General features: G+C 42.8%; 3 protein-coding genes and 2 long non-coding RNA genes across 30 annotated transcripts in view; 3 read left to right on the forward strand and 2 right to left on the reverse strand.

Annotated features, from left to right (window-relative positions):
• The window catches only part of NFE2L3 (NFE2 like bZIP transcription factor 3), a 22,174-nt gene extending 17,180 nt beyond the window's left edge, over positions 1-4,994 (forward strand). For 3 of the 4 annotated variants that reach the window (XM_005290881.4, XM_065583377.1, XM_065583375.1), the window contains one exon: positions 3,228-4,994. In XM_005290881.4, the coding sequence (XP_005290938.2) occupies positions 3,228-4,472 (1,245 nt within the window). In that variant the 3' untranslated portion in view covers positions 4,473-4,994. The remainder of the gene's footprint in view (positions 1-3,227) is intronic. The other variant, XM_065583376.1, reaches the window with a different exon arrangement.
• A 2,743-nt stretch (positions 4,995-7,737) lies between these two features.
• LOC135981344 (uncharacterized) lies at positions 7,738-11,038 on the reverse strand. Its single transcript, XR_010598328.1, has 2 exons — positions 8,562-11,038; positions 7,738-8,147 (listed from the first exon to the last, which is right to left on the reverse strand). It is a non-coding gene; the product is annotated as an uncharacterized LOC135981344 (long non-coding RNA).
• Positions 11,039-12,776: 1,738 nt separating this feature from the next.
• Positions 12,777-30,563, reverse strand: HNRNPA2B1 (heterogeneous nuclear ribonucleoprotein A2/B1). 13 transcript variants are annotated; one of them, XR_010598319.1, is made up of 13 exons: positions 30,423-30,563; positions 22,525-22,635; positions 21,198-21,344; positions 19,995-20,205; positions 19,576-19,677; positions 19,417-19,497; positions 18,345-18,407; positions 17,241-17,360; positions 16,846-16,968; positions 15,359-15,441; positions 14,274-14,526; positions 13,908-14,039; positions 12,777-13,138 (listed from the first exon to the last, which is right to left on the reverse strand). XR_010598319.1 is itself a non-coding variant. In XM_065583378.1 (11 exons), exons 1-10 carry the CDS (start codon positions 28,778-28,780, stop codon positions 15,380-15,382), a joined length of 1,095 nt encoding a protein of 364 aa, XP_065439450.1. In that variant the 5' UTR covers positions 28,781-28,917; the 3' UTR covers positions 13,907-14,039; positions 15,359-15,379. The 13 variants fall into 13 exon arrangements, 6 of the variants coding, with proteins under 6 accessions (XP_065439450.1, XP_042717499.1, XP_023962614.1 ...); XR_010598323.1 differs by lacking the exon at positions 17,241-17,360; XR_010598325.1 differs by lacking the exon at positions 17,241-17,360 and having other exon boundaries at positions 13,908-14,073.
• Positions 29,003-43,874, forward strand: CBX3 (chromobox 3). Of its 11 annotated transcripts, none has more exons than XM_005290883.5 (7): positions 29,703-29,977; positions 32,465-32,515; positions 34,933-35,004; positions 36,409-36,551; positions 38,240-38,405; positions 41,876-41,970; positions 43,211-43,874. In XM_005290883.5, exons 2-7 carry the CDS (start codon positions 32,492-32,494, stop codon positions 43,335-43,337), a joined length of 627 nt encoding a protein of 208 aa, XP_005290940.1. In that variant the 5' UTR covers positions 29,703-29,977; positions 32,465-32,491; the 3' UTR covers positions 43,338-43,874. The 11 variants fall into 11 exon arrangements, with proteins under 11 accessions (XP_005290942.1, XP_023962637.1, XP_005290940.1 ...); XM_005290882.3 differs by lacking the exon at positions 29,703-29,977 and adding an exon at positions 30,623-30,763; XM_024106859.3 differs by lacking the exon at positions 29,703-29,977 and adding an exon at positions 30,866-31,006.
• Positions 43,875-44,030: 156 nt separating this feature from the next.
• LOC135981343 (uncharacterized) lies at positions 44,031-49,535 on the forward strand. The gene is made up of 3 exons (XR_010598327.1): positions 44,031-44,197; positions 47,666-48,204; positions 48,875-49,535. It is a non-coding gene; the product is annotated as an uncharacterized LOC135981343 (long non-coding RNA).
• Positions 49,536-60,948: the final 11,413 nt, after the last annotated feature.

A 60,948-nucleotide genomic window follows, 5' to 3' on the forward strand; every position in this document is an offset into this window, starting at 1 on the left:
AGTATTTTGTGTGCAGTGAGGTCTTTCCTCTGTTTGCCCTAGTCTTTTGCACAAGTTTTTTTTTCTTTCCAAAAGTAAGAAAATGTGGCTTAAAATGACATTTGCCAGATTTTGTCAGGGGCACATATAATACTTGAAACTACTTAATTAAAAAAAACCAACAGCTTTTAGTTAGTCTTCAGACTATTTTTTGAACATTGGACTTGATAAGAATCAGAGCAGCTACATTGAGTTCTAGAGACTGAATCAACAATTGACATAATTATTTTGTACTGTTAGGAGCTACAAAATATAACCAAGGTCTGTGTACTCTGCAACAGTGTGGATCTAAATGCCATGACAAGGTCTCTGGATTCTTTGGCACTCTAGCATATGGAAATTAGAGGTTATGCAGCAGTTTCATTTATATTGAAAGATAAAATAATAATGAATTCAATATGATAATGAATAATACAATCTTGCTTCCCCCTATTTTGTGTTAGCTGGAAATGCTAGAAGTTTTATATATAAATGTTGAAGGTGTTGATGGAGAGAGTAACCTGGAGGTTTTGACAGCAGGAGAGAGAACAGTTGGTGGTTTTAGTGGATGAGAAGGAAGGCAGTTTAAAGGTGTGTCTTTACTGTACAGTTAAGCCGTACTGTTACTCAGGTGTTGCCCCTAACACCTTTCTAATCCACACATACAAATATCTGACCTGAGTGTGATGGTGCTTTCAAACCGGGCTAGCTGTCCATCCTTCGGTATAGGCTAAAGTCCAAGTGATGCTTTCACTCAGGCTGGCCCCCTGCCCATTTTGCAGGGAGGACTCAGGCTAAACCACTAGAATGCTGGTAGTCCTTGAGTGCCTTCTCACAACTCCCCCCCCATCTGCCCAGAATGACAGACATGTTTTCCCACCATTCACTGGGAAAGACTCAGAGTAGCTCAGCTTGGTAAAGCACAAAGAACTATGGGACATGTCCCCAGAAGTCCTAGCAACACACATGAGTGAGTGCAGCACCAGTAAGGATACAGTAATTTGACTAAAGCAGGCCTGCACAACATGCGGCCTGGGGGCCGCATGCAGCCTGCGTGGGCTCACTGTGCGGCCCGCGGAGGTTGAGTAGGTGGGCTCACTGTGCGGCCTGTGGGGGGTTGAGTAGGCAAATGGACAGGCAGTTGCAGGGAGTGAGTCGGCGAGCCGGGGGAGGAGGGCTGAGGAGGTGAGCGGCAAATCGATGGCTGACCTGTTCTACTGATCTGGTCTGGCTCCCATCCCCTTTCCCAGGGCCAGCTCCAGGCACCAGCAAAACAAGCAGGTGCTTGGGGCAGCACATTTCTAGGGGCGGCATTCTGGCACCGGCCATCATAGGCGCCGACTCTGGGGCATGGGGAAATAGTGCCCCCCCCCCCAGCTTGCCTCCACTCCGCCTGCTCCCCTGAGAGCGCCACCGCCACTCTGCTTCTCCCCCCTCCCTCCCACGTGCGAAACAGCTGTTTCATGCAGCAAGGCTGGGAGGGAGGACAAGCCGAGTGGCGGGACACTCGGGGGAGGCGGCGGTGGTGGAGCAGAGGTGAGCTGGAGCGGGGAGTGGTTCCTCTACCCCCCCCGTTACTTCCTGCGCTCCCCACCCTAGCTCACCTCTGCTCCACCTGCTCCCCTAAATGCGCTGCCGCTCTGCTTCTCCCCCCTCCCTCCCAGGCTTGTCACGCGCAAAACCGCTATTTCGCGCAGCAAGGCTGGGAGGGAGGGAGGGAGGGAGGAGAAGCCGAGCGGCAGGCACTCGGAGGAGGCGACGGTGGTGGAGCGGGGAACAGTTCCTCTACCCCGCCCGTTACTTCCTGCTTTCCCCAACCCTAGCTCACCTCCGCTCCGCCTGCTCCCCTGAACGCACCACTGTTCCACTTCTCCGCCCTCCCTCGCCTGAGAGGGAGGGGGGAGAAGCGGAGCAGCAGCACACCCGGGGGAGCAGGCGGAGCGTAGGTGAGCTAGGGCGGGAGGTCACGGGGGGCCTGCAGGAAGCAATGGTGGGGGGGAAATGTGGCACACCGGGGGAGGAGGCAGTGCTGGGGATTTGGGGAAGGAGTTCAGAAGGGGTGGAGTTGCGGCGGGGCCGGGGGCAGAGGGGCACGAAAAAAAGGGGGGGCAGTCAAAAATTTTTTTGCTTGGAGCGGCAAAAATCCTAGAGCCCGCCCTGCCCTCTCCAAGTGTTGCAGCTGTCTGGAGGTGCCTGCCTTCCACGCCTTCCTCATTCATTCAACAGGGCAATTAATTATAAAGTGGGGGGGAAGATCTTATTCTACTTCTAGCAAAAAGACATTTTTCTTTTACCTTAATTATACTACCTTTGGGGCCCGCTATAACAAATTACCGAGGTTCAATACTACTGTTTCGGTGGGGTGACACTGGGGAAGGAGGGTTTGTTTCTGCGGGGCAGGTGGTGCTGGGGGGGGAGAGGGGGGTGTTTTGGCAACGCTGGGGGGGGGGGGTTGTTTTTGTGGGGCGGGTGGCGCGGTGTTGTGTTTTGGGTGGCGCTGGGGCGGGGTTGGTGGCTCTCGGGGGGTTTCGGCCCTCAGCTGTTTTCTGTGGAGTAATATGGCCCTCGCCACTTTATGAGTTGTGCAGGCCTGGACTAAAGCTTTGCAGTGTGGCTGCTCTTGCCTGGGCTAGGCTATCTGGATACTAATCACCTGAGTTATCTCTGCAGTGAGGACATACCCTGAGAGTGAGAGAGAAGCACATTGACTGGATTGGTCTTCCAGAATGATCAGTAAAATAGCTAATGTTGACATCTTAAAACTAAACAGGACAATTTACCAAGCCATTATGCTGAATGTGGCAGTTCATAACTCGCATAGCTTGTTTCAAGCTGTCGGCAGATTTGGGAAGACAGCACTGTAGTGGTTGGACTCTGCTCATGTTTTTAAATGGTTAGTTTCACAATGATGAGGGCTAAAAACATTTGTTTTTAATCTCTTAAATTTTAGAGGATAATTCTGTGTTAAGGGATGAAGGCTGTGGGAAATTCTACAGTCGTAGACTAGATAGACCCCATGTGTAAGTAGAAAATAGTTCTTCCAGACCACGTAATAGGAAAGTTTAGTGCTACGGGGGCTTCTAATAGTAGGGAGAATACTGAAAGAAAAAAGAGGAAATAAAAAAAGTGTGTAGGTATAGGTAAGGAATTTAGAAGTATTTACTTAGAAAAGTTGCTGATTCTATGTATTTTTTTCCATTTCCTTTTAGGAGATTTCACTGGGAGATTCTCAACCTGTTGCTAGTAGTAGTAGAGGCATGAATTCATTATCCTCTCACTACACTGTAAATTTGACCCAGGCTATTAGCCATGACGTTAGCCTCCATGAAGCTATGTTACTGAGATCAAACCACAGCACTAGGGTAAATCCAGAAATAAGGAGTGTACAGAGACAAGAGTCGTTTCTGCAGTTAAATTCTAGCATCACAAACCCCGAATCATTACTTAATGGGACTAATTGGGGGTTATTTCCATCTGTTGACATTAGGAACCTAACAAACCAGGATCTTCTTTCAGACCTTGATGAGAACATATTTGATGAGATAAATCTAATGGCATTAGTATTGGAAGAAGGTTTTGATCCTATAGAAGTCTCTCAGCTTTTTGAAGAACCTGACTCAGATTCTGGACTTTCTTTAAATTCAAGCCAGAGCACAACCTCTTCAACCAATTCTGATTCATCATCTGTTCCAACCTGCAATGAAGGTGCCGTTGGATACAGTAGCAATATAGAATATATTTCCCACAATGGCTTAGGAACTGTAGGGGGTCGTTACCCAGAGCATAGTAAACACTGCCATATGGACTATCAAAGCAATTCAGACTATTGTGGGGAATCCACACTTCAACATATTTTTCATAACCACACTTACAATCAGTTGCCAAATGAATTAGTATCCACTTCTAAGAATCATTCTTCATCATCTGGGAAATCAAACAAAGTAAAGGGCAGGTGCCTCACAGATAATCTTAGCCAGGATGAATGCTATGTGAAAGCCTTGAGAATTCCATTTTCTGTAGATGAAATTGTGAGCATGCCTACTGATGTGTTCAACAACATGTTATCGAAGTTCTATCTGACAGATACTCAAATATCGCTTATACGTGACATAAGGCGAAGAGGAAAAAACAAGGTTGCTGCTCAGAACTGCCGCAAACGTAAACTAGATGTGATCCTGAACTTAGAAGATGATGTGTGTAAGCTTCAAGCCCAAAAAGAAAGCCTTAAGAAGCAGAAATCTCAGTGCAATAAATCAATTAGCCGTATGAAGCAAAAACTAAATGACCTTTATGATGTAATTTTTAGTAGGTTAAGGGATGACCAGGGCAGACCTGTTAATCCAAGCCAGTATGCTCTTCATTGCAGTAGTAATGGCAGGGTTTTGATAATACCTAAGAGACTGGTCACATCAGAACAGAAACAAGATAACCAAAAAGAACAGAAACAAAAATAAGTAATATTAAGATCACTACATTATTTAGAACTCATTCTGCTGACAGTGTGGTGAAGATAGTGGCATAAATGCTGGAGGCCAAGAATGCTTATGAACATGTTAAAAAAGAAAAGAGACCCCAACTGTAATATTTTGAGACTTGTGCATGTGGCCTGCATCTTTAATTATTGGGATGGTTTTTATATATAAATATAGTAAATTGTCAACACTTAGAAGCTACAGCAGTAAAAACGTGCTAGTTTGACTGAGCTGGTGAAATGTAATTAGTCACTGGAGGATGCTAGGCCACCAGCAGAAATAGAATTTCTACTTAGTGTGGATTTATTGCCTTTAAATGAGTTTGCACACAGTATTTGCAAATAAATATTTCACTGACATAATTGTATGGAAAAAGGGTTGGAGAGAGCAGACAGGTATATAAGTTGTCACACTTGAAACTAGGAGACTTCTCCCTATTTTGTAGAGAAATTGAAGGATCAATGCAAACAAAAAAAAAAAAAAAAAAAAAAACACCCCGCAAAATTGAGATCAGTTGCAGATGGAGGGAAAAAACATTTTCTTCCTAACTACAAAACTCTTGGAAGGTAAAGTGGCCTTAGATTTTGATTTAGTCTATTAAAACTGGCAAATTTGTTAGTCTCTAAGGTGCCACAAGTACTCCTGTTCTTCTTTTTGCGGATACAGACTAACACGGCTGTTACTCTGAAACCAATTTTATAGGGACAGTCCTGATTTTTGGGTCTATTTCATATATAGGCTCCTATTACCTCCCACCCCATCCTGATTTTTCGCACTTGCTGGCTGTCTGGTCACCCTATCCTGGAGGCTATTCAGACTTTTCCTCTCTCCCACAAAATAAAGAGACACACACACACACACACACACACACTCATTTATAGTTGTAGTCTCAAGCAAAGTGGCATTGCTCATTAATTTTATACTTCTTTTGACATTTTTCCCTCTAAATACATATTGAAATAGATTGTATCTGCTTCAACACTGTTACACTATAGTCTTATGACAATATAACACCATTGACTTTTCTATGTAAACATGAAAGAATGCAGTGGTGAATCAGACACTTCCTCTGATTTGTATGTTTTCAAATATGTGAAGTACTATCTACTGTCTTTTTTCAGTCTGGATAACTTGATTTTTCTCTTTTATCCAAAGGAAAATTACTTGTTTTTCTTACATTTTTAGGTTGTTTTAAAATTAATCTTCTGTAAGCACCTTTAATTTGTTTTTAAACAGAATTTTTAAAGTCAGATTTACCAAGAGTTCTCAAATGTTCCAGGTAAAATCAACTGCACTATATTACTTGCCTTATGGTTGCTTAGAGTGAAGACATACTAGCTTTAGCTTAGGATGTGGATTTATCTGTGCCATGAAATCTGCAAAGGCATTTACATCCTTATTCACAATAGATCATTTTCTCTCTTTTATACATATCCTAAAACAGGTCTGAAAAGGTATTATAAGAAATAAGTATGTAGCGATGAGATAAGAACTTACACCAAAAATGTTACCTTTTAAGTATCATAAACATCAGACACAGAATGTAGTTATGTGGATATCTGGGATCCTAACACAAAAATTGGGACATGGTTTAAAAAACCAAAAAACACAGCTTTAGTATAAGCACACCACAGCAGCACTGTGCAGTAACTCAGAAAAGTGCTATACAAAACATGTAAGATGCTGTACACACAAAGGAAATACCAAGATTACCTGTATTTCAAAGAAAAATTGGATGAAGTATGCCATTTATCATGGCATGAATCTACAGTGTTAAATTTGCTGCACCTATGTTTACAGTAATTAGAGCAGCAGATGCAAGACTATATTTTGTATAACCAAGTACCTACTTTCCTCATAATGCAAAACTTACCCGACAGAGTAATAGTCTGCTCCTATACAATACTCCATTCACACTGTATTTGTACATTAAAAGATTCCTTTCTATATATGTCCAAGTTCTTTTAGTAGTCACATCTCCTAGAACAGTGGTTTTCAAACTTTTTTCCTGGGGACCCAATTGAAGAAAATTGTTGATACCTGCGACCCAACGGAGCTGTGGATGAGGTGTTTGGGGTGTGGGAGGGGCTCTGGGGTGATGCCAGGAATGAGGGGTTCAGGGTGTGATAGGGGGCTCTGGGCTGGGGCTATGGAGGAGGGGTTCAGGGTCCAGGAGGGTGCTCTGGATTTGGGGGGGGCTCAGGCAGGGGATTGGGGCTCAGGCAGGGGATTGGGGCTCGGCATTACCTCCGGCGGCTCCCAGTCAGCAATGCAGCCAGGGTGCAGAGGCAGGCTTCCTGCCTGTCCTGGCACCGTGGACCGTGCTGCACCCCGGAAGCGGCCAGCAGCAGGTTCGACTCCTAGGCAAGAGCTAACATTAAGGACAAAACAGGCCTCTTCCTTCTGTGTAAGTATTTTCCATTTCTCAAAGATGAAATATTAGCTGAGTCCCATTCTGCATCTCTGAAGGAATGAATAAGATTTGATCCAGTCTTGAAGACAAAACTTTGGAGGATTGGAATACATTAGGAAGATTAAATCTTAGTCTCTGCTAATCACTGGCATTGATCAAGGCAATAGGCACTTAATTGGCACACCGTACAATTTTAAAATAGCTGTATGCAGACTCACAACTTTTACCCTTTTACATCTTTAAAAGTCTGCCATTCTAGTCTGGAACCCATATTAACATTTAAGAGGATGACTGAAGTCTCTCAAGGCTTTTTATTTCATACCACATATATGAAACTCTCTGGGCTTCAACTACTTTCATTGAGAACTACCTTTTCCCTAATACAATTCAATAGCATACCATGAAAAAAAGCTAACGCCAAGCTCACTACAGAATAGAAACATTAGTAACCCTGTGACAATGACTGCCAAGTTCACAGTTTATTACTTGGTTTCTCTTTTTAAAGAGTTATCAGTACAATATAGTTGTAAAAACTTACAATATAGTAATTGTTATCTGACTGGCCCTTTAGAAAACACTTATTACTGGAGGAGGGAGGGGAGGCAGGCAAAGGATGAGAAAGAGAAGGTAAGGCAGTTTACAAGTTACTCAGGTGGTGAAGCCTGTGCTGAAATAAGTAAGAGGGGGTGGGAAGAATCACTCATTTCAGATGAAAATCGAAGCAGGAGTGTACAGATCAGTTTCTCCATGGTTACTGGTGGTAACATATAGATGAAATCACTGTAGGACTAATTCCTTTTAATGGCTGTTCAAAAAGTACCCGTTAAAGACTAGTGCTAGTTCAGAAAATAGTTTATTGACAACAGACATCAGTGTGTAAGGAACAATAGTGTGTATAAAAGATTAACTTTAACATTATGGGTTTTACTACAATTGCATAAGGCTCCATTTTGTTAACAATGGCATCTCATTGTATGATCACATAATACATATGCAGTTCTAATCAATGTAGCAAACAGTGCTTTAGTATTGTGCTATTTGAAGAGTGTTTGTGTAGAACAGGTTTATAGGTCCCACAAGTTTACAGAACAAACCAAAAGGTCCTGCCCCAAAGAGCTTACAATCTAGTTTTAGAGCAGATGTAGAAAATAAGAGTAATAAACATCAGAGGGAACACAACAACTTCAGGAGGATCAAGCAGTTAATTGAGTTTAGGCATTTTCATAACTTGGTGGCTCCATTACCTTTTAAAATAAAGTTAAATTCACTTGTAGACACACAAAAGAAAGGAATCTTAATAAAGGGAGAATTTAGTTGCTTGCCAAAATCAGACTGGCAGCTATTCTATACCTAGGAGTTTTATGGAAAATGGTAAGGCCATTAGGTTCTAAAATAGCTTATTTGACCTGACCCAATGCTGTTTAAGTAAAAGTGCAAGCAAGCTTCTGTAAGAGTTTGCCCTTGCACCTCAAATCTAACCAACTTGCTTCTCCCTACCCCTTAAATCTTTAACCCCTTCTTGACCAGGTAGTGACATCTCTTGTGGTAGATAACTGATGCATTTGGTAGCTATGAATTAATCTAGATTAGTATGGTTATTTGAAATCATCTGTTTTTACAAGTATACTACATAGTGATCATAGATTCCATGTCCTCACCTTTCCCACTGTTTCTAGCGTATTCTCTTAAAGCGTCTCTCCCTCTAGTGCCCATCTTGGATGCCTCATTTGTTCACTTCTGCAACAAAGGAGTATTGAGTTGAAGAGGTCATACAGATATTTGAAATAAAGTGCTATATCACTTTTAGAAGAGGTTAATCTTAGGGTATGTCTTCACTACCAGCTGGATCGGTGGGCAGTGATCGATCCATCGGGGAATTGATTTATCGCATCTAGTCTAGATGTGATAAATCAATCCTCGAGCACTCTCCTGATGACTCCTGTACTCCAGCTCAGCGAGAGGGGCAGGCAGAGTCAACGAGGGAGTGGCAGCAATCAACTCACCATAGTGAAGACACCACGGTAAGTCAATCCAAGTATGTCGACTTCAGTACGATCGATTCCCCCCTCCCCAGGGTAGACCAGGCCTTAGCCTCTTAAATTTCAACTCTAGTAATTTCTTTTCCCTACTTTGTACCTTCAGGTTCAGTTTATAGTAATAGTCACTGCTTTGGCAAAATGAAGGTATGTTGAGCCAATATGTATCCTCTATGGGGAACAGCGTTTCAAATATCAGTGTGATAATTTTATAGTGAAGTACATGACTGAGTTCCAATGCACTTTGGGATGGAAGTGCCTCTACTTGCAGACACTTTGCTTCACACTTTAAGAACAGTTTACAGAGCACCTACTGCCTCACCGCATTCCCATCCAATATCTGCCTCTCCTAATCAATCAGGTTGCCAGAATATTAGCCTAGATAGAAATGTACTGCACCTAAAAAGGAAGATGTGAAATCTGAATTGTCACTAACATTCCAATGTGCATATGCCATACATAGCACAATAGACTTGAATTATGCAGCAAACTCCCTACGCAAACCCACCATTTACAGGCAAAAATTCACCCCCCCCCCCGATTAGGGTTGCAGCTATTCCAACCCCTGGACTGGAACAACCACAGAACCTTCACCACAGAGGCCTGTGGGGATGCACACAAAAGCAGACCCATGGGCTGAGCGGAATTCCCAGCTGACCTTCCCCAGAGGCCCAGACCAACTCCACAACACCCTCTTTGTGCTGCTGCTGAACCAACCAGCTTATGTGGTGCAGAAGGTCCTGGGTCTGGTCTCCCCATTGTAAATTTCATCCTTTAAGAGTAGGGTAGTTGAGAAACTGAAGAATCCCACTCATATCTTAGGAGATACACAGAAAAGGAGGCTGGAAAGAGAGGGGCCAGCTAGTCAGGGATTCCTGCCTCACTGCCTACACACCAGGCTCTGCACCAATTGTAATTTTGATCACTCTGCTATGCCACACTCCTGTACAAGTTAGGAGTTTGCTTGACTTTGGTCCATTGCTGGCCTCCAGCCATCCAAAGTAATGCACTCATTCACCTCGACCCTGAAGAATAAGGGGGGTGGGGGCGTGGGAAAGGCTTACTCGACCATTTTAAGATTAAAATGCCTCCTGTTCTGCGGGGTAACCTAGTCCCAAGATCTACAGCCAGGTCCTCAGTTGTCTGCAGCATATTGGAAGTTCCTTGGCAGACTCGTAATTTCAGAAATTGATGTTCAAGTGAAAGAACATGATCTTGCCTTATTCTTTATTGCACAATTTTATGAAAGCTAAGTACCAGCTGTAATACTCACTTTTACTGAGACATAGCATGTATCTTGAATGGCAAAATAACTTTTTAAATGAAGATTTACTCTGCAAAAGTGGCTTCATATTAGTTTGAAGGAAAAAAAGGAAGATAAGTTACTTAAAGCCAGAGGAGCAATAACCACACATTGCAGGACTTATTGAGAATTACAAGAATCAGTATTATGTTGACTAAAACCCACAACTTTCCACTAAGTTCACCACTGAACAACAAGAATGCTGCTTGTCCAGATTCTTAAGACTGTGTTCCTAAATAAATGAACAAGAAGTATGCTACAGTGAGACACCTTAAAATCTATTAAAATGTTGCAGCTTTCCACAGCTTTAGCATCCTGTTTCCCCATTTATGTCGCTGCCCCTTCCCCCCCTTACAGGGAAGGTGGTGTAGCCTCACAGAGAAAAAACAGATTAAAAAAAAAATAGCAAAGGTGAAAGCATAATGTCAAATAGAAAATAGGAGTCATACAAACACAAAAGGCACAAGAATTCCTCCCCAACTGTTTTTCTTCCAATTTGCACCTTAACCCACCAAGTGAGTTGGGATGTGAATACAGAATTGCTAAACGTAAAACAGTTTTTGTAAACTGGACCTGACTCAAATCATGTTACATGTCCAAGCAGGGGAAGGAAGCCTCCTGAGTAATTAGAAAACATACCAAGAGACTACAGGTCTGGCTTTAGGTCAATCATGATTAGCTGTTGTCTCCTGTGCGGCCCCCACATTAACTATGCAATTCAAGGTTTGCTACATTGTTTTACCAGAGGAATTTTATACTAAAGCCTCAAAACATTTTAATTATTTTCAAGAATGGATAAAGACATGAGTGTCTATTACTATGCAAAAGCTAAGCATAATAGCTTCCAGCTTTGTTTTAAACTCAGTGTAGTGGGCAGTGAAACAATACAATGCTTTGGCTTTTCAAGTAACTTCTAAGCTGGAATGTATCTCAACCTCCTATGTGTAATTCAGAGGATACACAGTGGATTCCTGGGGGAATTCTATGCACAATATTTTAAAACTGCATATTTTGTCAATAAACATGGAGGCTTCAGCGTGACAATGGAAAGCACAGACCACTGGCTGCAGAGGTGAGAGATCACCCTGCAGCTCCGCCATGGTAACTCTGAGGCTGCACCCGAGCCCGATACAGTGCAATGGCTGGCCCTGCCCCAGAAACACCACAGGGCCCTGCCCCTCCACACCAAGCACACCAGGATAGCAAGGGAGAGGGAGTCTCTTGCATGCATGCCCAGCCCTGACCCAATCCAGGGGTAGGGCAAATAGGCTCAGCCTGGCAGGATCCATGTGTGGAGGAATCCAGGGCTGGGGCAATCTGGGTGCAGGCAATCTGGATGCACAAAGGTTCATTAGGGATTCCGGGTGCAGGGGGCCTGGGACTCTGCAGGGGTCCTAGGTGAAGATGGTTGGAGATCAGCAGAGAGTCTCAGCAGGATGGTGTGGGTGATGGGGATTGGTGGGATAGGGGGGTCCAAGCACCAGGAGGGGGGGGGGGAGGGAAACTCAACAGAAGCCCAGATGCAGGGGGTGGAACCAGATGGGGTAGTACGGGTGCAAGGGGACTCTGGATACAGAAGGTGGGCTCAGCAGAGGGTGGGGGTCCTGGATGCACAAGGGTTGCACCTCCCCATATAGACTCCTCCCCCTGCAGCTGAGGAACAACAGGGACAGGAATTGGGATGAGGGTGGGAAGAAGAGGGTGTGTGTGCGCAGAGCTTTATGACGCTGAGGGAGGTTTCCGGGGCTGGGGCTGACCTGGTCCCAGCCCCTCCTTGCAAGGGAAGAGGAAGTCCCATCCAGGACTAGCAGCTGAGCCCAGGACAGGGGAGGAGCCACCAGTTGGGGAATCCCCAGCCTCACAGTGCTTTCTCTCTCCACTGGCTGCTCTGGGCACCTGAAACAATACGCCCTGGTTGCTGGGGAGGGGTCATGTGACAGTTCTTGCAGCTTCCTTTTGCTTCCCCATCAGAAAGTAATTTTTCCTGCAGGGAAGCAGAGAGATCTACAGGGGACATGAATTCTGCGTGCACACCGTGGCACAGAATTCCCCCAGATGTAATATTAGACACAGAAAGCAAAAAAAGAGAGTCATCTTGGGTTTTGGTAGATAACAGTTTTGCATTGCATCTTACATGCTAAATGCAAAGCTGTTTCTAAATAGGACAGCTATTGTTTAACAAGTTTTGACTCATCTGAATTGTCTTAAGCAATTAGTTTTCAAAGACAATTAGAAGAAACTCTCTCATACAGGGTGATAAAAATTGCAGCCAATAAACTACTTATTTAGAAAAATAAACTTTGTCCAAAAATCAAAGCAGCTTCTTGAATGTGTCATGCTGTTTCTCCCAGCAGAGAAAAAGTACATGTGGGTGAATGATTACTTAGATATGCAAATTATATCAATATGGTTGTCAAGTTGTTTTCATCTCCCTCAAAATGAAATGTATGTTTTCAAAAGGCTTAACTTAGCTGTATATAAACAGTGTTGTTATCAACACACATTAAGTTTATTAATCATTACACTAGAACTACTTTGGTATAAAATATTTTTATTTTAAAGCTATGAAAATTATTTTAAAAATATATATTTAATGTTTCTATTCACAGAACATTTGCTATTTCATAACATTAGTGGTCTGCTTTTCCTAGCCCGCCTGAATTTTATTCAAGATATTTACAGACATTTATTACTATCATTTTATATTTTTAAAAACCCCAGCATTACAGGACGCTGTACTAACGGAGATGTTTTATTTTCAGGATTCATTTAACCTATAGATTTTTAATGAAGCCAGAAAAAGCAATTATTTTCTGATGATTCAGAATTTCTTATTTCTTGAAGCATGTCTGTGGTTGACCACTTCTTCATTTGTTACCTGCAGCATGGCACCTTCCTGCCAAAGGAAAACAAAAATAAAGTGTATCTGAAGAGGTTTATCATGTATGTCTATCCATATTACCTATGGAAGAACTTCAGCAGTTTCAAAAATTATAAACAATTCATTAGTGTGCAGAACACAAAAGGAATACACCTTTGATTAGTTGTATACCTGTTCTTTAGGTGTGCAGCCTGTTTCAAGCAAGGAAACCAATACAAAAAATAAACTAGGGGCTAGATTCTACCAATTTACACATGCTGAGTAGCATGATATCATGTAAAATCTTTCTGATTTCAATGAGAAGAGTGTAAGGGTGACAGAATCTGGCACTAAGATTTATTAGCTGTAAGAACTAGAAGAGACCGTGGAAACCTCAGTATCCTAGCCAAATTCCAATTTAGGTAATAACATTCTGCATATATATAAAATTCCACCTGTAGTTACAATTGAAGAAGTTTTCACTTGTCCTCCTAAAGAAATACTATGCAGCATTAAAGAAGATTGGATGTCATATTCCTTACTAGAGGTAGATGCATTTCAGTAGTGAAGAAAATTCTCTATTATATAAACAATCTAAAGTTACTTGGGATCCTTCAGGGTGCAATGTGCTACATAAAATACTGAAGCCAGAATAGACAGATGCAGTACATTTCACTTCCAACAGCATAACACTATTGTACAGCTACTCTATCTTCATTGCACTTGTAACCATCAAAATCCCAAGAAAAATAAAAGGTTGCAAAGTGTAAAGAAAGTTTTATAATTTAATTAACTTGTGACCTACCATTTTAAACTACCAACACCAGGTATGGAACCCTTGCAAAACTTTACTAATGGACACTTGCAGGTCTCATTTGTTCAACTGTAGCAGTGTACAGTAGCAGCAGTCTATGCTTGTCGATGGCTCATATCAAAGCTAGATTCCAGTAGGAAAAAAATATGTTAAGTAGCTGAAATTTAAAAAAACATGTCAAAATTTAATACAAGAAAAAAAGATGGGATTCACAACATTCTCTTCAGTTGGTAATGGTTAACTCAATTCATTGCTATGTTAAACTACATATGATAACCACTATACTGAAAGAGACTGTCATAGTATTAGTTTCTTGTTTTTGGAACATTAAGAAAGGAAAAGTAAATAAGATCTTACCTAAAGAAGTTTAACTGAAGCTTAGAACTATTTTGCTCTACACCCTCAGCCTTCGTTGGCATCCTTATAAAACTACGGTAGTTAAAGCTTTGCAGAAATACAGCGCAGCTTTTTAAGACTGGCTGAACTTAGTGCCGTTTTCAAGAGTTCTCTTGTACTAGACCTGTGTCCCTGGAAGAGTACCTCGCTGGGGATATTTCCTTTCCTTGCCATTGAAGAAGCAGCATCTAAAAGATCTAAAAAGGTGTTTCTCCTTGCAGAGATATCCCTTAAGTTATCTAGATATTTTAAACCTGATAATTTACAGACAACATACTTTTTCTGACCAGCATTTAATTTTACATGTACAACAACAGCTTTGTATTATTTGTGGGACCTTATACTACCCACTCCTTGCCTTATTTTACAATATATATTTTTTTTAAAAAAAATCTATAATTACACAGTATTTCCTTTAGAATTATTTTATTAAATCAAATGTACAACAGCTTCTTAACTCTACACACGCACTTAAATTTTTTAAAAGGAAAACGTTATGTCTTATTACACCATGATCCTGGCTAATAGTTTTTCAAAACTTTGAGAAAAATCTTAAAAAAGGTTTCACATGTCACCTGAAACTTACAAATTTAACATTATCAAAGGAATGCTTCTACACTCTTACAAAGACCACTAGAAAGAAACAACAATTAAAAAGCTAAGAAACTGTCTCAAAGGCATTTTTACAATCCTTCCTCCACAGTAAGGTAATGTTATTAAATAATCCAATCCATTCACAAAATGGCTCTCTGCATCTGCTCTGGTGTCTTCTGCCATATCACTGCATATTTATGCATGACTGAGTAAGTGTTTCCTTAACATTGTTATTTCGATAACCTGAAGCTGTTCTGTTACCTCTGGGCTCTCATCCTCTCCTATTTATACAGTGAAGCCTGTTTCAACAGAAGTAAAGAGTAAAAAATAGGTTATGAAATTATCCATCTAATGAATTTTTAAAGGAAAGATAATATGATCCTAAAAAGCTTTTACTCCTGCAGCTAAGTCTCAAGAAACACTGCAATTTTAGCACTTATAAAGATACTTACCCATGGCAAGTTTGTAGAAGCTCAGTAACGGCTCCTCCCTCCATATCCACCACTTCCTCCACTGCCTCCTGGACCATAGTTTCCTGCATTTTTGGAACAGGATAGAGGACATTTACATCTTTATTTTTTTAAACCCAGGCACATTTACTGTATATTTACAAGAAGATTATATTCAGTTTAATTCAAGAGGACAATGTGCACATCACCTTGAATATAAAGCTAACATGTAATTGTCCTCTATGAGAGATTATCCCCCCCAAGAACTGTCTTGATAATCACATTTTGAAAACAGAACAAGATTCTTGCAGCAAGAGAAATTCCAATGGTTTAAACATATAATCAAATAAGGAAATTCATGCTGCACACTCTTGGGGCCTGATCATGCAACAAGTATTATATGGGTACATCAGTCCACCCACACACTACACCTTAAAGAAAACTGGTCTGAAGTAAATTTCCCTTTGCGTGCTTTGCACATGTAAAGCATTATTGCTTAGAAGCTACAGAGGGTCCTGTGGCACCTTTGAGACTAACAGAAGTACTGGGAGCATAAGCTTTCGTGGGTAAGAACCTCACTTCTTCAGATGCAAGAAGTCTTGCATCTGAAGAAGTGAGGTTCTTACCCACGAAAGCTTATGCTCCCAGTACTTCTGTTAGTCTCAAAGGTGCCACAGGACCCTCTGTTGCTTTTTACAGATTCAGACTAACACGGCTACCCCTCTGATGCTTAGAAGCTGCTGACCAAAAAGAAAAGGCAGAAATATTATAATGAGCCTAATATGGGAGAGAGAAAGAACAAAAAGTTTAGCGGAGAGTAGTGAGTCGGTGGTAATTACTACTATAGTAAATAATTTGTTCACATTGCTCTGACTAATGCTAAGGGATGTAAGGAGGAGGCTTATTTGGGGGGGAAAAAAAACCATTGCCAAAACTAATTATTGTCTGACTGATATCCCTATGACATTTACCAACACTAAAATTTGGAAGGGGCATGGAAGAAGTGATATTACATCATATATCACATTTTACAAACAAACAGACTTAATGGGCATGAAGTTAGTATCCCAAAACTAACTCTATATTGACCAGACCACTGAGAGTTCATACCTGACCCAAGTACAATCTGGTAAACAAAAACTATTAGTAAACATATATACATATTTAAAAAACAACACAAAAAAAAACCCTAACTGTTCCTGCTTTGAGAAAACTGGTCTTCACACCAAATAGTGATCTTGCTGTTTGAAATCATCATACTGTTTTAATGCTGATAATTTATTTTTCTTTTGGGCGCACTCACAGATAACCACTACCACTCTTTGCACTATTGTTTACTAGCTCTAAAATTCTGCTGGCAAGTGGGATTTACAAAAGACTATGCAGCAATTCTCTACACAGGTTAACTGGTTCGTGTCCCCTGGTCTCTACAAAGGATCAAAGGCCACTGAAAAGTTTGGTCCCAATTCAACCCATGACATATACAATACCTCCACCATATGGTCCCCCCATGTTCCTGCTACCACCAAAATTTCCACTCTTCATTGGACCATAGTTTGAGGGCTGTTGGTTATAGTTTCCAAAATCATTGTAGTTTCCACTTCCATAATTGCCTATATTATTGACACAAAAAGAGCTAAATGTAAGAATTATTTCTCTGTTATTACAAACCTAACAAATCAAGACTAAAAAAACAAAAACAAAAAAAAAGTAATAAGAAGAGGAATGTCTTTCACTAAAGTCAATTATTTTTCCTCACTGACCATAGAAAATGGCATACTGGTTTTGACAACAATTATGAAGTAAAATATTCTCAAGTCAATAATCTTGCTCAGGCTAGTCCAAAACTAAACTTTCAGTTAAATGTTTTAAGCAAATGTATTACCTCCTCCATAGTTGTCATAACCACCTCCGTAGCCCCCACCCTGGTTGCCATATCCAGGTCCTCCACCACCATATCCTCCTCTTCCTCCTCCATAACCAGGACTACCTCCAAAATTGCCACCTATTATGAAATAAGCCTTTAAATAGTAACTTTACATTATAAATGTCAGTTGTACTATTCCTCAGATCACACAGTGTTCTGCTAAGACTAAGATTTTAGTTTTCTTCAGCATCAGTCTACTGAAGGACAAAAAAGGCCAACAGGAAGCTTTGAAGGGCGATTTCTACAAATAGAAATTTTTAAAGCTATATACTCCCCCGTAACTGTTTAGTCTGACTGCAGTTTTTGCCTAAGGATTAAAACAAAAATGATACCAATGCATGATATTTAGATCTAAAGAGACAGGTTTTTCTTTACATAAATCCTGAATTTTTCAGAAAGCTGATTAGTTTAGGAAAGCACTGCTGAGCAACAGTGAGCTGCAGTTAATACTACATTTTCGAGTCTCTAAAAAGTTACTTTCTTTACCAGTTCTTTTGACAGACTTTCTGCATAACGGAACACAAAACGTTAGTATAGAAAGGAAAAACTCAGTGCAAGACATGATTTTTTACTAGGGTGAAGGCTTTGAGTGTGTGGTTCAGGCATGGGGGAGGAAATTGTACATAAGCATGAGCCATCAGGATGAACTAATTACTTTGAGTAGTGTGGCAAAAGTATTATATACTTCCAAATGAGAAACATGGATTTGAATGCAAGAAGGCCTTAGGGAAAACAACCAGACTGGTTATGCTTGCACACATTTATCAGCAAGTGCAGGTCTTTAGGTGTAGCATAATCTAGCACTGGAGTGAGATAGCCAAAAATAGGGCTGAAAAAGAAAATGAGAAAAACTGCAGATAGAAATCAGGTTTTCAGGGGCAGGAGACGAGGGACATATGGCAAACCACACAGTTAAAGACCAAGGATTAAAACTAGTCAGCAGTTATTTATTGTTCTTGAACCAGATCAATATGGCTCTACTGCTTAAGATGATTAGTAACAGAAAATACAGAACCTTTTCAAAGTATGAGAAGTTACAAAAACCCACTAGTCTACACTAACCTCCTGGTCCTCCACCATATCCATTGTATCCATCACCAAATCCACGACCACTTCCATATCCATCTGTTGGAAATAAGTATTTGTTTTAGTTCATCTGCACGGAACTAGAAAAAAAGTTTACTCTTAATAGTGAGCTGGAATTTTTAAAATACATAAAGATGCTTTAAATTTTTAAAATTGAGATGACAAATTATAGTTCTTTAAAAAAAAAACCCACAAAAACCAGTTTATTTTTAAACCTACAAAATACAAGCAGATGCTGTGTGTATGACCCTTTCAAAAACTGGTGTCACAAATACCATATTTGAGATCAACTCTTGCAGGAGAAACATAATACCCTAAACACAGATCATGAAATTTCAACCATTATAAACTGCTGTATTCATCTGATATACAAATTTCAAAATGTTACAGTAGTTTTCAAACTGTGACTAACCTTCTCTAAGGATAAATAAAATCACTTTGGGGACTGGTATTTCTCGTATTTATTTTCAGCGCCCCCCTCCCCCCAACCTGAAAAAAAGACCCACAGCCATTTCTAGGGGGTATATATGAGAAGTATAATGGACTTGGATAATTTGAATTTAAAACTTCAGACATATGCACCCTAAACCAAGAAATACACATCTGTCAGAAACAAGGCATACAACCATCACCTTAAATAATCATCTTCTCTTAAAGAAGAGTTGCATTTCTGGACTTGAACTGAAGATTGGCAACCAGGAAGCTGCTACCTTGACAATTATTTATACTTAAAAGCCCACTCTAAAATTGTAATAATTTACTCTAGCAATCTGTTCTATTACTTTGTATACAGTCTCTAAAATGGACCAGGTCACAGTGCTTCTTTAGATTATGTGAACTAGCATCTCAAAAACACTGACTTCATACATTTATATAGATTCATTTCAATTTTGTTATTTCTAATCAGAAAGGTTAGTATTGTCATATTAAGAGGTTTGTTATTAGTCTTTTCTAAAAGAAGATTTTGTTGCCAATACTGCAGTAGATGGTAGTAACCTACAGAGCAAACTGAAATCCAAAAAACACATGATAAACCTGATAGCCTTACCAGATCCACCTCTGAAGTTGCTTCCTGGTCCTGGACCAAAGTTGCCACCACCTCCACGCGAATCCCCAAAGCCGAAGTTACCTAGGATGATTTTAGATTCCTGTTAAGTATGTATTATAGGAAAACTAAACCCAAGAGCATAAAGTGAAACTCAAATACCTCCTCTTCCACTCCTAGAACTTTGAACTTCTTGCATTTCTTGTCTAGATAAAGCTTTTCTTACTTCTGCATTATGGCCATTGATGGTGTGGTATTTCTGCACTGTAAATCATAAAAATTTAAGAAATTACATGCAGTAAAAGATGCTTCTACAGTTTAACTCAGGAATGGCTAAATTGCCAAAGAAAATCATTTTTCCTCCTCACATTTTTGCAATACCAATTCCAATCATCCAGAAGTCTAAATTATAAAGATGACAGGATAATTTCAGGTAGTATTATTGCATGCTCCTACAAACATTTATGCATGTAAGTAATCCAATTAAATTTAAAAACTTACTCACATGCTTAAGTGTTATCTATATCAGGTCCTTAAGTAGCAATATTGTAAGATGAAATTGTGGAATGAAGTTTACTTACATACAATTTTATCCACAGGATCATGGTCATCAAACGTAACAAAGCCAAAACCTCTCTTTTTACCAGATTGTCTATCTGTAATTATTTCAATAGTGTCAATTTTCCCATATTCCTCAAAGTAGTCTCGAAGGTGGTGTTCCTCAGTATCTTCCTTAATTCCACCAACAAACAGCTTTTTCACAGTAACATGAGCACCAGGTTTTCCAGATTCCTTGAAAGAATTAAATATTTTTTTCAAAACTACTAAGGTAGTAGAAGAGAGAGTTTTGCATATGGACTCTATCATGATCTTAAAGACAGTTAACTTGAAATCTAATCAATTTTAAGAATTTACAGTGTTTTCAAGTAAACCATATCTGGAATGCCTGTGCCTTTTTTTAATTTTACAATCATTTTGCTATTTTTTAAAGCAACTACCTCTGGTTGCTATGTGAAAAGCTCTAAACAAGCAAGAGGGGAACAGGCTATGCTGCAGAAAGAATGAAAATGATTATACATGAAGTGTAATCAAAAGTACAAAGTTATAGATAGATAGATAGATAGATAGATAAAACTGAAATATTAGGAGAAATCTCACATTTACTTGCAAGAATAGTAAGTAACAAATTTTCAGGCAGAAATGTGATCTATAAACTGACTGGGTCCTTTTCATTTTAACCAACTGTATTCAAATTCCAGACAACTTCATTTAATTTGTCTGCCTATCTTTTAAATGCCAGATAACTTTAGGTGAAATCCTGGCCCCACTGAAGTCACTAGCAAAAAACTCCCATTGTCTTCAGTGGTGCCAGAATCTCATCCTTGATCTCTAGTCCCAAAAAGAACAGCTCCCCAAATGCTGCTTCTTTGACTAGGATATCCAACCTAAAACAGTAGGGATTAAACGGTAGGGACTTTTGATATTTACGGCCCCACCCATGGAGTAGTCACTCAACCTAAAAAGCGGAAATGGTTTCTGTCAATCAAGTCCTAAATTCAAACTGGCAGAAGCCAACCTCTGCATGTGTACTGCTGTAAAGCGTCTACAAATGGTAAGATGAAGAAAGGAAAAGGAAAAAGGCATGTGCCCATAACCAGAGCCTCTTCGTTATAAGAAAAAGTAAGCACTGAAATGTCTATCGGTAAGAATAAGCTAGTTTCTCACCAAATCAGAGACAATCTTTCATAACGTAAAAAGCCTCTGTTTTTCAGTACTTTGCTCACCTCTCTGGCTACTGCTCGTTTTGGCTCAACTACCCTTCCATCAATTGAGTGAGGTCTTGCAGCCATGGCTGCATCAACTTCGGCCATGGAGGAGAATGTTACAAAACCAAATCCTCTCGATCGTTTGCTTGCAGGATCCCTCATCACCTGCAAACAAGTCAGGAAGTTTTATTATTCCACTATTAAGTTTTCATACTACCGCTACAGCCAAGTATAAGTAAGGTCCTTAATTTTCTATTTGTTTTTTAATCGATTTTCACCTAAATTTTGGACCACTCAAGTACATGAAAATACTGATTAGGTTAAGAAAATGCAATACATTACATTAGGGAATTGTGTTACTAATAAGTTAGTCTAAGGGTAGGTCTACTCTACAGGGGCACAGCTATGGTGCTATAGCTATGCCACTATAGCAGTGCCTTAGTGCAGATACTTCCTACATCAACCAAAGGGTTTTTCCATCTATGTTGTTAATACACCTCTCCGAAAAGGGGTAGCTAGGCTGATGAAAGAATTCTTCCATTGACCTATCTTCATCTACAGTGGAGGTTAGGTCAATGTTTCACAGGGCGCAAAATTTCACATACCCTAAGCGATGTAGTTAAGTCATCTAATTTTTAGATGTAGACCAGGCCTACGTGTAAATGTGAAGCTGTCTGTTAAAGTAAGGCAACGTAGTGGAAGATTAACACATGCATGCGCGCGTGTGCACGTGCGTTTTTTCAAGTCCTAAAAAAAAAAAAAAAAAGCCAGAACCTTCCTGCTCCGGCAACCTGCTCCAAATGGAAACTAAACCTGCATTTACTTTAAATACTCGTATGTGTCTCTATTTGTTCCTTTTTTTTCCCTCTTGTTCTCCTATCCTGCAAAGTTAACCCAAAAACCTGAAGTTAGGGGGTAAAAATTGGTGCACAAAGCTTATTTTTGTAATGAACATCACCAGATTTCTGGGAAATTTAAAACAAAATAAAAACCAAAAGTAATGGGCCGTGAGCATAAGTCTTCATATCTTTAATTTAGATTTTCTTTGCTTTCTACGCAAAAGCAGATGTTTGAACCCAATTACCCATACTGATTAAATTAAGTATTTGCATGGTATAATTCTGCATTACAGAAGTGAAAAAATTGGCTTTACCCTCCATCATCCATATTGTTCATGAAATTGTTGACTTCAACTGCAATTTATACATAAAGCTTTTTAAAGATTTCACATACAGGAATCAACTAGATGCTTCCATTTGCCTTCTTATACTTCAGAAAATGGCAAGCAATTTTTACAAAGTTGTAAAGTCCACATTATCAGCATATATTAGCACATGCAACTTACCACACAGTCTGTAAGTTTCCCCCATTGCTCATAGTAGTTTCTCAAACTTTCTTCTGTTGTTTCAAAGCTTAAGCCACCAATGAACAGTTTGCGAAACTGCTCCTTTTCTCTCTAATTTAGAGAATATAGTATTAATGTCATTTGCAATTCTCCCATAGTACTGTCTGAGAAGACAGTCTGACATTAGACATGTTCACAAATGTCAATGAATATTCATTTTCACCAAAATGATTATGATTATTTGAAGTTGTATTATTGCCATTCAGTACAGACCCATATATTATAAAGGTAGCGCTTGACAATTTCACAGGTTTTTTTAAATTACCTTCCTTCGCCTCAGAAATATATTAAAAATGAAAATTAGGTTTTAAGTACTTAGAACTGGAGAAGTGCCCTCTGAAACACCATCAAGTTTTCCTTCCTGCAATAGCATCTTCTTTAAAAAACCATAGATTATAATTGATGAGCTGTGCTCTCTTTACAGTAACTCCTCACTTAACAGTTATGTTCCTGAAAAACGCAACTTTAAGCGAAACAATGTTAAGCAAATCCAATTTCCCCATAAGAATTAATGTAAATGAGGGGGTTAGGGTCCAGGGAATGTTTTTTCCACCAGACAAAAAATACATATTTTTATTTATATCTATATCTATATATGAGAGAGAGAGACACACACACACACACAAAAGTTTTAAACAAACAATTTAATACTGGTACACGGTGATGATGATTGTGAAGCTTGGTTGAGGTGGAGGAGTCAGGGGTGGGATATTTCCCAGGGAATGCCTTACTGCTAAATGATGAACTAGCAATTGGCTGAGCCCTCAAGGGTTTACTCTCACACTCTACAAGGCAGCAGGAATGGAGGGAGGGGAGACAGCATCACAGACAGATTCACACACACACGGTGGGGGGCTGTGTGTCCGTCCTTTAAGTACGCTGACCCTACTCTTAAGTACACTGCCTTGTGAATTAGATCAGCTTGCTGAGACCAGAGCTGCTGCCAGCAAGCTCTCTCCCTCCTGAGCCCTGTTGTGTGTCCTCCCTGCTCTATGAAGATGGGGTAAGCGGGGTGTAGGAGCAGGGGGACACACTGACATTAGTCCCTCTCTTCCTCCCCTCCCTCATGCACAGCAAGCAGGAGTCTTGGGGAGAAGCTCCAAGGCGGAGGACAGGAGCAGCACATGGCAATGGGGGGAGGGACAACTGAACTGGCAACAATTGATAGCCTGCTGGGCAGCTGCTGCACATGGAACTTAGGGGAGCTGATAGGGGACTGCCGGTCCACCTTGGTTCCAAGCCCCCACTAGCTAGTTGCAACAGGCTGCTCTTCCCCCAAGCAGTGGACAAAGCAGGCAGCTGCCAAAGGACATTAGAAGGGAGCACTGCACAACTTTAAAGGAGCATGTTCCCTAATTGATCAGCAACGTAACCTGGATGACTTTAAATGAGGAGTTACTCTGCTAGATCACAAGATACCAATTTATGTTGTTCATTCCAAAACGCAGGCTATTTTATTTTTAAATATAAAATAAAGTGTTTGTGCTCAAATTGATGTTCACCAATACAAACCAGAAAAGGAGAAACAAGCTTCTATATGAGGCACACAAAAAAGGGGAGTGGGGGTGCTTCTTTAATAAAATAAAAACGTATAGGCTCATACACCAAAAACCTTAAGCTATTAAATAAATATTTCATCAATTCATTCACATGTGGAGAATTAAAGCTCTCATGAGGTGCACATTAAGGAGCTATGGGAGTTTTGCCATTGACTTCAATATGAGTAGGATCAGGCCCCAACTGGGAAGCAGCTTACCATTTCTTTCCTCATTTTATCTGAAGTGTGGCTATTTTCGAGTAAGATATGGGGGCTGTTTTCTAGGGAAATTATGTGAAGGCAAACAGATTTTATGTTTTGCAGTTCTAAGCAGCAGTAAGCGGTCATACAATATACTTTAAAAAAAACCTAAACTATTGAAAAGCAGGTAAAATAAAGATCTAGCCTTTAGAAAGGCAAATTTATCTTTTGCTAGTCAGTTGATTAAGGCCATCAGAAAACTAAGGTATGTACCAGGGGTGGCCAAACCAAGGGTTGCAAGGTGCATGCAGGCTCTTTTGCACTAAGGGCAGCTCGCTGAGCCCCGCCCATCCTCCACCTACCAGACTTGGGCTTCAGCCCTGCAGTAAACACATGCTGAGGCTCAGGGCTTCAGTAGGAGTGGGGTTCAGGCAGGTGCCCCTGGCTCTCGAACTTCTGAAAATTATAGTATGTGGCTTGGAGGGTACGTAAGTTTGGCCATCCCTGGTATATAGTATATTTTATGATACTGAAGCAGCAATATATAAAGAGGAGGAATAAAAGCAATTCATCTTAAAATGGCCAACAGCTGAAGTTTATTGAATCAGGGACAATATTCACTGTGTGTACTATGTCTAGCATGATGGTACCATGATCCTGACTGAGGTGTTAAGATGCTACCATAATACATAATAGCCAAAGTTATGAAGAACTCAATTAACAGCTGAAGAGTTTATTATGAAACTGGAGAAGAATCACTACCTTGGAAAGGAAGCAGCTATTAGCACAATTAGAAATTTCAAGATCAATAAAAGTTTCCAGAGCAGTTTACACCATCAAAAAGATGGAATGAATGCCTTGTTGCATTTGTTTGCCCCGATATTGGATACCTAATTATTCCCTCGCAAAATTCTGCTTACCCACTCACTTGGGTAAGTAATTTTGAAAGGCCAGATCCTTTTTCCTTTAGAATCATCATGTTTGGGATGAAGAGACACTTACTAATGATAAATTTTGGGAATACTGATAAATTTTAATGGGTTACTTTTCAAGTCTTCAAAAACATGTCTCTCTCTCTCTCTTTTTTTTTTTTTTTAAAGTATTGGCTTGGTCAAATTTGCTCTAATACAGAATTTGTAAAAACTGAGGTTACACACACACACACACACACACACACACTTCAATTTTTGGTTTATTTTAATGGAAATAACTTCAAAAAAATTCCTGCATATTTTATACCGCCAACACTGGAGCATTGGACTAGGGTACAAGAACCTAATAATACTGACCAGAACCAGACTATTAACAAAAGTGTAGCTGGCTAATCTGTTTCACTATTCATGTTGAGAGAAAAAAAAGGTAGTCTAACAGGTAATCAAAAACTAACATTGAGCATTTGAAAAAAATACTTCAGGCATTACACAAGATTTTTTTTTTAAATAGTTTTAAAAGCAGTATCCCCTTCAATTTATTTTCCAGTTGAATTTTCTCATTGACCAATAAATGCTTCTTGATCTTGCCTAAAGACTTACATAGTGTGCCCCAATAGCTGAAAGAAATTATTAGAGAAAGAATACTGAATCTGCTTTTGATATAGCTGCATATCCTGCTGCCTCTCTCAGGCTCTGCAGTCAGTAGGTAGGTTTGCAACAATGATGTAAAAAGTCTTACTGTTCAATTTTATCATTCTAGTTACTTTACTGCACTGCTGCAAAACAATCTGCAAAGCCTGAAGAAAGCAGCAGGCACACAGAGGCCTGGTCCACACTAACCCCCCACTTCGAACTAAGGTACGCAAATTCAGCTACGTTAATAACGTAGCTGAATTCGAAGTACCTTAGTTCGAACTTACCGCGGGTCCAGACGCAGCAGGCAGACTCCCCCGTCGATGCCACGTACTCCTCTTGCCGAGCTGGAGTACCGGTGTGGACCACTTCCGGGATCAATTTATCGCGTCTAGACAAGACACAATAAATTGATCCCAGAAGATCGATTGCTTACCGCCGGACCCGGCGGTAAGTGTAGACCTACCCAGAGAGTCTTATCAAAAGCTGAGTCAGTACTAACCCATATACAGACCCCAAAAATCCCAATTTTTTTTTTTAAACACAATATTCTTCAAGCTGCTAACAACGGAAAGAGAAGAAATGGGAAGATAAAGGACCTGAATCTACCATTAGTCAATGGGAATATTTGGGCCACTGCATGATGATATGAGATATTTGCATAAACATTTTATTTTTCACAAAGCACACTCTCACCTCAAACTCTTAACTGGAGTGGGGGAAAGCAGAGTCAGTGTTTGGCAGAAATGGACTGCTAATGAAACTTAGATCAAATCGCTATCATTTGGCATGCAAGCAGACCAAAGCAGGTATTTTTAAATTACATATACTGGCAACAGATGATCTTCAGAAAGTATTTCAAGCCCTGTAAATAATTATTACTATAATAAGCAGCATTGTTGTAGCCATTTTGGTCCTAGGATATTAGAGAGACAAGACAATGGAAGTTGGTCCAATAAAACACAGTACCTCCCCACCTGGTCCACCTAGACTCTATGATATGAAACTTCTGGTGATCTGCAGAACACTTGGTAACTAGTTTCTTGCAAGACAGCTAAAAATATATGTAATTGTGTAATATTTTCACAACACAAGCAAAATGCTACTGAGACAAGAGGCAGCCAGCATGACCAGGAAGGAAAAAGGGGTAGCCCAGTAAACAGCCTAGTCCCCCTGTTAAATTGATGTTTGCACTAAGAAAGTTTGAGAACATTATAGGCAAAGAACTGTTTCAGGGGGGTGGGGGAGAGGGTGGAGCAGCATGCTGTGACCTAAAATAAAGTAAGTTTCAGTGCTAAAGTTTTCATACTGTGACCACACACTTCAGTTAAGGATTAGCTACAGAAATAATATTCTGAAGTTTGCCATTGGAGTCTCAACTTTTAATTACCATGTGGTACATCAAAAATAGCATGTCCCAAAGTACAGTACTGACTTGCTCAAGTACGTAACCCCATGCCATGCTCTGCCTTGGATGGCACATGGACTCTGAGTTTTGAGACTTCTAGGGAGTGAAGGGGGAAGGGCACACAGATTACTCTGCTGACAGAAACACCACTTTCCACTAGGGAGCTCTGTCGGCATAGCTACACTGATCTAATGTTTGTAGTGAAAAGCAAGGCCCAAGTGTCTCATATAGCAACTTAAAAGAAAGCCTTCAGGTAAAATGAAATACCATCAATTAATTCCAGAGTTAAAATTAATTGGTATAAAATACACATGACACAAACCATCTGATGGTTTTCCTTCATTCTATTATAATCTTGGTGAAAACTCATTTTTGTACAAAATTACAATAAAAGAATAGGGTATAACCGGTCTTTAGATCTTTCCATAATGCATCTTCCCCGCACTCGGACGATGGGTAAGATTATGATGAGTAACTAGGAGTCTGCCTATTCTAAGAGATACAATGTCCCACGACATGAGCGAATCTCCAAAGGGTGGGGAAAAGTGGAACCTCTTTTTGAGAGGACAGCGTCCAATCACAAGGAATGTGTTTTATAGAACACCACCTACAGAGGCAGGGAACGAATGGCTCTAAACTGTTGCAAACTCGAGCAGGTTAAGATCATAATCAACAAAAATGGCGGCCAGAGATAGAAGAGCGGGAGCTTCAGATCAGCATCCGAGAACTGCGTGCCCGCCAAAAAAAAGGAGCGCCGAGGGATGAGGCCCCTAAGGGATGATGGGGGGGGGCAGATTCCCCGGTCCCCCAACACTGCGCAGCCTCTACTCAAAAGGAGCTAGTCCTATTGACTCCACGAGTCCTCCTCAGCGTCCCCACCCAACGCGGCAGCAGGACTGGCGCCGCAAAGGCCTGAGAGCATCAAGCGCAAAGCGGCGGCCGCGCCGCGCCCGCCATGTGGCGGTGCCGGGAGACTGGGGCCGCCGCGAGGGGCCAGAGCAGGAAAATGGTTGCTGCTTTGGAGCGCGCGCCCACTGTGGGGAGAGCGATGCCGCGGAGGAGGGGAAATCGTCTCTGGCCGGCCGCTAAGGGTCGGCTACGGCCGCTCCACCAGCCCCCCGCCCTCGGGAAGAGGGCCCCGGCTACCCCAGCCCCTCTCCCTCGGGCCGGAACAGAACTAGCTACCGCCCTTCTCAGCCAACCCACCTGCTCCCAGACACCCCCCACCCCTCCCGCCACGGAGAGATGCTGCGCCTCTCCCTACCCGCCACTCCTCTCAGGCGTTTCATGGCGGAGGTTCCCTGCCGCAGGGCCCGGTCACCTCCCCTCCCAGGCCCGGGACTATTCACCCCCCCCCCCCACCACCCGTCCCGCTGCCATTTTACCCCTCCCCCTTGTTACCGCCATTACCATCTGTGCCTCCCCGGCCTGATCCCGGCGTTTCGCAGGGCCAGAGAGAGACCCGGCTCGCTTACTGCCCTCCATGGTCACCCCTAGGGCGCACGCGGCTCGCTAGCGTAACGGGAGCTCGGTTAAACGGTCTGTCAGGCGGCTCTAGGACTCGCCTCCGCTTGCGCTGTTGCCGCAGCGTGTACCCCCGCCTCCCTGTGCTGCGCACCAGCCCAACGGCCGCCGGCGCTTCCAGAACCTTCCTCCCCTCTAACGTCTCTGCTACGGAAAACCACCAACTCTCGCCCACTGCGCCACCATGCGCATCAACTAACGGGAAAGTTCCAACTACTAGACCTGCGCTAAAAGCGTACAGTTTTACGAATAAGTCTTTCCTTACGTAAATATACTAACTACTGCAAACCAAAACGCACCTTTCGCAGCTGTACGAGCCAAATTTGCACTATTTGCGTACCATACACCTCGTGGTCTACGTAACCCTGTTCGAGAATAGGACTCAACCTTTCTAGTAATGGCTGCCTTAACTGTTACGTATTTTTAAATGCATCGCCACGCAGTGGTCTGTCCCTCGCTCCCCTTCCCACTCATAACTGTATTCGGCTGTTTTGATCGCGAGTGGAATTAAACACCCCCCGAGACGGCCCACAGTTCTGCGGAACGCTTCTTTGTGTTTCAATAGCGTAGTAAAAATTCAGCAACTCCTTTAGCAATGGCTCTCTCCGGAAAGAGCCGAAACAGGCGTCGTCGTGGACCTACTCCACTTCGGCACTGCCCGGGAAAAAACGAACGGCCACGGACTGTGATTCGATTCACTTCGACAGTTTCCGGAAAGAGCCGAAACAGGAATCATCGCCTAAAATGGCCTCTTCGGCAATTTCCGGCAAAAAAGCCGGAGAGCCTCTCGTGTCCGAGCAAAGCCGAAGCTGCTCGGCTCGGACTCTGCTCCCGCTTCGGGTTTTTTCCGGAAATTGCCGAAGCTGCCCGGAGACTGCTCCTCGCAGCAAAAGAGATATAATTAGCCAAAGGCCCCCTTTTCCCCACCTGTGGTGCAGGCAGGGACCAGTGGGGCAAACCCGGAGCGCGGTGAGTGCGCGCCCCCGAGATCTCCTTTGTTGGCGGGCTGGTCCCTTTGCCTTGGGCCGCCAGGGAGGAAGTGATAAGTGGCCGAATTTTGGCGCCAGCACCGAGACGCCGCCAGCCGGGCCCAAGATCGAGCGAGAAGGGCAGACCCCCTGGTAGCCAGCTCCGCGCACAGCGGCCCCGCAACAAAGGGTGAGTGCTGCCTCCGGCTCGCCGGGGAAATGGCGCTTCGGCGGCTCCCCTCCCCCTCGCCGAGCTCAGTGGGGAAATGGCCGCGGTCTCCCGCCGCCCGCCATCGGGAAAGAGGCCGCGTGGCCCCATCCTCCCCCTCCGGGCAAAGGAGTGAAGCGCCCCGAACTCCTCTGCCCCCCCCCCAAGATCCCCTCCTCACGCACCCCCTCCTCCTCCCCGCGCGGGAGCCGCCTCGCCCCGACCAGCCCCCACGTTCTCCTCCCTAACCGAGCTGCGAGCCCCCAACCCTCCTCTAACAGCCCCTCGGCCGACGCGGGGACTCTCCCCCGCCGGCTCTGCGCTCGGGCGCTGGGCCCGTCCCGGCTCGGAGCCGCGCCCAGGCAGAGGCTGGCAGTGGCCATTCGCCAGGCGGCCATAGCGCGCGCTCATGGGCCCCGGGACTCACCCAGTCGCTCTCTCTGTCTCCGCGAGGCATCTTGCTTCGCCCAGGCGCTCGCTGAGGCCGCGTCCCCGTGTTTCAAGCTGCCCTCTCGGAGAGAAGCCCTGGCTGGCCCCCCTCTCGCTCCCGCACTGGCGACACGGCAGCAGCAGTGGCAGGAGGCTGCAGCTCGCGTGTAGGCGGCGTTGTGCGCTGTGCCCCGCCGCCAGCTAGCGCGCAGCTCAGCGCTCACACCCCGCAGTAGCCGCCCCAGCCTCTGCCCCCACCCCCCTCAGATGTCGCTGCTGCTCAGTGCGCGCAGGGAGCAAGGAGGAGACGGGAAACCCGAGCCGCCGGGCACCATTGAAGTCTGTATCCTTCTCTCTTTCTCTCGCTTCCAATTTAACCTCGCCGTGAATTGGGCAGCGCCCCAAATCCCTTGCAGCTGGGCTCGTGTTTGGTGTAACTGCAGAGGTCCGGCCCCCCCGCCCCCCAACGCCGCCACCGTTGCCCGCCTTTAGCAGCCACCCCAGCTGAAGGGAAGTGGCGGCGTTGGGCGGGAGAAAGGGGAGCTGAGCCCCGGGATCTCTAGTGGGTGCCTCTCCCCCGAGGTAGGCGGAAGGTTCCTGGGCCTCAGCGTGGTGCAATGCGAGGAGAGTGGGGAGGAGAGTGGTTAGACACTGGAGCTGGGGGGCAGCCTGGGGAGATGCGGCAGCACCCACCGCGGAGGCTCAGTGGGCGCGTACCGTTCACTGGACAAAGCGAAGCGACCCGCACGGGGGGAGGCTTTTTCCCGCGGTCCGCCTGGCTTAGCCTTGGAGCGCAATGGTCGTGCTTGGCGAGGGGGCAACGTGGCGCTGGGAAGGGGCCGTCGCTCTCTTCTTAGAGCGGCTGTGTGAAATGGTGGAGGGCGGCTTTGGGCAACGCACATGACTTGCCGGGGCTGGCTGTCGTGTGGCCGCAGCTGTTCCCACCCCCCACAAGGGGAAGGGGACGCAGGGCTTCCTCCTCTATGTTGGGCTGCGGCTTCGCCCTACTCCGTGTTCGCCTAGTCCCGTTAGGACACCCAGGCCTTTTATGTGCACCCACCACAGGCCTGTCGCGCAGCCTTACCCTTCATCCCTCTACCACGGGCCTTTGTTTCCCTCCCCTCATCTCCTCTCAATGGAGACAAGACGAGGTGCCCAGCAGCAGGGCCCAACCCTCGCCCTCTGCCCCACCCTCCCCCCGGACTTGGCTACAATACCACCGCTCTGGCTGCCCGGGGATGAGAATTGGGCGGGATTGCTGAGTCAAAGGCCTCTTCTGGCCTTTAATAAAGGTTTCCCTTTGCCTTGCTCATTTTGTAGTTTGCAGGGGTGGGTGGTGAAATCTGTGCCCAGAGGTGATTAGTGTGAGAAACTGTGTGGGGAAGGGGATGAGTTTGCTTCATCCAGATCATATGTTTATATAATCTATTTAGGTTAATGAAATGTATATTTCTTAATTAAGTATTTTAGTCTTCAATATACCATGTGTGCAATTTGGCAGAGTTAATGTCTGTATTAGCCTTAACTCTTGCCTTCTGATCCTTGTTTGCAACATTACAGTTGCTTTAACATAATCTGCAGTTTATATGTATTTTCTGCTGTGTGAGGGTTACTGGTAACTTACTACTATATTACACTACAGATACTTAGCTGTTGCTAATTAAAATCTAACTTTTGCATCTTGAAAATGCTTTTAAATATCTCTTGGTTAACTGCTAGAATCAACACTTTTCCCATTGGGTTTAAGGAAATATACATCCTAATGGTTCTCCCCATCTCTCTGAAACATCTCTGCCTTATGCTGGTGGAAGGACATTCTTGTAACTCTTCATACACAATCAGTAGCAAGAGTGATGGCTAGCTTAATGGTGTGTTTGTGGGTTGACAAGGAAACTAGTAATCTACTTCTCTGGATTTAATCCACACTTGAAATGTTATGTGCAGTGAACACATTGGGGTTGGAACAAGGACCATGATTGTATTGGGATGCCTTTCTCTGAGTAATGTAAACTTCCTTTTAATTGTCATGCATTTTTCTAGTAAAAGCTCTGCAAGTCTGCAATAAAAATGGCCTCCAATAAAACTACATTGGTAAGTTCATGAGCACCTAAAATATATAAGGATTTAACCGAAGTATTTTTCTTCAAAATTATAACTTGGCATCTCCATGTAGAAGATACATCCACATCTCTCCTCCCCAGCATTATTCTGACTAAATTCTCAGATCCAGAAAGTAAGGCTAATAGAAAGGACATTAACTTTGGCTTAAATAAAACTGCTATCTTACAAACAAAACAAAAAAACTATCTTTTTAATGGAGGCCTATGCTCCATTTCAGCTCTCTGATTTAAAGTGAAAATTGTTTAATAACCTTTAACAGAAAACACTTTGAATTTTTTAGCCTCCTTTCAGCGCCCCATGTAATTCATTGTGTATTTAAAAAGGGCAAAAACATATTCATTTTAACTTCTCCCTAGCCGTTCAGGGAAAAATGATTGCAACTGCAGGCACAGTACAGGATGCGACAGGGCATAGTTAATATTGCTGTTGGAACTATTACTAGTAAATAACAATTCGCTTGGATTTCATAGGAGCGGAGATTATTAAATGTCTCCCCCACCTGGACCATTGTAACAGGGCTTTGGCAGATATCAAGTTACTGTGAAACTTCTTGATATTAAATTATGAGCCAAAAAACTTTGAAATTAAGGACAAATGGATGTCACAGTAGTTGCTCTAATATTCATTTAACTAATGGCAGTACATGTTGGTAAAGGACAGAAGTGCAGAAGCCTGGTGCTAGGTTTACTTTGTGGGAAAATAATAGGCAAACAGATTTTTATATAGCCTAAATGTGGGGAAGGAGGGGAAATTTTGTGCTTTTGTGACATTTACTTAAAAAAAAGCCTGCTATTAAACTTATTACTAGTCAGTAAGTACTAATTTATCCCATATCCTGACAAATTAAATACTAATATCACCTCCTGTCCCTTAGCTGCCTCATTATTTTTCACTGGACTCCAACAGTGTAAGCAATAACATTGCAAACACTTTATCAAGTTTCAGACCTTCCATTAGACGTTAGTGCCCCAACTCTCTAACATAAGTGAGGGTAATACCAGGCCCAAAATGCTCAGAGGAGGGGAAGAGAACCTATTAATGCAGTCAATATTTTTTTAGGAACTTAACTGCACAGGTCAGGAAAATCAGTTAATGGTTCCCATAGGAACCATGCTTCTCCCAATGTATGAAGAGGACAGTTAGTGTTTCTCTTGAAACTGTAACTTTGATGTTTCTGACTTGTGTATATCTGAACCATCTACCATAATACTACATTAATGTAATAATCTTTCACTTGTATAAAATTAAAAAGGTGAGTGATCATACACTGAAGATAATATGTGTGTGCATACTTCTTATGTGAATTTTGAATGTGGGAAAGAGAAGCGAAATACACTTTATTTGAACATGCAACATTAAAATGCTCAGGATATGGTGTTCTCCGATATGGGACTCAGAAAAAGGGGTCAGATGGGTCTAGTGACTCTTCTTCCCATTAACAGCTTCAAATACTGTGTGTTTCTGTTGGGTGAAGTGCATGTAGAAGCATACATCCACGGAGCATCCAAAATTTGAGCTGAATGCACAATTCTTCTTCAGGCCATGTAGTCAAATATGCATAATAGAATGTAGTGAGGGGCAAGAAGAAAAGTTTGAACATCTGTCCTGTATACATATGAGGCATGCTTAAATCAGTAATGTCCAATAAATTTCAAGTGTTCTTGATGGTTTTTCAAGCAAGCTTTTTAAACAAAGCTCATATTCTTCCATGGAAGGCTTTATACATGCCAAACTTACGTTTTTTTTTAATTGACTTAGAAGTCTAAAAAGCATTTGTACTTAAATTATGAGAATAAGAGGGTGAATTATTTTTTTCACTTTCTCAAAATAATTCACTGTGGTACTGAGTCAAAGCCCAAAGGAGAATCTTTCAGAAAGTTATATTAATTTGAATACATGTTTACTCATCAACTATAACTATAGTGTTGCTACTATTGTGCTATGAGCATTATGTCACTTGTTCTTCATTTTTTGCTATTTTTCCATCTCTACCTATTTCTCTCTTCTGTCCTTCACTCCTTCTTTTTCTTTCCTTTAAAGGAAGCTACCTTCAGAGGATAGCTTGACATCTTCATATATTTCCTTTATCTGTGTCTTTATCTTACATCCTTGTTCTCTTTTAGAATTCTCTCTCTCTCTCTCTGCCAAAAAATACCTGTGATTAAGTTAGCACTGTTCAGACATTGGTGCTTTGCTCAAAATATCTCTGGGACATACAAATAAAGATTTAAATAAGATTGTAAATGCTTGCGCTACTTTAAATCACCCTGTCCCCCAAACAAACACCACATTTGGTATCTTTATATGTATAAGCTCACTGTTCAGAATAGAAATCTTGAAACCTATTTCCTTTTTTGTATTTTGCTGTATGAACCTTCAATTTGTAGGTTTCTAACCAGGAGTCTGAAGTTGGTGGCATTTGGGAAGGACTAATTAGGAAAAGGATCCTCAAGGATTATGTATGTTTTTGAAAAGAAGTACAAAAAACTTGAAAATCTTAAATTACAGAAAGTGGAAAGAACTAACTTTGAGCCTGACAGACTTGATGATATCCCCTTTAAAAAACAGAACACCCACCTTTTCCCAAACTCATCTAAAACTTATGTAGAGTTTCAAAACAAATGCTTCATTGCTTTCTCAAAATGTCAGTGTTAATTGCAGATAGTACTCATGACAAACGTTATAATAGCAGGCCTGTGCTCAGTAGGAAAATAGTTTGGTAAGGGCAATGTGACAGCACTACTTTATTTAATGCTCCCATAGGACTACAGTACATTGTGGGGGTTTCAAAGTCCTGCTGCCATTTTGAATGCTTTCCCATAAGGAGCACATCCAAAATGGCAACCAGAACTCTCCACTTAGACCCATAGAGCTCCAAACACTCAATGTGACAGTACTAGACTTGTTTCAAGCCTTTTAGGATTATGAACAAGGAAATTTTGAAAAATACCTTGTGTCCTTCTAATGCATTTAACTGTGCCTTATTAAACTTGGAATGCCTTGAGGATGATGTGGATGTAATTAATTTTATTTTAAGCATTTAAAGGATGTTATACAACAATGTATCTAATGTACACTTAAATACAACATCTCTGTAAAGTTTTAATTAGAGAAATTTTATACATTAAGTGCTGTTCTTTAAGTGTAGCTATCTTAGGTTTTTGAACCTCTGTAACATCTGTTTGAGTGAAAGTTCCATCTTTACCCATACACCAATGTGGGAGAATGGCAGCTATGGAATGTTACAAGTAACACATCCTGCTGGCAGCTGTTATCAGTTATTGTTGGGCATCCAGCTTGGTATAGCAGTATGACTTTAGCTCTTCTCCCCTCCACACTTTTACTTTTTTGGAGGGAGTGGGAGGAAAGTAGTAATTAATTGCCTTTAGTTTTCTCTCTTAGTAGCCAGAATATCATCCCCTTTCTGTTTTGTCCGCCTCCCCCACAATTCCTTTAATGCTTTGTTTTTTGTATATGCCTTTATGCTGTTCCTAATACACTGCCTTTTTTGTGGGTGTTCAGTTACATTTATTCTAGAAGTTCTTGTAAATTTTGAGTCTTTGGCACTAGAGGAAGGAGTGGAATGACAATTAAGGGAAAGGAGGCATTGATTGCATGGGCAAAAACATTTTGCCTTTAAAAAAGACTGTTTCTTGGTGTTGGGTATTTTATTAAGCAACTTACAAAAAATGGCACTCAGATTACCTGCACTAACCTAATAGGAATTTGAGCCCTGGACCCAGTATGAATAAGTTGCCATTTCTCTGCTATGTAGTAAGTAAAGGTTGTGCTTGGCCATTGAAGTAGCTACATAAAGCAATATAAAATATTATTATAAATATAATTTTTAACTTCTTTTATAGCACAAAATGGGAAAGAAACAGAATGGCAAAGGTAAAAAAGTTGAAGAAGCAGAGCCTGAAGAATTTGTTGTGGAGAAAGTCCTGGACAGACGTGTAGTGAATGGGAAGGTTGAATACTTCTTGAAATGGAAAGGATTTACAGAGTAAGGAATTCCAAATGTATTTTTTTTCTGATAGCACCTAAAATCCATTATATACTTTCCACTGTATTGCCTGTCGAAGTAAAGGCTTTTCTACATGTCAGACACTGAAGTGGTGCAACTGCACTGCTTCAGTGAAGACTATCTATGCCGATGGAAAAACACCACCTCACAGAGAGATGGTCGCTAGGTTGATGGGGGGGGAAAAACCTTGCACTGCGTATGCTGGGAGTTAGGTCAGTTTAACTGCATCGCTTGGGGTGTGGATTTTTCACAATCCTGAGCAACATAGTTATACCAACATAAGTTCGTAGTGTAGACCATACCTAAGAGTGAATAGCCTTTCATTTAGAATGACTTGATATTTTAAACTTGCACCCGAACCATTCCTGCTGAGCACCTCACACCCAGCCCCCACCTGCCAGGCCCCATCCCCACACATCCGGACTGCCCCTGCTGAGCCCCAGCGACCTTCACCTGGACCATCCTGCAGAGTCCCATTGCCCCTCTGCCTGGAACTCCCCAACGAGCCTCTGCATCCAGATCCCTCCCTCCCCTGCACTTGAGTCCTCTGCTGAGCTACTTGCACCCAGATTGCCCCACACAAAATCCTCTCACCCCACATCTGGATCCCCCACACACTAAGCCCCTCTACGCTTGGATCCTGCTGGGCTGAGCCTGCCTGCCCACACCTATTGCACCTGGCGCAGAGGGGCAGGGTCCCAGGGTGTTTTGGGGGCAGGCCTGGCCCTTGTGTGTCAGGGTTGAGTGCAGCCTCATGGCTGAGTCCCTGTCCCGGGGGGGGGGGAGAAGGGTGCTGCAGGGTTATATACGTCTGTGCAGCCAGTGGCCTGTGCTCCCCACTGCCATGCTGGAGCCTCCACATTTATTTATTGACTAATACAAATTTGCAAAATTTTAAAATGTGCACAGAATTTTTATTTTTTAGCACAGAATTCCCTCAGGAGTAACATATTTATGTTATAATTGCATATTGCTCCAAATAGTCACACTATGGTTGCCCATGTATTATCTCCTAAAGTGCGTATTCTGCTCAGATGTATGTAGCAGTAACTTGTTTAGTCTGGATGTTTACGGGACTTGCCTCCAGATACCCAATTATATTTCTTGGGGATTCCCTGTTTATGCAGTGTTTGGTACTGGTGCATATGATGGACTGAGAAGGCACTTATCCCTTTTGTAGGGACACAGTTAAAAGATTTGACATTAAGTAGCAAATAAAACTAAGCACACTTGGATAGTTTTCAGACTTAGTTAGTTTTTCCTCATGCCCACAGACAGTTTATTTATATGGTTCCCTATCTGTATTTGAAGGTCTTTAAATAGGAAGGGAGTAGATCTTCAAGGGCCAGTCAGCTTCTACAGTGTGGGTGGGTAGGGTTTAAAAAAAAAAAGTTGTGGATAGGGATGTCTGTACTGTATCTTCTGTCAGCAGTTCTGCAGCAATAACAGAACAGAGCATAACTCTAAGTGCATATCTGATGATTGCAAGGTAATTTAAGAAAATAAAGTAGATTCACCTCCGGTTTAAGAAGCCTGTTTTACTTACTGTGAGCTACGTGGCCAAATTACTGTGTTACTTAATGTTTTGCTTACTGTGAGCTATGTGGCCAAATTAGGTTTCTGGGCTTTTGATAGTCTTTCATGAGCTAGCTGTATGTGTGTTTCAGTGCTGACAACACATGGGAGCCCGAAGAAAACTTAGATTGTCCAGAGTTAATCGAAGCCTTTCTGAACTCCCAGAAAGCTGGTAAAGAAAAAACAGATGGTGGGAAAAGAAAATCTTTATCAGATAGTGAATCTGATGACAGTAAATCAAAGAAAAAGAGGGATTCTGTAAGTATGTTAAAGTTGTTGCTACACAAATGCTTTTTCTTATGTTGAATGTTTGTACCTATATTTAAAAAAATTCTAGGGGTGATGAAGGGAATTATAGACAAGCCATACATCTATATCTAGAAAATTGGTTTAGAACAATAACTTCAAAACAGAATAACAAAACACCTGGAAGCTCATGATATGATAGGGTCTAACCAGCCTGGCTTCTGCAAAAGAAAGTTGTCTCACTAATATATTTGAACATGACAAAGTAGTGAATAAATATAGTCAATCAATTCTTCCTTAGACTTCCAAAAGGCCTTTGACAAGGTTCCACTAAAGAAGCTAAGTATTCCTGGGTGAGAATATACTTAGTGGTCTAGTAGATAATGAAGCAGAGAATAGGATTAAATTGTCAATTTTCATCATGGGTTATGGTGCCTCAAGGTTTTGTCTTAGGTCCAATGTTTTAATATATTAATGATTTGGAAAGGGGGGTGAGTGTTGCTACTAACATTTGCAAATGAAAAAGATGTTTAGGTTAGTCATGACCAGAGGGGGCTGAAGAATTTCAGAAAGACCTAAACAAACTAGATGAATAGGCAACATGATGGTGAATGATTTCATTGTTGACAAGTGCAAAATAATGCATATTGGAGGGGAAAAACTTGAATGTCTTGCAGGATTCTAAAGTAACTATTCATTCAAGCAAGGGACCTGGGTGTCATTGTAGACAGCTCACTGAAGAAATTTTGATCAGCTGTGGTATTTATCTAAAAAAAAAAAAAAGTTAGGATGCATCGGGCAGTGATTTTCAAACTGCGGGTCATGACCTGTCTCTGCACCCCGGCTGTGACGCTGACTGGGAGTTGACAGAGGTTAGCCTGTGCCCCAATCCCCTGCCCCAGCCCTGAGCCCCCTCCTACACCGCAAACCCCTCAGCCCCACCCCAGAGCGTTTACCTAGAGCCCTGCCCCAGCCCTGAGCCCCCCCAAACCTAGAGTACCCTCCTGAACCCCAACCCCTGCAGCCCTCACCCCAACCCTCTGCTTCAGCCATAAGCCCCTCCCACACTCCCAACCTCTCATCCCCAGCTCCATTGGGTTGTGGGCATCAACAATTTTCTTCAACTGCGTCGCCAGAAAAAAAAGTTTGAAAACCACTGGCATAGGAGATAGGATGGTGAATAATACAAATATTATAATTCCTTTATATAAATCAGTGTATAGCCTCATATGGAATACTGTATATAGTATTGATCACCCCATTGCAAAAAGGATATTGTACAACTGGGGGGGGGGGAGATCAGAGAAGAGCAGTAAGACCAATCAAAGGCATAGATAAACTCATGTGAAGAGAAATTGAAAGATTGGGATTATTTTCTTTAGAAAGGAGACAACTAAAAGGGAACATGATAAAAGTATACACATTATGTAATGGTATAGAGAAGGTAGATTGGGAACTCCTGTTTCCCTGTCTCATAACACAATGACAAAGGGACATTCAATGAAATTTAAAAGGTGGGAAATTCAAAAACAGTAAAAGGAAATACTTTTCACCCAATGGATAATTAAACTGTGGAATTCATTACAATAGGAAGTCACTGAGGCCAAATACTTAAGATATTAACTTAGGTCCTGAAACTTTAGTGTCCCTTACAAAATTTGTCATTACTCTGGATATTCCTGATACCCATGTCCAACCCCTTTTTTAAATCTTAGCAATTAGAGATCAGGATGAGACCTCTGGGGGCATATTATCCCATGTCTGCCTACTGTGGGGATTTTACACCTTCCTCTGAAGCATCGGGTATTGGCCATTGTCCGACAGCATACTGGACTAGATGGACCTTGGATCTGACCTAGTATGGCAATTCCTATTTTCCTATGAACTAAAACAGTAAAAGTTGATAACTCTTGAAAGTCAAAAAAATCAACTCCTGTATCTGGATCTGTTCTCACATCTTCTAAATGTACAGTACTTTAAAGGGATGCTGTTGATTAGTTTAGGCCTTAAATGACTTAACTTCAAAGTAATTATCTCATGGGTAAAATCCTTCCATGCCTGCATCTGAAAATAGGGGTAGGGGAAAAGTCACCATTACCTTTTTCTCCCTTTGGATGGTCTTAAATGGCAACTGGTCATCTCTACCTAGAGCTGTTCTTTACCTTTTATTACTGATGCACAAAAGTACACAGTGGCTGTTAGTTATAAAACAAAATTATTTGACATGAGACACTTAAGTTGGTAGAACTGTCTACATTGTAGATCTTATAAATAAGGCTGCAAGTCTTTCATGGAGGTCTTAGAAGTCACGGATTCTGTGACTTTCTGGGACCTCCGTGTCTTCTGCAGCAGCCAGTGCGGCTGACCTTATGGCTGCCCGAGCAGCTGGGGCAGCCCTGAGGCGAACCACAACAGCTGCTGCTCTGGGAGCAGTGAAGTCATGGATCGGTCATGGGTGGTGACTTCTTGTTTATTGCCTGTGACCTGTCCATGACTTTTAATAAAAATACCTGTGACTAAATTGTAGCTTACTTATAAGAGGGATTTTTTGTTTAGTCTTAAGGGTATGGTCCTGTAAACAATGACTGCATACTCTTAGTTATTCCAGCATGGTACCATTGACATCACTGTGATTTTTCAAGAGGAAGTAACTGTTTGCAGGCTTGGGTTTTAATTTCTCTGCAGAAATCACTTCTAACTCAGAGCTATTGCTGGCTCCTAAACTCGGGAAATTGGCTGCAGTTTGCATGTCACTGATACAATCATACAGGTGAACTAAAGGATGCTATGATGTTCCCTGACCTGTACACTAAGCTTCCACTAGAAAGATGCTTCCTGCCTTATCTAGTTTCCTGAAATAAATGTGTATATTAATGATGTAAATTCATCTTTTTTGCTAAATTTAACTAATTCATTCTAAAGCAGTGGTTCTTAACCTGGGGTCCCCTGACCTCAGCTTCTCTCCCCTCCGCCCCCCCCCCCCCCAAAATTCCCCACCAGTTGCTGTCCCGGCCCATCAGGGTAAGCAGCTGGCACGCCGGGACACTTTGTTTACTTAGGTTTACCTCCGTTGCCTGCGGACGCTCGAGGTAAACAAACCATCTCGGCCCGCCAGCGGCTTATCCTGATGGCCCGGGAGCCAAAGTTTGCTGACCCCAGAGTTATAGGGTCGGTTTATGAATGGGTCATAACATTTTTCCATTTTTACTTATCCAACGGAGGGGGGATGTGTCGGCTTATAAACGAACCGGCTTATGATTGAGTATATATGGGACTTCAACGAGTTTTGATAAGGGGTGCGAGAACATATTTTTGAGAACCAAAGGGGTGCAGGCTGCAGTAAAGGTTAAGAACCACTGTTCTAAAGCGTAAAATGACAAAATAAGTCTTGACTTGATGTAAGCTATAACTTGTCTGAAACTTGCCTTAAAATGATGTAAAATTAATGTTAAACTAGATGTGACGTTCAACCTTTTTAATAGGTTGATAAACCAAGGGGGTTTGCAAGAGGTCTTGATCCTGAGCGGATAATTGGAGCCACAGATAGCAGCGGAGAACTTATGTTTCTCATGAAATGGTAAGTGATGTACAGACATCTCTGATCCAAAGTGTTTAAACTGGTGAGAAACTATTTCCTTTTTGGAGTGAGACAGGAAAGATGACAATTTACTTGTTTCTGTGTTTGGGAATACCTGTCCTGAGCAAACAGTAAGTAGAGTAAGATTGGAATCTCATTTCTAATATTCATTGGTCAAACTAATGAGACTGAATTCATGCTTTTGAGCACAGGTGTGTGGACAGTGCAATAGTCGCTTCCATCCCTTTATTTAAATGTCTAATTTTGCTCCCAATGAAGTCCAACTGAGTTGCCCCAAAAATATCAATCTCACTTGTTTGCCATATTGAGACACTTAAAGATTTGCACTTTAGAAGACTCTGTTACTCATCCTCTTAAAAACCTCAGGTAGTGGATATGTGACGTGTGGGATGTATATAAAATGCAGGTTGTTGCAATTCGGAATTTCTGTAGCGTTATTAAATGAAGAAATGAAACACCAGAGAAAAATACAACAAAAATGAGAGAACTTGTTCTTTCTTATTTCCTGTCTTTGTGGCTAGCTTATACTTTGTTATATGCAACAAGCCTACTTCTAATATGCAGGTGTGCAGCAGGCATGTGAAATCAGTAAAAAAAAAAATTAAAATACAGGGGTATCAACTGTCTTGCATTTTCTTTCACTCTGACACAGGTTCAGAAGTTGCAATCTGATAACTTTTTTAATGCATTTATTCTAATTGGATGTAATAGTTTGTGAGTGTCAGATTGACCCAGAGTGACACTGTCAATTAACTGTCTGTGACACCTGTCTGAAAAGTTTTACATGAGATTAGAAGCAATATGTAATACTAGACAGGTTATCCTTTGTTACTGTGTAGTCAGTGTTTTCTTTGTGCAGGGTTTCCCTTTTTGTCTGTGTGGATTTCTCAAACAGGAAAGAGAAACATTTTTTTAATTGAGGAAAAATGTGACTGTAAAACACAAATTGGCAGGGAAAACTGGGGACTGCTATATTGAAACTGCTGTTAACTAGAAATTGTGATCTTTAATTGATGTCCTTTTAAGAGGACCTTCTCCAAGTGATGACCTCTGGAAAGTTGCTAATGGTGATTAACAACGATAGATTTTTCTAAAATTTAAACTTCTACCTCCGCTCTTTGATCATGAAATATATTCTAATATCAATTTCAAACCCATCTGGTTTAGTAATAGCTCTTAAACTCAAGACTTGTTTGTTTTTTAAACCCTCCCCTCTTAGGAAAGACTCGGATGAGGCAGACTTGGTGCTGGCCAAAGAAGCTAACATGAAATGTCCTCAGATTGTAATTGCTTTTTATGAAGAGCGACTAACTTGGCATTCGTGTCCGGAAGATGAAGCACAATAATCATTTGCATTGCTTTTTTTATATATATATGAATATGAAAACCTGGATTTTGATTTTATTCTTTGATTTATTAGCAATGTGAGGAAAACCTCTACATTCTAATGAGAATTGAGTTTGATATGTTTGTTTTTTGAAGTAGTGTGTTTTGCATCAACAGCAAGTAAATAAAGGCTTTCTGCAACTTGCTTCATTAATGACAGGACAGCATTTGATACTATTTCCTCCATATTAGGTAAAGGCTTTTATAAACCTTCATGATCCTCCATAGTTATTACTGAATCATAACAAATGTTTAAACAAACTCACAGATGTTTTATAGTCTTCTATGCTATTGATGTGCATGTATCTTCTTTACCCCAACCTAGCCCCATAACATGTAGAACCATTCTTTTTAGTATTTGAGGTAATGTAGTCCCAAAGAGGCCAGGTAAGAACTAACTTTGTAGTAAATTGAATGTTATCATACTGTATATTGTTTACTTTATTGTAAATACTGGTGAACAGTGGTCAATAAAATAGTTTTATATTCTTCCTTTATATTGATACTCTTATTTATTTATTTATTTATTTAAACTGTGGTACATAATATGAAGTAGTGTTATTGAGCTTTGAGTTAGTCTTCAGTTGATCAAAATACTTCACTGGAAGTTGTCCCAGTAGATTGGTGTCTAATGTTTGCAGTTTCCCTTTTAGAGAGAGACCTGATTTTGACTTCTCTTCTGACTTGGTAAACAAGGGCTGAGTATTGTGCAGGAAGGATTATTATTGTGGAGGCATGGTGTTCCCTACATGGATGAAAATCACTTTGAGCAGACTGAAGAAAGATGCCAGATCCAGCATGTGATCATCACATATTTCAGGTTTAATTTTAAATTAAACAAATTATGAGACCTTCTATTGGCTGCCTGGAGGGGGTTCCCCTAACAGCTACAATGGTTATGCTGGCATCTTTCCTCTTGTTTCATCCTTTCCCCTACCACACTCTCCCTCTCCCACCATGCTCTCAGTTGTCTGTATTCAGTGGACTGTCTCCAGATCCACGCTGCATGTATGTCCATGTTTCCCTTTCTGCCCTCCACAGTCTTTGCACGTGCACACCCCCAGTTTCCCATCTTGTCCCCCACTCATTCGCCTGCTCCTCACGCTAACCTGCTCCTCATGCTGTCTCTTGAAAGCATAAGCAGTTGTCAACTTCCCTGAGGGAAACTTGATTTCACTCCCTTTGGCCTTTCTTTGCTAGGGGGAGCCTGAGCCTCCTGCACAGATTGAAGGGAAATGGTCATACTCTTAACTAAGGGTAGCCTGTGGCCTCAGTCCCATGGAGAAAATGGGAGATAGTGGCCATTTTGGAAGTGCCATTCTTTGATTCTTCTCTGAAAGAAGAATTGTCTTGAAAGGATTATCCTCTAGCCCAGGGGTAGGCAACCTATGGCACACGTGCCGATTTTCAGTGGCACTCACACTGCCTGGGTCCTGGCCGCCGATCCGGGGGGCTCTGCATTTTAATTTAATTTTAAATAAAGCTTCTTAAACATTTTAAAAACCTTATTTACTTTACATACAACAATAGTTTAGTTCTATATTATAGACTTATAGGAAGAGACCTTCTAAAAAGGTTAAAATGTATTACTGGCACGTGAAACCTTAAATTAGAGTGAATAAATGAAGACTCGGCACACCACTTCTGAAAGGTTGCAGACTCCTGCTCTAGCCTCTGCTGAAAGATAATCTTTCAGTTATGAGAATAGTTAGTAAAATAAAAAAATTGTAGTTTTAAAATTTCTCATCCAATCTACCTGTTTTACCAGATATTTTCATTTTCTCTAATATACTTTCCCTTTTTACTAACTTGTGTAGATAGTAGTCTATCGCAGACAAGTTTCAGTCAGACCAATTTCAGACACTCATTAAATTTATGAAAAGAGAAACTATTTACTTAATGCCCTATTTCAAACCTGTTTCAGATTCCAGTTCTAGCTGTGAGTTGCTGCCAATACTTCTATAATATTAAGCTTCCATAAAATAGTAATACAGAACACTCAAATTAGACCCATAGATCATAAAAAGAAGAGAGATCATCTACAATATCTTCCCAACCATTTTCCTTTGGAGATGCCTGGGGAAAAACAGGTCTTCCAGGATGTTCTGGAGGTCACCAAATCCAGGCTCTGGTGAAACAAGGAGAGCTTTATGCTTGGGAATGGGAGAATTAGAAAATAGGAGTTTCCCTTGATGACATCTATTAAAATACAGACTCACATGGGCATTTGAATTCTAATTGTGGGAGTTGGAAGACCACGTAGGTCAGTCTACCAAAGCTGAAAATTGCCAGTTTAATGTTGGTATGATTGTATTCATTCTTTAAAGCTGCCTCTTCCCTCTTCCCCCGCGCTCTCTCCCCTCCCCACTGTCTCTAATATACTTCCATCTGCCATTTTATTTCTTAACCACTTTCTTTTGTCTTCTACATCCTCTCCTGTACTTCATTTTCTGTCCCCTGAATGCAGTTTATTTTGGAGGAGCTGTGGAGTGCAGAAATATTTAGGCCTCTAGATACAGGGCTGATAAACAATTCCTGTCTGTTATGATGGAGAACATTTAGAGGGAGTACTAGATTTTTCACTCTACCTTAACTTCACCACAAAAATTAAATTAAGTAGCTTTGTCACCTGTCCTGTTAGTGTCAGCTGTTATCACAACAATTTTGTTGTTGAGCTCTGGAATTTGAAACACTACAAATTCACAGTGAGCTACAACAGAAGTAGAGGCATCAATGCAGTGACATGCACAGCACAACTGGGCCTGGGATTCTCCATTAAAATGGAGGAGGGGCTGCAGGAGCTTTTGAATCCACACTTTGACATAGGTAAGAGCTAGCTATCTCACTATCACTGGCTGCTCTAAAGTGGGAAACCCAAGCTCCCAAAATGCCTTTCAGGGTCCTGCAAAACATTTTGGGTTGGGTAGTTCCACACTAGAAGTAGTAGTTGGTTGAGTGTTTTTGAAGTTGACTTTACACAAAGCAGACTAATGGTACATACTTAATTTCAAATGTCTAGGCCAGATACTTCAAAATCCATAAGTTCACTGACATCTTCAGCCTCTTTGTTTTTCCTACTGGCTAGCGTTACCTACATTTTGCCTTTTTGGGGTATGTCCATTTCAGATTCTGATTTTTTTTTTTTTTTTCCCCTTCTCCTCCCACCCCTCCAACTTGGCCTCAGCACTTCACCAAAAGCTTAGTGTTAATTATAGCCACCCTCCCTCAAAAGGGGAGTTGTATTTACACTTACCTCAAGGACATCTGATCCTTTTCCTGAGAGCATCAGGGATAACCTATGTAAGTACCTTTAGAGACTATGTATTCTTAATAAAATTGGACGCATTCAGACATTTTTCACTGAAGTTCATCCACTTGTCTGAGGGAGTGAGACCTTCATTTTGGAAGACTTCTTGCTCTGTAGCATTTCCTTGCTCTGGTGTTGAACTTCACTCTGTGCCTAACGAAGACTGTCCTTCATTGTCTTGGCCACTTTGCAATCTGTTTGGAGTTGCTAATGTGTCTCAGTCCTATTTTAAAAAGTGGTTTAGGCATCTAGGAGCCTAAATCTCATAGAAAATCACTTGGGATTAAGGATCTTTAGGCACTCTTGAACATTTTACCTTTAATCTTATTTACAGTCCTGCACTTCTGTCCCCTAGGGCTTTCTTATTGGAAGGTCATATTTTAGCCTGCTTTGAAGATACTTTCTGTAATAATCTCCTGCTGGGTAATGCTATCCACTGAATGGCACAGCACATCCTGAATGTTCTTGCACATCCCAATCACTCACAATTTACTTATTCCTTGAGGCGGAATCAGTTTTGAGGACCTGCCTACCTTAAGGGTTTTTGCACCACTACATTGACATAGTTATGTTGGTGCAAATCCCTGCGTAGATGTACTGTGATTTGCACGGTCTAAACTGGCAAGTTTCTGCACAGTAACTCCTGAGGTGTACACACTGCCAAGCCACTTAGTGCGCAGAAACTGCCGTTGTAGCACTCTTAAAAAAAACTACCCTGATGAGAGGCATAGAGCTTTCTGCGCCAGGGCTACAGCACTGTGGTGCCAGTGTAGACACCATGGCAATTACAGCGCTGCAATTGGCCTCCGGGAGGTGTCCCACAATGCCTGTACTCACCTCTCTGGTCATCGGTTTGAACTCTACTGCCCTGCCCTCACGTGACCAACCATCATCCCCACCCCATACATTCCTTTGCAAATTTGAAAGTCCCCTTCCTGTTTGCTCAGTGATGCGTACAATGGTCTCCGTGCATCTTTCCAGGTGGCCATGCCTGCCCCACACACCAGGCAATCCCCCGCTTTGAGCAGTGCTGAGTTGCTGGACCTCATCAGCATTTGGGGAGAGGAGGCTGTCCAGTCCCAGCTACGTTCCAGCCGTAGGAATTATGATACCAACGGACAGATTTCACGATGCATGACAGGAAGGGGCCATGACCAGGACACATTGCAGTGTAGGGTAAAAGTGAAGGAACTGTGGAACGCCTACCCCAAGGTGCAGGAGGCAAACCGCTGCTCCAGTGCTGTGCCCATGAGCTGCCAGTTCTACAAAAAACTGGATGCAATACTCGGTGATGACCCCACAGGCACCTGTGGATACTTCGTTGGCTCGCATGCCAGTTGAGAGTGGACTGAGCCAGGAGGAGGAAATCTTGGACAAAGAGGGGGAGGGGAACCCAGAGGCAGAGAATGACTCAGAGGCCAGAGATGCATGCAGCCCGGAGCTCTTTTCTACCCCGGAGGAACCTAGCCAGTCATAGCAGTCAGATCTTGGCGAAGCACAAACAGGAGAGGAGGTCCCTGGTAAGTGGATTTGATTTTGGGAATTGCTGAAGCAAGTTGTTGGAGGCAGGAGGGTTGGAGAAAGCAGGCTTGTCTCCCACCACTTGCCTAGTCTGAGTGGTGGAACAGGCTGTTGATTGATTCCCTCACTTCTCGGGAATCTGCCTCAGATCTCCACAAAACTCTCGTGGAGATACTGGGCAATCCGCTGCTGCAGGTTCCTCGGCAGAGCTGGTTTGTTTCTTGGCCCATTAATGGTAACTTTCCCGCGCCACTTTGCTGTCATGGGAAGAGGGGCATTGCTGCACACAGGCAAGCTGCATAGGGGCCAGGGCGGAAGCCGCAGGCTTGGAGAAAACCCTCCCCTGATTCCCTGCTCACCCTCAACGGTGAGATATATTCCATAATGATCACCTTCTGAGGAAACTGTGGGGACAGGAATGATTATCAGCCCCCCCCACAGTGCTGGCTCTCCCCAAGAGCCACGTACCCAGTGTACAACAGGGTCCAAGAAGCCTGTCCCTGCAGCTACTCACAATTTTGGGGGTCTTGTGGCTCATGTGTGCTTGCCTGCGGTCAGCCAGTTAGAGACAGGTGTGTGAGTACTGGCTGTGTTTTAAAGACCTGAATCAGTGTTGTCTGTGTTGCAAACAATACTGCTTCTGTAAAATGTTACATTTAAACTTCACAGAGAACCTTGGGAGCCCAGCCTCCCTCTTTGTTATAGGCAGCAGAACGGCTGCGCAGAATTAGAAAACGGCCAAGAAGAACTAAGGAGGACTTTTTGTATGAGGTTATGATGCACTCCACCGCCTAGAAATGGGACTTGAAAGAGTGGTGGGACAGCGAGAAGAGGGACCAAAAGGAGAACGCAGCACACTAGAAAGAAGCCACGGAGCGGCTCTTAAACATTATGGAGCACCAATTGGGCATGATCCATGCGATACTAGCTCTTCAAACCGAGCAGCTCCGTGCCTGCCCTGCACTGCAGGCGCTGTCACAAAACTTTTTCCCATGTGCCCCCACGCACCGCCAACATATTATCAACTTCCTGGCTCCGCTCTCTACCCACAGCATTCCACTCCTCACTCCTCGCAGTCCAGCACTGAGGACTCCCACTACCCACTGCACTCAACACCCATCCTTCTGCAGTTTGGGCCTGCTGAAATACAGCACCTGCTGCATTGTACTCCAAAGGAGGAGGTTGAGTATGATCCTTGGACATACACAAATCTGTAGCTGTCCTGGGACCATCCTCCTCTTGAGACCTTCCCTTTTCTATCCCCCTCCCTGCTGATGAATTTTTTCGTTTGAGTCTGGTTGTCTTTTTAATAAAAGAATTTTGTTTGAAAGCAATCTCTATTCTATTAAGTGAAAGCAAAAAGAGCATGCAAAGCGATGTACAATTAGGTTAAGGCCCCTCCTTGCATCATATGCACCAATCATCTCCTAGCATTACAAGCACTGCAATCCCGAACATAGCAACAAATATTAGTGGCTTTCAGCTTCAAGTTGCTGCCTCAAGGCATCCCTGATCCTTATGGCCCCCACTGTGCCCCTCTAATAGCCCTGGTCTCTCGTTGTTCAAACTCAGCCTCTGTAGTTCAGCCCTGCGTGAAGCTTTCACCCTTCCCATCACAAATATTAGAGTGTACAACATTCAGCTATAAGCATAGAAATATTGTCATTGGCCATGTCCAGCTTCCCAGACAGACCTCACCAGCGGGCTTTTAAACAGCCATATGCACGCTCAACAGTCATTCTGCACTTGTTCAGCCTGTTATTGAACCTCTCCTTGCTGCTGTCAAGTTGCCCCATGTGTGGTTTCATAAGTCATGGCATTAAGGGGTAGGCAGGGTCTCCCAGGATCACAATGGGCATTTTGACTTCCCTTACGGTGATCTTCTGGTCCAGGAAGAAAGTCCCTGCTTGCAACTTCTTGAACAGACCAGTGTTCTGAAAGATGCATGCATCATGCACCTTTCTGGACCAGCCTGCTTTAATGTCTGTGAAATGCCCACGGTAGTCCACAAGTGCCTGGAGAACCATTGAGAAATACCCCTTGCGATTAATGTACTCGGGGGGGGGGGGGCGGACACTAGGTGATCTAGTGCCAGACGTGGAATATGTGCCCCTCTGCAGTTAGGGAAGCCCATTTGTGCAAAGCCTTCCACAATGTCACCCACGTTGCCCAGAGTCACGGTCTTTCGGAGCAGGATGCAATTAATGGCCCTGCACGTTTCTATCAACACAAGTCTAATGGTTGACTTTCCCACTCTGCACTGGTTAGCGACAGATCGGTAGTAGTCTGGAGTAGCCAGTTTCCACAGTGGAATTGGCACATGCTTCTCCAGTGACAGGGCAGCTCTCATTCTCGTGTCCTTGCGCTGCAGGGTTAAGGCGAGCTTATCACACAGTCCCAGAATGTGGCTTTCCTCATGCGAAAGTTCTGCAGCCTCTGCTCGTCTTCCAAGATGTGCATCATGATCCTATCCCACCACTCAGTGCTTGTTTCCTGAGCCCAAAAGCAGCCTTCCACTGTGATCAGTATCTTCTTGAATGCCACAAGCAATCTTGTGTCATAACTACTATGTGTGGTGAGATCAATGTCACACTCCTCTTGCCTTTGTATTTAAAGGAATAATTCCACTGCCACTTGTGACATGTTGGTCAGAGTGAGCAGCATACTGGTCAGCGGTTCGGGATCCATTCCTGCAGCCTGAAAGAGGCAGGGTGCGCAGTACACAAATCATTGAAAGATGGCGCCAAATGCAGATGGAAGCACAGGGATTGCTGGGATGCAAAGCAATGCATCATGGGGCATTGGGACAGGACCAAGGATGCCTCGTGACCCCCTTCGCCTTCCCACAAGTATTAGTGGAAAAAGAGAAAGAGGTGCTCTGTGGGATAGCTGTCCAGAGTGTGCTGCTCACACTTGCAGCACTTGCGCTATTCGGAACACGCTATTGCGCAGGCAGCTATCAGTGTGAACACCCAACAGCGGTTTTTCTTCTGTGCTCTCTGAGTGGCTCTGTGACTGCCAGGGCTGTAACTTTGCCAGTGTAGATGTGTCCTTACTCTGGGTATTAACACTGGAGTTGTAAGATTATTTATAACTGGAAAAATCATGTGTTCAGTGGATTAGGGGAGATGCTCTGGGCACCCTGCTGGGTCATGTGCCTGGCTACTGCTTTCTTCAGAAAGTTTTCCTTATTGGAGCTTCCAGTGAGGTACAGTGTTCCCATCTGCTCCTGCGTCTTGTTGCCTGATTCTCTTTCTCACAAGCTGAAAGCTCTCGCTAACTTCCTTTCCCAGTTCTACAACACCAAACTTATTTTCAAAGTGACTTAGAGAGGAGGAGAACATGGTACTTATTTTTCCTTCTGTGTAACATATAAGGAATGCCTGAAATTCCCACGCCTTTATAATAAAAAGGAATGGTGGTGGATGGTAGCTTTGTTTGGGTTTCCTTACAACTATCAAATCTTGTCTCCCTTATGTTTGCTTAAAGATTAGAGAACTTAAGCCTGGAGCTCTGTCAACTCTCAATTTAGGGGAATAGCAGGCGCCATGCTGAAATAGATTATTACCTGGATGCTGACTATTGCAGTCAGCTGAGAAATATTTAAATGTCATTATTTTAATAGTAATAGGCTTCAGTATTAGCATTCAGGTGAGATGGGTGTGCTTAGTGCTGTTGTTCAGTTTGCTTACTTGAAAGGATTACATTGGTAAACCTGTTACAATTTCACAGAAAACTTCAAGGAGATCCCAAATTCTCAGAATTTATGGATTTTTCTTTTCCTGTGAATTTTTCCTTTTATCATCATATATCTTAAGATACCATCCATGTGGATTAATCTGCCAGAGGAGCCTTCTGGGAGCACATACACTATCTCAATATTAAAGAAAATCTAAACCAATACTTATGATTGTTTATTTGCAGACCTCTTTCCCTCTCTCTCCTCTTTACTCCCCTGAAGAACGTTGACATTCATGGATAGTTTGAAATACTGTAGTTGCTGGTTTGGGGCATTTAAGCAAGTAGGATAATGTGTCTCTGGTACAGCTGTTTTTGATACAAATGCTATCAGATTACAAAGTCTAACCAAAATGTTTCAGGCAATGGTGGGAAATATGCAGTAGATGGCTCTCTTTTCCGGGAGTCATGTACTTGCCTGATCCCAGTCCCAGACTTCAGTTGTTTCTGTCGCCAGTAGGTGGAGTATCAGTGCCCTTACTGGACTGAACAAAAGAGAAAATGGACTAGGCCACACACAATTTCTAAGCATACACTGGATATGCATCTGCTTCTGTTGCACAAGAGACCAACAGCCTGCACTTGCTTTGTGTCAGCCCTCACAGAACTGCAACAAGGGTTCAAAAAAGAACTAGTTAAACTCATGGAGGATAGGTTCATCAATGGCTATTAGCCAGGATGGGCAGAGGTGGTGTCCCTAGCCTCTGTTTGCCAGAAGCTGGGAATGGGTGATAGGATGGATCACTTGATGTTTATCTTTCTGTTCATTCCCTCTGCGGCATCTGGCATTGGCCACTATTGGAAGACGGGATACTGGCCTAGATGGACCTTTGGTCTGACCCAGTATGGCCATTCTTATGTAACATGAGTGGCCCTTCCAGGAGCTCCAAAGCTAGGAAGCACCCATGCTGCCAGACTTCCACAGAAAGCAGCCCCCCAGTGTGGTTTTCCTCCTCTGGGTGTGTGTGTGTGTGTGTGTGTGTGTGTGTGTGTGTGTGTGTGTGTGTGTGTGTGGAAGTGTCTGTTACAGCTGTCCCCGTGCTGGATTCCTTTTCCCCCCTTCCTTTCTGTTTGTGCTGAGTGGCCGCCCCCCAACTCCCCCCGGCCATGGAACTGACCAAACTCACAGCCTGGCCCTGCTCATGGAAATGGCTTGTGCAGACTGACTGGAGCCATTGCTCTGCTCAGGGAGGTGGGGGCTTTTTCGCTCCTTTGTCTAGCTTCTTTGTTCGGACCCGGCTCGGTGTAGGGTGCTCTGCCCAGGTATGCAAGACCTAAAGTGGTCACATAGCTGAGCATATGAGTCATACCTGTGACTCAGAACTTGCCCAGACATGTCCTGTGCCTACCTGCAGTTTTCCCTGCCTTCTCTCCTCCCCTGGATTAAGGGGAACCAATCAAAGTTACTGGTGGGAAACTGCCTGAGTTTGCCCTTAAAACAGGGCCGGCTCCAGGCACCAGCCCACCAAGTTTGTGCTTGGGGCGGCACCTGGAGGGGGGTGGCGCGGTGCGGTGCTCCGGCTCTGGCCGCCGGGGAGAGCGGGGCCACGGCCAGGCTCGCCGCCCTCCCCCCGGTGCTCTGGCCGCCGGGGAGAGCGGAGCCCTGGCTGGGCACTCCGCCCTCCCCCTGGGGCTCCTGCCGCGCTTGGGGGGGGGGGTGCGGCCGGAGGCTTTTTTGCCTGGGGCAGCAAAAAAGCCAGAGCCGGCCCTGCCTTAAAACCAGACATTTTCTGATCAGACCCCCGGAGAAGGTCCTTGCTTTGCCACCTGGTCTGATCAGCTAGGGGTCTTTGGGGGGCCCTCTCCCTGCTCTCATTTGTTTTTGAGCGTACCCCCATTTTTAAACTCCCCTCCCATGAACAACGAATTTGTGCCTGGAGACCTCCTGATTATTGTAAGCGAATCGAGTCCTCTCTGCGTCCTCTGATGCTGAAACTGCTGTTCCTGCTGCTGCTTTGGGGATTGATAAGGAAAAACCTCTTGCACACTCCCCTTGTTCTAGCTGCTGGCTTTCTTTCCCCAGCAGGCAGACCCAAGCTAACTCCTTTGTCTGTATCTGTAATCTTCTTCTAGCTCCGCAGCGCCTTTGCTGCTAGAAATAAGCCTGCTTGCAGCCACCACTAGTTAAACACCCCCCCCCCCCTTGAAGCTGTATCCTGGGCACACACCACTCTGCCCTCTGGAACTACCCCTAGTATAAGGTGCACCCATTAGGTTAGATTTAGCCTTTAGTCTAGATAAATTGTAATTTCATTTTGCATAGTTGTGTTTAAGTTAGGTTTAGAAAATTGCTTGCATTGTACTCTGTAAGTTAGGCTTAAAGAATTGTTGCATTGTGTTTTATTACTTGCTAATTTGTGTAGTCTTGGTTAAGTTAAATCATAGATAAGATTTTGCTGTGTTCTGTATAATTGTCTCTCTGCTGTTTAAACTTGCAGCCTGTGTGCGCTCTCTCTCTCTCTCTCAATCTCTTCCCCCACGTGCACACCCTGCTCCTACTGCTGCCAGACCTCAATTGTATTACTGAAGTCTAGCATAAAACCCCATTGGTTATCCTTTTTCTCTCTAACACCACTCACATTTTACATTTACACCACTCTGACACATTTTTACCTACAGTTGTTGGTTATTTAACACATTTTACACATAACTGTTAGTTGGTTATATGCTGCTGTGACACACCCTTTACATAGAAACTGTTAGCTACCTGTTACATTTATACTTCAGTGTTAATTGGTTACCAACTGTATTGTACCCCACTATTGAACCCCCCTATCCTATTTACTAAAAGAAACCCTTCCCCAATTGTCTACCTTAACAAACCCCATACCCCTCACTATTAAATTTTCCTGTTTTTGCATTTTCTTAATAAAGTTTATTTTACACCCCACCAGTGCAGTAGTTGTCCCCCAAGATCTCCTACCTGCTGGCAGGGTCAGGAAGGTATTTATTTAAATAACCCCCCCCCCCCCCCACACACACACACACACACACACACACACAAAAAACAAGGTGAGGTCTAAGCATTATATGTTTTGCTAGGAGAGTAGAGCGCTTCAAGCCCTGCCTGTGAATAACTACACCTGATCTTTTTTCCAAGGTAAGGCCATTGTTAGAATGGTGCTATGCTTTATACAGAAGGTAACATCATCCTTTCACCTAAACCAGGATATAGTATGGCTATCTGATTCTTACAAGAGTGCTATGAATCTCCTGAAAGGGCTGTAGGACTGCACAGAGTCCAGATCCGTTCTCTACAACTGGATAAAGCTCCTTGTCAAGGAAACTACTTTTCAGCTCAAGCAAACAAGTCCTGATGCTTTCAAAGTCCAAGTGTGTGAAAGTTGGCTCTGTCTGGGTGGCAACGTTGTGTGCATCATTACTGGAGAGATGCGAGGCAGCCACCACGAATAATTGTTTCTAAACACCATGGGTTAATATTCATGCATCACTCCATGCATTTTTTAAAAATAAAGTGCTTCTCTCAAATTTATGGCACTGCACTGTTTTGGGAGGTCAGAAGTGTCTAGGTTTGCCGAAACAACTGAAGAGAGGGAAATTTGCCTTTCTGTTAATTTTTTTCCCAAGAAATCTATGCTAGCGTAGACTGTGTTTATTAAATTTCTGTTTGTTTTTAAGATTTCAAGTCAGAGTTTCAAGGTCTCAAAGCTGTACAATACATTTTGCTTAGTGAACAACACTTTGAACTATGGGAGTCAGTAACCCCCTTCTATACAGGGATTGACATCACCAAAAGGTCTCAATGGACTATCTCCACCTTCTATCAGGGAGGAGCTATATTCAAGCATGCGGACTAGCACAGAAGATCTGGAAAAAAGAAAATGGGAAAAGAAAACATTCCTCTTTTTGCCCAGTACAATTGGATTAATTGTGTTGCATAATCTGTACATTGCACCAAACAATCTCAGACTCCTCCTTGGTATCCCTTCTCAAATGCACTTTCTCCACCTGCCATCCTATCCTTAACCTCCACTTTGATGTCATTCTGCCCAGAGTCCCAACATATTTTAATTTTTTTTTAAATGCATTGCATAACTGTACATACATCTTTAGTTATTGTAACCCTTGACCTATGCTCTCACTTCTTGCCACTTTGTCATCTCTTGCTGTGGTGATATCTGGTTTACATTGTAAGCTTCTCTTGGGAAGGACTGAACATCTTTTAATTGTCTGCAAAGTGTCAATGTTTCTGAACTAATAGTAATGGCTTGTCTACACTTACAACGCTACACTGTCAACCTAGCACTGTTTACAGCAGGGGTTAGGTCGGCTTAACTACATCACTCAGGGACAGGGGTGAAAGAGGGCCGGTTTTCCATACTAGTAAGAACCCGCACCAGCCCATACCCAGCCTACATTAAAGCGCTGCTGTGCTTTAATGTACCTCTCCCTTTTGCCTCCCCTGTCAGCGGCCCTGATGGAAGGGATGGTCCTTTGCCACGGCTGCCGACGGGGGGGGAGCGCAGCAACGTTAAAGTGCTGCTGCGGCAAAGGACCCTGCGGTGCTTTAACGTCCCTGCCCCTTTTGCCCCCCCCCAGCCGCTGACGGGCGGGAGCCCCGGGCAGCGCGGGCCAAGGGCTGGCTGGGGGATGCTGACCTCCAGCCCCGCCCCTTCCAGCCGAGGCCCCTTCCCTTCCGGGGGCCAGAGCCACCCACCCGTACTGGTAAGTGTCCTCAGTTACTTTCACCCCTACTCAGGGATGTGTATTTATCACACCCCTGGGTGATGTAGCTGGGTGCAACTAATTATTGAGTGTAGCCCAGGCTTTAGTCATGGTTGCGGTGGTCAAAGTTCAAATTAAACTAGGTGCCAGTTGGCTATGCTCAACATTTGCTCTAAAGCAGTGATACTCATACTTCAGGGGCTCAGGAGCCAACTTAGCCATCAACATTACCCAAAAGAGCCACAGTAGTGTGAATTCATTGTTTCATTTACTATATCTATTTTTTCTCACAGCAAAATAACTGACCAGGTATTATTATGATCAACTACAATTGGTTAATAACATAGTAAAAGCATCCTGATTGGTTAATATCTTAGATTAGTTAATAATCGCAGTGTTTTAATATCATGTGCTGCAAAGAGCTGCAGGAGACACATTAAAGAGCCACTTGCGGCTCCCAAGCCTCAGTTTGAGTATCGCTGCTCTAAAGTATCCTTCAGCAAGCACATAGCAGATGATCAAACTCACCTGTGGCCACAATACTTGCTAATGGGTTATCTGGGCCTTTTAGAAGAGTTCAGGTGCTGTCTGTGAGTAACTGTGACTAGTCCTTGATCAGTGGACTACCACAGGGCTTGCTGAGAGAGGAAGTGGGAATAAGCCAAACCACATTCTCCGTCTGAGACATTTGTTTTCTGTCTTCTCACAAGTGCCAACTTTTATAAGAACCATTCTGAGAAGTCTGGATGATAAGAGCTATGCTACGAAGCAGCTGTGAATACAAATTAAGTTGCATATAATTTCGAGATGGAGAAGATGTCTCAGAGACTGTCTTTGTATGGATTTGTGCATTAGCTAGCACAGTGGGATCCTAGTCTTGACTGGGGCCTCTCAGAGCTACTGTGATGTAAATATTAAGTAGAAATAATAAGTAATCTGAAATGGTTATAGCTGCTTGCTATGTTTTCCACAACATCTGTGAGAGTAGGGGGGACAGAGGTGGGCTTGTGGTTGTTCTCCTTGTCTTGGGGGATGAAATAGCATGGAAGGACCTGCCCTTTGTAGCTGGAGGATTTAAAGAGGGCTCTCAACCGGCTGCAGAACACGGCTAGGTTGCAATGAGCAAAGTGCAACAGTGTTCTCTAGTAAGTTGGTCTAGCTTCTGCAGCATGCCGCCCAGCATCTTTTCCTGAATGACCCTTTTTCTGTCCATATATTTCCTTGATGGCGCCCTACTCTTATTCCAGAGCATGAAACCTTCCCTCCACTCTTCTGTCTTTTTGGCCCTCTGCTAGGATGCTGTCACAAGGTCAGCAAACACGTCCTTCATCCTCTTTCTCTTTGCCAGGTGTTCAGCAACTGCTAATGCCTCTCTCTGTGAGGTCTGTGGTACATCAGATGCCAGGAGAAGAGAGAAACCTTACATTATTAGCTATTGTCCCAATATTAGTGTTCGTGGCAAGAATGAAAATATGTTGCTTTTTTCTCCGTGCTGGAATTCCTTTTCCTTCTGCTCTTCCTAGGCCATGTCTATACCACAGCAGCTACAGAGGCATAGCTTCGGACCTGCAGCTATACTGATACATTGACGGAAGGGGCTTTTCCATTGCTGTAGTTAATCCATCTGTCTGAGAGGTGGTAGCTAGGTCAACAGAAGAATTCATTGTTCTTTGCAAGCTGCTCCTGTCTCAGGCCTGACAAACTCACTACAACTAATACACTGCTTTTATGGGATTTATCTATAAAGGATAGTATGTGAGGTCTCTACTGAAAGCTTGTAACTTAAAGATATTCATAATCATTGTGAGATGTGTTTATGGGTAATATTTAAGGAATTATGCAATTATATTAAGAATTATGCTCTTATCTTGGAGTGAAAGTGCGTCAGCGGGAAATAATATGTCTTGGTAATGGGCCCATTCAAGCAGAAAGGAGTTGTCGGCCCTCCTTGGCTAGCTGATTATATAATGTATTGTCCAATTGTCTACCTTTGCACCAACCCAGAGAAGTCAATAGAAAACCATCAAACACAAACTATAAACATTAAAACCATTTGGAAAAGAACAGGAAAGCTAGGACAGGGAGTGGATCTGTGAAAAAAGACAAAAGACTGATTCAGTATATCACAGAGTGGAGAAATTCACTCTGTTCTGGATCTGTTCTCTGAGCAGGTACCCTGATGAGTGGGGGTGCTCCATGAAAAACTGGGTCCTCCTAGTTCCTTGGGGCTTGCAAGTGCTGCAAAAGACTGAACTTTGGAGTGAGACGCCATTAGATAGGAAAGGTAGCTATTAATAAGTAAAGGTCCTAGTTTGTGTTTTATGATTTTGTTGTATCATTGTTTTCCCATCACTCAGAGTTGTTTCTATCTGAATGTCCACTCTTTCTTAAATTTCATTTTGTTTTACTATAATTGAACTCAAGTGCTGTGTGCGATACAGGAGTTGGGGGCTAAGATGAAACTTTAAACTGGAGGATACTATTCCTTTGGGAACAGAGGATCTGGGACTTCTAAGGGGTATCCAGTGATCAGGGGCTTGATACCACGGGGGGATACTTTGAAGAGATTAGGGGGCTAGGGTGCATCTGTTGTCACCCTGCAGGGCAAAGACCAGACAGCAAATGTGAAAAATCGGGTCAGTGGGTGGGGGGTAATAGGAGCCTATATAAGAAAAAGACCCAAAAATCAGGACTGTCCCTATAAAATCGGGACATCTGGTCACCCTAGCAAAGACAGGCAGGGCTGGTATAGCTCAGAGGAGAGTGCTTGCTTGAGTGGCTGACAGGCTAATTGTGTTAGGGAGCTAACTTCCGGCACAGGCAAGACTCCCTCCTCACCTGCTGGAGGCAGGTGACTCTCAGTCCTGGTGGGTGCCCTGGGAAGTGTATATGGGTTCCCAAGGGACAGATTAGTAATTGCATGTGCTCATCTCCAGGCTGTCCTTATGCTGGAGGATGTTACCCTGGTGTGTGTCCAAGAGTCAGAAAAGGATCCTGTTAAAGAAGGCAGTGGGCAAACCAGGAAGTATGCAGCCTTGTTATAACTGACATGAGTTAGCTGTCTCCCTGTAAAATCCTAGTGGAGACAAGACACAGTTGTTACTTTGGCCTGGTCCCCACTAAGTCCCCACTTTGGACTAAGGTACGCAAATTCAGCTACGTTAATAACGTAGCTGAATTCGAAGTACCTTAGTCCGAACTTACCGCGGGTCCAGACGCGGCAGGGAGGCTCCCCCATCGATGCCGCGTACTCCTCTCGCCGAGCTGGAGTACCGGCGTCGACGGCGAGCACTTCCGGGATCGATCCCAGAACATCGATTGCCTGCCGCCAGACCCTCCGGTAAGAGTAGACGTACCCTTTGAGGTAGCTAAGTGAGGTTGACACTGTAACCCTTATCCACCTAGCTACATCAAGGTAAAAACTATCTGTGCCTTGTCTCTAATAGAATTTTAACACTGGCTCCAATAAAACAAAACAACCCCAGTAATTCTTCAGGCTGAGAATCCAATAGGTTTTGTCTACTCAAAAATATTCCCATCAGCACCCCCTCTAGTTTGGCTGCACTAATATTGGCATTGGTGGTTACCAGATGGTTTAAAATGCCCTAAAACTGCCAGAGCCTTTTTTACTCTAGGGATTTAATTAGTGCTGCCAAATATTTTTTTCCCCTAGAAGATGTAATGAAGACATGGCTGTAGAGTGTTGGGATTTGTAATCTGAAATAGGTAAATCAAACCATATTTTGAAAGTGATGAATCAATGAACTGTCTTAAAGAATGGATAACTAAGGGATATTTACACACCTAAAATATTCCTTGGCCTGAAAGTCTTTGGCCAGCTAAGACAATATCAAACAAGCCTCTAAGCAAGTAATTTATAGCAGACAAAGCAACAGTCTGTGTTTATCATAGCAATGCAAAGCACACCACCTCCTTTGATGTGAATCTTCATATCAGAGGATATCAGACAATACAATTCCTGGCTTTGTAATGATTCATGTGATGATGAGATATTGCTGCACCTTAGGCAATTAGGCTCAAAAAGTTTAGTCCCATCACTACCAAGAAGAGGCAATAGTCCAGCATCACACATGCCCTAAAATGTTATTGCACTTATAAAATGGCCATGCAAACATTTATGTGAGGAAAAATCCTATTACATATTTTCATAAATGCTGTGTGGCCTTGTGCCATAAAAGCCAGAGATTAAGTAAAAACTAATCATTAAAATTATTCTTTAAGAACAGTCCTAGTTCTCTGCAATAGCCTCTGTGGGACAGGAGAATATGGAATCATTTTTCTAAGATGTACGTGATACA

The sequence above is a fragment of the Chrysemys picta genome, chromosome 2, assembly GCF_011386835.1.
Source record: "Chrysemys picta bellii isolate R12L10 chromosome 2, ASM1138683v2, whole genome shotgun sequence".
NCBI classification, from domain to species: domain Eukaryota; kingdom Metazoa; phylum Chordata; order Testudines; family Emydidae; genus Chrysemys; species Chrysemys picta.

What these genes read in the sequence shown, in the direction of transcription:
- HNRNPA2B1 (XM_065583378.1), bottom strand. Translation starts at nt 28,780, where the DNA reads ATGGAGGGCAGTAAGCGAGCCGGGTCTCTCTCTGGCCCTGCGAAACGC. An exon ending in TTATGACAACTATGGAGGAG is followed by an intron (nt 16,969 to 17,240) that starts GTAATACATTTG and finishes TCAATAATATAG; the next exon opens with GCAATTATGGAAGTGGAAAC. An exon ending in GGGGGGACCATATGGTGGAG is followed by an intron (nt 15,442 to 16,845) that starts GTATTGTATATG and finishes CCAAAAATGCAG; the next exon opens with GAAACTATGGTCCAGGAGGC.
- CBX3 (XM_005290883.5), top strand. Translation starts at nt 32,492, where the DNA reads ATGGCCTCCAATAAAACTACATTG. An exon ending in AAATGGAAAGGATTTACAGA is followed by an intron (nt 36,552 to 38,239) that starts GTAAGGAATTCC and finishes TGTGTGTTTCAG; the next exon opens with TGCTGACAACACATGGGAGC. An exon ending in CAAAGAAAAAGAGGGATTCT is followed by an intron (nt 38,406 to 41,875) that starts GTAAGTATGTTA and finishes CCTTTTTAATAG; the next exon opens with GTTGATAAACCAAGGGGGTT.